The sequence below is a fragment of the Dendrobium catenatum genome, unplaced genomic scaffold (assembly GCF_001605985.2).
Source record: "Dendrobium catenatum unplaced genomic scaffold, ASM160598v2 fragScaff_scaffold_772, whole genome shotgun sequence".
NCBI lineage: Eukaryota > Viridiplantae > Streptophyta > Magnoliopsida > Asparagales > Orchidaceae > Dendrobium > Dendrobium catenatum.
The window spans coordinates 925606-988073 of record NW_021319234.1 but is presented as its reverse complement, the minus strand read 5'-3'; the positions used below and the strand labels follow the sequence as shown (position 1 = coordinate 988073).

At 35.8% G+C, this 62468-nt stretch overlaps 2 protein-coding genes across 4 annotated transcripts in view; one reads left to right on the top strand and one right to left on the bottom strand.

The window, feature by feature from the left end:
• Window positions 1-1856: 1856 nt before the first annotated feature.
• Window positions 1857-49396, bottom strand: LOC110101725 (phosphoglucomutase). Of its 3 annotated transcripts, XR_002303743.2 has the most exons (19): window positions 49258-49396; window positions 43078-43296; window positions 42736-42802; window positions 40848-41031; window positions 34769-34821; window positions 32355-32443; window positions 28214-28450; window positions 27801-27865; window positions 25873-25933; window positions 25679-25796; window positions 24090-24171; window positions 23923-23995; window positions 23794-23855; window positions 20450-20545; window positions 20000-20154; window positions 6892-6988; window positions 6127-6236; window positions 2360-2437; window positions 2133-2168 (listed from the first exon to the last, which is right to left on the bottom strand). XR_002303743.2 is itself a non-coding variant. In XM_020829750.2 (18 exons), exons 1-18 carry the CDS (start codon window positions 49262-49264, stop codon window positions 2058-2060), a joined length of 1854 nt encoding a protein of 617 aa, XP_020685409.1. In that variant the 5' UTR covers window positions 49265-49396; the 3' UTR covers window positions 1857-2057. The 3 variants fall into 3 exon arrangements, 2 of the variants coding, with proteins under 2 accessions (XP_020685409.1, XP_020685410.1); XM_020829750.2 differs by lacking the exon at window positions 6127-6236 and having other exon boundaries at window positions 1857-2168; XM_020829751.2 differs by lacking the exons at window positions 6127-6236; window positions 43078-43296 and having other exon boundaries at window positions 1857-2168.
• An 11896-nt stretch (window positions 49397-61292) lies between these two features.
• The window catches only part of LOC110101676, a 9402-nt gene continuing 8226 nt past the window's right edge, over window positions 61293-62468 (top strand). The window contains exon 1 of the mRNA XM_020829673.2: window positions 61293-61555. Coding sequence (XP_020685332.1) covers window positions 61360-61555 — 196 coding nt within the window. The 5' untranslated portion in view covers window positions 61293-61359. The remainder of the gene's footprint in view (window positions 61556-62468) is intronic.

The window sequence follows — 62468 nt, the reverse complement described above, 5'->3', positions numbered from 1 at the left end:
ATTATATATATATATATATATATTACAAAATTTTTATTGATAATCCACATTTTAATTATCCACATCTAATAATTTTACCATCTTATAAAGCAGGATTGATTAATATTAATTAACACCAATTTTTATATTAACTTAGTTAATTATTTTATGCTTATATTTAAAATAAAAAATCAAACTCCAAAATAACTTATTCTCGAACTTTTATTATTATTATTATTATTTTTATATTTAGATCAATTAAGACAAACTAACACACATCACATAATCAAATTTCGAACCTGGGACCTCTTAATTCATAGCCAAAACTCCTGACCAACCTCATATCTCAAACTTTCTTATCGAGCTCGAGCTTCATAATTTCACTCAAGTTTAACTTAAGTCAAGCTCGAGCTCATTCTAAATTAAAGGAGCTTAGCTCAATTAGGCTGAAACTCGACTCAAGTTGCCTACATATAATGCGCCATTTAGACTTAGATGTGGACACATTTTGTGGTTACAGTAAAAAAAAACTGTACGTCTTTTGAAATGATAAGAGATCAAATAATCTATTGAGTTAGGCACACAAGCAATTACAAAGAGTACCAATATTATCATTCCCCATAAGAGATGGGTACTTGTCTTGGGAATGAAAGTAACATTAACCTAATTTAATTGAAATAAAGAAAATTAATATAAAGACTAACCTCATATAGCATAGTAATATTTAGGCAATAAAGCATAGTAAAATCCAATGTGTTTTAGTTCTATATGCTAAGAATTGAAGAAAATAGGCTAAGATTAAGGCTTCGTTTAGAATAACTTTATTACTACTTAAACCAGCTTTTTAGTACCAAAAACTTTTAACTTAAAAATTACTTTAGAAAGCAGTAAGTTATACCAAACGAGCACTAAATCAATCACTATATCTCTAATTTTTTTTTAAATTTCAAAACCATTACTACAATTGTTTTGAAAGAATTACACAATTACCACACATTTTATTTAATTATGTCTAATTCTTAAAATTTAATATTTATTTATATAATATTAACAAAACATATACATAAAAAGGAGTATTGAGACTTGCATGATCTTAGTCTTTAGTTGATTAAAGTTTAATCATTTATGCAAATACATTGTATTATTAGCAAAGGACCTTTTTCATAATATTTGTTATAAAAATTTGAAAATAACAAACCAAGAATTATATAAATCTTAGCTAAAATCTATAAACATAAATATATGCGCTAATAAGTTCACATATTTATATTAGAAACATTAAATATATAATTATTTAGACCTAACTATAAATTAATCACTACTCAAACTCATACTAAGGTAGCTCCTTGCTTGACCTAATAGTGGAGAAAATATGATCAATTGAAACATAAAATTGATAGATTTATCTTTACATAAATATAATATAAATATTTATTGATTAATCATAAATTTTACTAATCTAAAAACAAATTCAATAACTAAAAAATTATCGCTTAATCATGATATTCTAGCCTAATTTTTTCCCCTTAATAATAGTTACCTAGTAAGACTTCGTTTGAGAAGGTTTTTTTTTTTTTCTGCTCCATAAAGCAGCTTTCTAGTATAAAATTTTTAATTTTTATGCCAGAAAGCATTAAGAAGTAGAAAAAAAGCCGTCTAAAACTAAGCCTAAATCTTTCACTAAGCACGATAGTCGTCGGCCAGACCGCCGACTAAAATTAAAAGGTAAAAAACCAATTAGAGGGGACTAAGGTTTTGTTTGAGACAGCTTTTTTTATTGCTTCTTAAAACAACTTCTTAGTACAAAATTTTTAATTTTTATACTAGAAGCAGTAAGAAAATCATCGAAGCCTAAGGTATTCAATGAATACACATTATAGATACACTAGGGATTTATTAGGTCTTAGTCTGCACTGTGAATAGCTTGGAATAATCATCAAAGGATGAAAAATGTAAATTTTATGATAAAAACTTGGAAATTTTATTTGCTTAGGCAATGTAGAAGTTATATAAAGCAGACAAACCTGGAGGCAGGTAAACTGAAGGTTTTCTTTAAAACATTCTTGTAGTGTAGGAGCTCAATCTATCTGCACAAATTTAGTTAGAGCTGCAATGTCCAGAGCAGGAAACTCCTTAACAACAGCAAGAACAGATAGTCCCAGTTTCACTGCATCCTCATGGCTTGGTGCCTGTAGGGGTTTGATAAAGAAATCAAAAAATTCATGCAGGAGGAGATTAGTTGCAGGTAGGGTTGCTAATGATTTTATCTCGAACTAATCATGTTCCGGCTCAAGATCGGCTCGAAGAAACCCTAAATGATCTCGAGCGGAGCCAATTTGGTCGAATTTGAGACAAAAAGAAATCAAAGGAGAGTTGGTACCTCAATGTTGAGTGGAAGAACTGGGTCATGAAGTGAAAGTCTTAAAAGGAACCACCCACCATGACCTGAGACTCTAACCTGCAAATCAAAAGACAGGAACACACAGTAATCTCCCAGATGCAATTCAAAATCTAATTGGAGCTAAAACAAACTATTGATGTGCGGGCATAAATATTCTTTATCTGTTCTTAATTTTTTCAACAAAATAATGATCTTGTTATAAGAAGTGATGGTTAAAGTGAAATATTGGAACACTAGTAGGCAAAATTGAATCACACAACTACACTAAGATTATTAGGCTTCGTTTGGGACGGCTTTCTTTCTGCTTCTTAAAGCAGCTTTCTGGTATAAAATTTTTAATTTTTGTAATAGGAAATGATTTACGAAGCAATAAGAAAGTCGTCCCAAACAAAATCTTAAGCAGTGTAAAAGATAAACACAAAGATGCTTCAACATGTATGACGAGCCTAACAATATGCAAGAAATGATTGGGCAAGGTATAGATCTTAAAATCGTGGATTTACTTAGAAATAAGTACATAAGAAAATTGATGGATTAATCATTTATTGTACTCATCACAAAGAATTCATCGGTTATAAACCTATATTGATTAAATTTTGATCATAACATTAAACATGAAGAGGTGCTTCTTCATCGCACCATTGTAGTCATAAATAAAATACTGCCATAAATATAGTTGCAAGCCACTCAACACCTAAGACAGTATTTTATGTTGATATTTATGGAGAAAAAACCTTATGATACGAAGTTGAGCCATGAGGATCCACTTAACGAGCCTATTTGAGTGGGATCCAAATTGGAACCGCAAGCAACCAAAACATCTCGAGGATTTCGAAATGGATCTTGCTCTAAGATACTAAGTTCCATTTAGATCTCCTCGAGGTAAATCCCAACCACAACTCCAACTCCAACTTCACTCCATGCTGAACCTAAGCCAACTTCAATAACCGACAAAAATGGCCTCAAAAGATATCATGGGTGACAATCCATTCAAAGCTATGCGCATTTCCATACCATGCTTCAATGACATTGGGGCCTATTTGGGATAACTTTCTAATTGCTTTGCTTTCATTTGGCTACTGTTTTCTTACTACTTTTTAGAAATTTTTATAGTCAAAGCTGTTTTTTACAACCAAATCTACTAATGTGTGGGAGCTACAAGAAAATTGTTGTCAAACTTTTCAAAAAAGAATATATTTCTAATACCAACAATAGCTTTTAAAAATTTTACTTTTCCCACGACACCATCATAACCATCTTTATAAGAAGTTGTAACTGCCCCAAACAGACCCTTAATTTTGAAACTTGGATCCAAATAATCGAACAGTGTCATTTCTTTCATCAATTATCTACAAAGATAAACTTAATCTCACATCATTCCACATGAACAGCTTGCCGGAAGACTGGTAACTTTGGCTCACCAAAACCAATTGTTTTATCTCTTGGGAATAGGGTTGCAAATGAACCGAGCCGTGCCGAGCTTTGGCATGTTCGAGCTCATGCTCGTTTGCCAAGACTGTGTTTAAGCTTGGCTCGATAAGATTCGAGCTTCTTTGGTGCTTGTTCGAGCTTGTTTAAAAATCCCCTGTTAGAGTTCAGTTCGTGTTCATGTTCGAGCTTGATTCATTTTAGGCTTGTCAAGCCTATTAACGAGCAGAGCCTATTAATGGGCCGCTCGTTTAACAAAATATATTTTTTTTTAAAATGAGCAGCTTGCAGAATGTCCGCCCTAATTGCCAATCCAGTCTGCTAGATGTCCAAGATTTCATAGTAGACCTGACCCATCCCGTAAGCCATCTTTCAAATGAAAGCCCACTATGTATCATTATATAGAGCAAGATCATGTAGCATTTCACAGTGTGGGACTAAACCAACAGTTTTTTTTTCCTTGATGCATGAGCGGGAGCTGAGGCGGGAGCCGACAACGGGAGAGGAAAATGGAACGAGGATTTAAACATAAATTATGACAATTTTAAATTAGTAAAATTAATTTAATAATATTTATTTTCAAAACTCTAATCGAGCTTATTCGCGATCTTTAAATGATATTGTTGTAAACATAAACGAACCGAACGTCAAGTTGTTCAAGCTCGTTTGTTTAGCTATCGAGTATTTATCAAAAGTGTTTAAGCTTGTTTGTTTATCTTATCAAACGAATATGAACAAACTCTTATCGAGCTAAACCACGAGCAGCTCGTCGAATGCTCGGTTCATTTACATCCCTACTTGGGAAGCTTTCATATTTGCCCATCACACATCATTCAAACCTTCTAAATACTATGACCTTCACAAAAAACTTGCTAAACCCACTTAGAAAAAAATAATCGTTGAGTGCCAACTCTTGTTTGAAAACCTCTTAACCGATGTTGATGTTGACCTCTGAACAATACCCAAAGGAAAAAAAAAATGAAATCATGTCGTAGCTCTGCAGGATCCCTGAAATCCTGCTAAACTCCCTCGCCGAAAAAGAAAAGCGAGTGGAGGCCGGGGCCGAATTTTCGGAGCCCACAGTTGAGTGCCCACTCTTGTTTGAAAACCTTCTTAACCGATATCCGACGTCGATGGGTTTTTTTTTCCAAAATTATTTTGAATCTGATCTAAAACAAGAATTTTGTAAGGACATATGCATTCATTAACCAACAACATTTGACCAAGCAAACGAATTAGCAAAGCCACTCAAGGACAAACATCTTGACAAAACACCCTCACCCACACAGCATAAACAACTACCTCATTAGTCCACTCTACCACCGCTATTACCCACCCCGCCTAAATCACTATCACAACCACCAAAGGCCTTACCCAACATTGTAGATGTACTCTTTTGATACAAGGAATTCTCTAACTTTTTTTTAAGTGGAAAAAACGGGGTAAGCAGGTCATTGATGTGACCTCATTAAATAACTAGGATTCCTAATTCCATAATGGGCAAGGTTACCAGACTCCTGGAGGTTCTTTTAGCATAGGCCCCAACTAGTGGAGAAGGTTGAAAGGAAGACATTAAGTTATTTGTCCAGGTCCTTGAGCTTACGCATAATTATTTTAACCCATAATTATCTACTCTTCCATTGGTAAACCCATTAGGCATTCCAAAGTCTCAAACCTATGCACAAGTGTCCTATATTTGTCTGCAAATTTATTTCTACTTTTTTTTGTTCCTTTCTGACCCATTTGAAATGTTTTCACGCTGTCTTGATATTGATAGAACTAGGTGTAATGCAATTTCACGAATGTTGCAAGATGAATGCAACTAGTTGTGTATAAAATTATTGTTGATGCTAAAAAACTATTGCATGCAATAGTCCCAATAAGCAAGCAAAAGCTAATTCCAGACAACTATAAAAAATTTCCAGAATCAGACAACCTAGATCATAAAATAGGAAATGGCAGATAAATGAAAGTTTCCTGATTTGAGAATTTCAGCATATACAATTTTAGCCAGGTTTTAGATGACCGGATGGTGTTATTGTTTGGCGTTTGGAGATGGCTGGATTTAGGAAAACATTTTAGTAAAAAACAAGACACATTTTGCTACAAGGAAGCATGCAAAATTTCAATAAGCTAAATTTCAGGTTATATGTTTTACATCATGCAGCACAAAACAGGTTTTTCAAAATTGGTGTGGATGTTTCAAGTGGGAAATTTCAGCTAAAAGAGTACGGCAAGAAGCAGATTCAGCTTCCCGACTTTGAAATCATAAGTATAAAAGGAAAAATTTTTGCTTGTTATGGTTACTGGTTACTCACCCTGGATGGAGGTTTTGGATTGGGTTGCATAGGTTCTGGTTGATTAGGGGAGCTGGGCTGACTTGGTTCAATCAGAGGTGGGGCTAATGGAGAAGAGGTTGTAGTGCTTTCTACAGGAGATAAAACAACAAATTGTTACAGCGAATAACAAGAGACGGCTTAAGAAAAAGAGGGGAAAAACAAGAACATGCAGCAAACAACAAAAGAGTGCTTACAAAGTAACTTAAAATAGATATTTCCAGCAAAAAAGAAAAGCAATCACTAAATCAGAAATTCAGAATCAGACACTGATACTATTATTCGTGGTAGTTGAACAAGGGAGGGAAGAAGTAGGGGAAAAGAAAGAGAAGTGGTAGAGGAGGAAGGAGAGGAACTGGTGAGGGAAGAAAAGCATGCAACCACAACTTAAAAGTTTTCATTTTGTTCATCAGAAGTTATTCATTCCATTCCCTGAGAGCTCTATTTATAACGAAAGACCATTAGGGTTTATACGTAAGAGTGAGATGTCTAAACAGCAGACAGTAGAGTTAACTCGATCAAGGGGGTGACAGCTGAGTCTATCAATAGGAAAATATTAGGCTGATGAGCAGTATACAATGTTAGTCAATCTGCAACAGAACATTGTTGATTTCAGTTGTGTGAGTGTGCTTGTGGCAGGTAAAGCAAATTTAAATGCATCGATAAAAACCATATTATTACTTTATGAATCAACATCAAAAGAAGAAGGCCATTAATAATTTAATAATCTAAGACTACTGAGCATACGCCTTCATAGTTGATTGGTGCTTTCAGCAATTTACGATCAGAACTGACTGCATTCTCCAAACTTCTCAAAACAGCCTCCCCGTACTCATGAAAAGATCTGGAAGTACCACATGGGACATAAAAGAAAATTGTCAGTAATGCATTGATAGTATTTGATGATGTCATCATTCCTCTTCAAGAGTCAACTAAGGTACAACAAAATGTATAAAATAAGACTGACACCTCAAAAAAATAAAGTAAAAATTATAATGAGAAATCAACTGCAAAACTTCCTGTGTAAATATTATCACCTACTTTAAAAAAAAAATCATCTACAATAAACCAACAAAAAAACATTTAAAGCTTTATCTTAATTAGTAGGTTTTCCATATCAAAGAATAGAACTGAATTCTATTGAGAATAAACAATCAAGAGCAGAAAACAAAATTAGCATAGCTGTTTGAATACAAGCCATTCCACACACAGAGTAACAACATACAAGAAATGGTGAAGAAATAAAATCAAATGAAAATATTGTCCTGGTTAGTAACCAAGCAACATGCTTGGAATAATGACCATCCAAGTATAAAAAATTCATTTTAGTGACCAATGCTCACACATGGATTTTAAAAGTCGAGTCTGATTGTTCATAAAAAAAGAGTAGGGATATAGAATGAACCTATGGAGATCTTTTTGCATTTGTGATTACACATGGTAGTCATAATTATTCGTAAATTTTACGCTGGCTGTTGACTACTTAACGCAATCCTTCACTTTTCTTATCTAGGACTTGGGACCTAGCAACAATAGTATGACTTAGAAAAATTAATACAAAGGATATCTTTTAAAGAAATAGTTTTTATTGGAGGGGTCAAAAGTATTCATGGTAGCGATGAGATTAGAGCTACTAATGAAGGTGGTATGACCATATTAACTTTTTCCCTACCTTATGATTTTGTAATTGCTAAATAGTAAATACCTAATTTAAGAAAAAAGATGTTCATCTTATCACTTACAAGAATGGATATAATAAAACTTAAGATTGATTTTTTTTTAAATAGATCGTTTAAATTGCAAATATTGTAAATTTATTCCGAGTGAAAGTTTATGTACCGCATCGCTTATTAGTTTTGGATTTTAAGATGAAGAGGCATAATATGAAAAATAAAGTATAATGTTATTCTAGGAATAAATGCGACATTTAAATAATATTTAAAAAAAAAATTTAGAATAAGATTCAAGATCTTAAAATTTTGACAGTGCAAGATGAAACTAATGTTATGCGGGAAAAACAGCTAGTAATATTAAGCATATGCAAAGGATGTGTGGAAAATTCAAAAGAAAAAACTCATAATAGTAACAATAGTTGATGGTGGAATCAAAATGTGTAAGAAAAGATTAAAACTAATATTTTTTATAAAAATTAAGTTTATGTGTAAAAGCACAAAAATTTTAAAAAGATATAAAGAGGTCTGTAAAAAATTTACCTATTGTAAAGAATTTAGCTTTTAATGATTAGTATAATAAATTAGATACTAAGATGTCACGACCCGACTCGGATGCTTGAAATAACGAGGCAGAAACGAAAATCGGACGGTAGTAAATTTTTTTATTCCTTTTGATAAGTAAAATAATATAAAGACTTCTCTATCCAACTAAAGAGCCACTAATACAAGAAATATTCCATTAAATCTATTTTTTCCACTAATCAAGGCTAATAATTCCATCAATCATAATTTAACTATTTTCATTGATGTGACGTCTTTTATAAACATACTATTTTCTTTTTTGTCGTTTCTATTTCTTTGGAGATCTACTTGAAACATTAATTTAGTGGGTTGAGTTTATCATGTAAACTCAGTGAGTAATCATTATCAATCATAAAACAGTAACACTGATATATATATATATATACTTCTTTCTTTCTTAATATAATATCCATATACATACATATTTCATGTATTATAAGTCGAATAATTCATATAAGTCATTTTATTTATATTCAATCATAATTGTTCATTTCCACGTAACATTTCTTTTAACAAATTTGACATTTAATTTATTTATATATATATATAAATGCTTTCTAGCTTTACTTTCCATTTCTCTTATATGTATTCCCTTTACATACCTTTTCTTTTACATATTCGTATTTGTATATACATTTGTTTATTTCATATGTAACAGTTTCCAAAAATAAATCAAAATCTTAAAACGCTTATATAACATATTTCTTTCAAAATGAAATAGAAAAATTCAATAAAGAAAAATTCTATAAATACTTACTTTGATTCTTCCAAGTCCTTGCTCATTGGCACAACCTAAAGGATACATAATCAATTAAATTTATCATTTCTTCAATTAAGTTTTCATAAATATTCATTTCATTAATGCTTACCTCAAATCTTAATTTTTTATTTCTTGAAGAATCAAAATCCTATAATTTGATCTTTTTCTTTCTAAAATCTCTAAAATCATACAACATAAATTTTTATAAAAATATGATTTAAATAATAAAATTTAATAACAGTTACACGATAAAAAATTCACTTACAATGAGAATTTTCCCAAAAATCCTTCATCGTTCTCTCCCAAAATTTCTTCTTTCCCTTCCAATCTCTTTCTTTTCCCTTATTAAAACATCACTTGCTTTAGATGAAGCAAAACAAAGAAATTTATATGGAAATAGAAAGAAAAAACTCAACAAACCTTCTTCCCTTTTCCTCTGGTCGTTCTTCTCGTTCACTGAGATTTCTTTCAATTTACCAATTCTTCAACGATAAGAATGAAAAGGTGTTGGTGATTCTTATCCCTAAACACGATCAATTGCTAAAAATGACGAAATAAACTCTGCAATCTCTTTTGCGCACTCGTTCGTCCGCTCCCAGTTGCATCCATCTCATCTTTGCTCGTTTCTGTTCACGGAATTAATACGTGGCCAGCTGGTTCAATTGAACAGGCCGGCTAAGCCAGTTATAATGATCTCTCTTCTAAAAATTTCATCCTAAAAATTTAAATCAAGTATTAAAAAACATACCTTAATTGAATAGATATGGATATTGAGCTTTCATTTCTGCTTCTCTCTCCCAAGTAGCATCTTTATCTGATCCATTTTTCCATAAAATTTTCATAAAAGGTATTGTCCTCTTCCTCAAGTTTTTCACATTATATTCCAGTATTTTTAGGTTCTTCAACATATTTCAAATCAGGCTGCAAGTCAATTGATTTGGATTGGATTCTCATTGACTCATCTAACACAAACTTTCAAAGTACTGATATGTGAAACACAATATGAATTCCTTGCATATGCACTGACATATCCAATCTATAAGCCTTATTTCCAATCCTCTCTATGATTTCAAAAGGACCCATGAATCTTGGGCTCAATTTTCCTATTTTTTCAAATCGTTCTACACCTTTCAAAATAAAAAATTAAATCTCAATGACGGAGGAAAGAATAGTGATTTAAATTATTATTTAGAATTTTTCTAATTGACAAAATAATAGGTGATTGTCAAATAGAAAGAAGAAATCTTATGGGAGAGACTCGATTCAAAGAGAAAGAGAAAAAGGCTTATTGAGGTAATTAATTTTTATAAATTTAGATAGTTGCAATAGATTATGAAATTTAATTTAGATATATTAAATTAGGAGTCAATATTTTATAGATAATATCGGACGCATTTGAAGTTTTCCTTAAAGATCAAATTAATTCAGAATATTTTGAAGATGTTTTACTTTAATAAAGTTGTTAATGCAAATGGGTGTTATTTGAATAGAAAGAGATTTTCATAATTGAGTTGGGAAGACTATTGAAGTCTATATTAAGCTCGAGAATTGGAAAAGAATTAAAGCACAAAAATAATCAAGTGAGTAATTTCAATTGTGTTATAGAAATTCCAAATTTCTTTATGTTATTTCAATTTCTTTTTATTTATTATAATTATTGCATGATTATATTATTCTGTTGTTGAATGATTAGCATATAAATGAATTGACTAAGAAGAATAGAAGAAATATAAATGTGAAATATTCGCTATATGACTATTAAAGAATACTGTTACATGTTTAAGTATTTGATATATTAAATATTAAATATACAATCAACTTGAGACTGAGTTAATTACTGAGGTTTATAGTGTTATATATATAAATATATAATGTCTATACATATTAAAATAAAAGGTGAAGAAAAATAAAATATTGAACAATGATTTAAATGGAAATGGAAGAATTAAAAAAAGAAAAGGTGCATGCATGCAAATTAGAAGAGTTCACCCCTATATGGAACTGGGTGAGGAAGCAACGTAACCAAGCATAATGGGGACATTAGATCATGGAAGGTTTATCAGAGACGTGGTCGTCGATCTACGGCCACGATTGAATCATTGTATTTTTGATTTGTTTTATGTATTTTCTTATTTATGATGGCATATTGTATTTGCTTTATTAGTTTTCCCGTTATACCCTTTTATTAAGGGAGATCGTATGTAAGCCCTAGGGGCATTGTGATCCTTTATATTTGAATCATTATAAAAGATTATTTATAGCCCCCTTGTTCTTCTTTGCAAGTTAATGAATGAATGATAAGTTTTCTTCCCTTTGATTTCCCTAGGAGAGGGAGATCGGATCACCCACCAAACTTGGAGACGGACGGGTTTGTGGTTCCTTATTTTGTCTTCTCATTAACCCCTTCTTCAATTACCTAGCCGCCGACCAAGGTCCTCCCAAAACCTTGCCGTCGGTCACTTAACGTCCCTCCACCACCACCACATAAGTTCCTTTCCATTGGCTAAACCCAAACCCCACCCCACCCCCCCTTGCTCACCCGACCCCTTCCCCCACATCCCCACCCACGGTTTCCACCCAAACCGCCAACCCTAGCCCCCTTAGCCACTGCCCCCATCACCTCTCACCTCTTCCTTGGGTTTCCTAACTTGGTTGGAGTTAATTTAAGATCAATTTGAAATCCAAATCAATTAAATTTGAAATTCAAATTCTTTCCTAACTAATCTATTTTAGGAAAGTTCTTAATTTAAATCTATTTGTGATGTCAAATTGGATTTGATTAAATACTTTTCCTAATTCCTAAACCCAAATTAAGAAGCCTTAATCTCTCTCATTAATTGTTCCCCTTAGCCATCAATGCCGCCGACCCCCCCTTTGAGGTTGGAATTGGAATTCTTTCATAATTTCCAATCACTCCCTTTGGAAACGTTTCCAAATCCCATGATCCCTCTTTGACCGAAATTTTCAAAGATCCTATTCTTTTATTTACTTTCCAAATCTTGACAACAAGATTGGGAAATAATTCCTTCATACACCCCTCCCTCCTACCCGCCCCCTCTCTCTCTCTCCAATCCCCTCCCCCCACATTAACACTATGGGCTCCGAAAATTCGACCCCGGTATTCGCCCGCTTTGATGCTTTTCTTCGGCGATGGAGTTTTAACAGATTTAAGTGCCGGGGTAAATTTTGGAAGGCAGATGGATTGTAGATAAGACACTACCCAGAAATTTAGCCCTCATTTTGCAAGGACTTTATGATCTGAGTTCTGGTTTCTAATAGGCGCAAACCCCTATAGTTAATTACCCCTCCCGATAAAAGAGAGAACTTTCGATTAAGGCTAGTCATCAATCAGATACGTAGGGATACATACATCTGGCATATAGTAGTAGCATGAAGTTGAATTTGGGAATGGTTGGAGAATTTGGTAATTTTGATATTTAAAATGGAAATTTCACCATCTAACACTTAAAGCGGATGGTGGGAGGAATGGATGATGGACCCGATCAAGATCCCATGGTTCCGTCGTCCCGGGCTATCATGGTCCCTGGTCTACTTAGTAAGAGGTAGTCGACCCAACCTAACAGAAGGATCTTTGTCGGCAACCATGGGTTGCTCGTCCAAGGGGACCTTGTAGACCTGGGGTGAATATTTGTCTAAGGGGACAATTTTGAATCCACCTTAGCTAACAGAGGGCTTTGTGCCCTATCGATTATATCCTATTAATTCATATCTCAAAGATTTGATGCCAATAAGGAACGTAGTGGCTCTGGCCATAACCGATATTTCATTGTGCCATTTGGCGGCAAAACCACTTAGTTTAGAGGGCCCCGAGTTATAACCGTTTATCTTGCGATGCCATTTGGCGGCAAAACCGTCGATTAGAGGACACGTACCACGTCCTTACTAACAGGAGATTGTTTGATAATGGATCATAATGATATTTTTCACCAGGCATTAGTTCAATGTGAGCTTAAGTAAATTTTAATTTGTCCACCTTGGCAAACTGTTGCGGATGGTGGATGGATTTTGCTTTAAATATTTGATGGTTGAATTTCATTTTAAATATCTTAGACTTTTGGGAATTCTGGAATTTGGATTTTTGGGAGCTTTAAATTTCGGATATATGGGTTACATTTGAAATATTTATGATTAACCCCTCCGGATGAGATCTTCGCTCAACATGACCATCATCGTGGTGACCTTGAGGTCACTTGAAAAATATTTGAATTTGGTGAAAGTTTGAGGATATTTTGAAACATTTAGAATTAACCCCTCCGATTGAGATATACACTCAACGCATCCATCAACGGGGTGTGGGGTCATTCATTGACTAAACCTTGTCGACCCTATGAACTTGCCGATAGGGGATCGGGTTTCGTAGACTTCACACTTTTGTTTGTGAATTTCCTTTGTTAAAGGCCTTGAAGGCCTAATATGAATGTACAAAATAAATATTTCGGTCAATTTTGTGAACACATATTTATCCGATGATTTGAACCCAGTCTACTCCTATTTACCTGCTTAGGAGGATCGGGTTTCATAGGCTTTATGCTTTTATTTAGTGAATTCTCTTTATTATAGGCCTTGAAGGCCTAATATGAATGTATTAAAATAAATACACCGGTCCCCACAATCATGTATTTGTTTGAAGGTTCGAACCCTATCAACTCCTATTGATATGCATATAATGATTGGGTTCAAACTTGAATTCACTTATTGACCTGCGCAGCATCCCTATGTGTCACGTGTGTACCAATAACATGCTTGTCGGGGCCCATGCGGGTGTTTGGGGGCATTTTATAATTATTTATTGAACCTTGTCGACTCTTATTTACCCGCTTAGGAGGATCGGGTTCAAATTTAATAACCCGCGTAGCATCGCTAGACGTCACATGTGTACCAATAACACGCTCGCCGGGGCCCATACGGGTTTTTGATTTTATCGATGAATCTTTCTTATAAAGGGCCTTGAAGGTCTAATATGAATGTATAAAATAAATACCTCGGCCGACCTCGTGACCGCATATTTATTTAATGATTTGAACCGTGACGAGAAGGATCGGGTTCGAACTTAGATTCATCATTTGACCCGCGTAGCATCCTGGGGCGTCACGTGTATACCAATAACACGCTCGCCGGGGCCCATGAAGGTGTTTGATTTTCCTTGCCCCTTTCGTGTACGTATGTGTATACAACTATGGTGCACGTGCGGGGGTATTTTGAAATTTTTGAAACTGTACAAGTAACTGCCATTTGAATGCACACGACATTCCATTTGAGAATTTGAACATGCCTTATGTCCACTTGTATGAGTGTTGTGGATTCGGTGGCGGGGCGTAGCAGCTTCTGGATTGAGTTGCTCGCCGCTTTGCACAGGTAGACTATCGTGCACTACTTGCTTTTGCGGGTGGATCGTAGTGCACTAACTAATCTCCCGCTTATACATGTAGATAATTGTATCCACCACAAACAGGACGCCCTTATTTGTGGTCGAGTTGCTTTACATACAAATCTTCTAGTGCCGGCCACATGCATTTGTATTTGTTGTAGTCATTTGACATTTTGCTTGTGATCAATACATTGGGTGTATGACGGGTCTTCCTCACCAGATCGTAAGTGCTCACATTCATTGTATTCGTATAAAATTTTGTGCGTAGATGATATTTTGCATATATGACGGGTCTCCTACAACTTCGCAAACATTTGCACTTATTGCTTGTTATATATATTTTGCATATATGTCTCATATGTCACCTATTAGATTTTTCTGCTCGTAGGCGACACACTTTCCAGTGGTTTTGCGTGATGTGTCTACTTTAATTAGGGGTCGTACAACCCGTGACATATAAGAGTGCACTATTTTGTCTCTTTTTGAAGACATGTTCACGGGATGTACGAGCTACCTAGCTTTACAGCTGGCGTGCATGCTATTTAGAACACCCATGACTTGCAATGTGACATACATTTTTTTATCTTATCAGAAAGGGTTCAACCACACAAAAAAAATACCGGGGATGTGCGGGGATTCCTATATGTTTATAATGAACACAAAAGCATTTTGTAGGAAATGTTTATTTTTTTACTCTTACTTTTACTTTTATCCCCTTTTTTTAAGATAACTACCAACCATATTCATGTTTATTTACGCTCGTATTTTCTCTGCTGGTGAATACTCTAAAAGGAATTCAAGGCTAAAGCCTCGAAATAGCATCTTATGATTCTAAGCTGGTGGGGCTCGCATGTGTACCTTCCCTGTCTTGTAGCAAAGGGATCCTAGGCTGGTGGAGCCCACAAGTGTACATTTTCTATCTTGTAGCAAGGGGATCCTAGGCTGGTGGGGCCCGCAAATAATTCAAGTTCAATGTTATAAATAGAATGGGGTTTCAATTCATCCCATTTCTGTAAAGAGCTTTTGGTGAGGGACTTAGGTGTGTACAAGTCAGGCGCTAGGAGGAAGAGGTTTGATTCCTACTCGTTAGTAAACGGTTGATTCCCTTAAAGGTTCACGATATGTTGCATTTTGTTATGACTTGGATTTCTCTTATATTTTTTTTTCAGTGTCGGGAGCCTAGGGTGTCGTGTGTTTTATTTTTTCTTGACTTAGAATTTTATATGGATTTTAAATCTTTTTGAAATTTTCTAAGTCATTGGTTATGTTGAAAATTCGACAGCACTCCGACGTCGTCCCCGCGTAGGAGGCTGGATCGAAGTGTGTAAGGCATTCCCGTCTGCCAAGAAAGGCAGTCACGATAGGTGTCAAATAACACCAGGGCCGCAGTCTCGTTCCCCACTTGTTAACAAAAGCGGTCACGGGGTCTTTAAGTACATGTTTAAAGCACAGTATTTTCCCCGCCTAAAAGCAATGACGGATACTTAATTAAACAATTCTTTTACAAATAACAATTTTTCCTGCTCACTAATAAAAGCGGTTACGGGTACTTATATTTCATGCATACGAATTTCCCTGTTCGCTGATAAGAGCGGTCACGGGTAGGGGTGTAAACGAGTCGAGTCGAGTTTAGGCCTTATCGAGCTCGGCTCGTTAGTCGAAAAGCGAGCTCGAACTCGAGCTCAGAGACTCGAGTCTGAGCTCGTACAGAAAACGAGCTCGAGCTCAAGTTCGCCTCCTAAAACAGCTCGAGCCCGCGTCTAGAATTCAATTTGACATTTTTACCGACCCATGGCCATTTTCTATTTCTCCGCATCCGATTTTTATTTTCCCGTCCGTCCACTTTTAAGACAGCTTGTCAGTAATTCCACAAAAAAAGCAACACTGTCAACGTAAGAACGCATTAACTTTGATAGCATCATGCAAATGTCATTAATGGGCCATTCATAATTATATATATTAAGAATATAATTATATATATATTTTAATAAAAATTAACTGTACTAGCCTTACCCTAATTAAATAAAATAATAATCATTACATATATTTTAATCATATATCTAATAATACGATATATTATAATTTATTTTACTTAAATCATATAATTAAAGAGCCGCTCGCAGAGCATCACGAGCCGAATCCAGGTCAAAGCTCGAACTCAGAGCTCAGTTAAACGCATTCAGAGCTCGATATATAGGTTGAGCCTCGAGCTTCTGTAGCTCTTTGAAGCTCGCATAGCTCGGGCATCGCATATTAGAGACTCGTTAACGAGTCAAGTTCGAGCCGGCTCACGAGCCGACTCGGCTCACTTACACCCCTAATCACGGGTACTTAAGTTTCCTCGCTCGCTAACAAAAGCGATCACGAGTACTTATTTCATGCAAAGAAATTTAAAATGTTAGTGTCGGGTTTTTTACCTTGTGTGTGCAGTAATCGAAGCGACGACGACGAATGACGGCGACGGTAAGAAACCTGTGATGTACAATTTAATTTTTTTTAAATTATTTGTTCAATAAAATTAATCATATATGTCTTTTTTATTTAAAGCAAAGGCTAGAGAGAGAAAAATAGAGAGAGCTCTCTTTCTAGAGAGAGAAAGAGAGGATTTGATGATAATTTGCATGGAGATGGATTTAGGAGGTGTAAGGAAATGGTAAGAGAGGTTTAGAGAGAGAAAATCCATCTTTTCAATTTTGGAGAGAGAAAGAGTGAAATTTTTCTCTCTAGGAAGGGAATTATGGGAAAACAATGGTGAAGGGAGATGTTTAGAATGGAGAGGGAGTCATGTATATAGTAATTTCTCTCTCCTAAAGAGAAAATTAAGGGAGATGTTTGGAATGGAGAGGGAGTCATGTATGAAGTAATTTCTCTCCTAGAGAGAAAATTTTCTCTCTCTAGGTTAGAGAGAGAAAATGGAGGATGATGTGGATTTTTTTGTGGTGAGTGTAGGAAGTGTAGGGAAATGTTTTTTTGTGAAGGGTGTTTTGGTGAGTGGAAGTGGAGAAATAAAAAAAAAGGATTAGAGTTTTTGTAGGTTTAGAGAGAAAATGTAAGATGAAGATGAAGATGAAGGAGAAGGAGAAGAAGAAAGAGAAAAATGGAGGGAAATGAAAGGAAATGATGGGAGAGGAAGAGAGAAAAAGAAAAATGGGGAAGAGGAAGAAGAGGGAAAGAAGAAGGAGAAAGAGAATGGAGGATGGAGGAAGAAGAAGAAGAAGAAGAGAAGTTACCTTGCTTGGAGGGAAGAGGGAGGCCAGTGGCTTGGAGTCGTGTGAGGGAGAGGGAGTTCGCGGCTCCTTGGCGTGAGAATGATCGAGAGATGAGAGTGGGGGGCGGTTGGGAGAGAATATGAGGGCTTAGGGGTTTAAGTGAGGGTATTTTAGGTATCTTGGGTTTTTTTATTTAGAAAATTATCTTTTTATTTAAAATATCTCTTTCTCTCTCTTTCTAAAAAAATTTATATTGCACAAAATAAAAATAAAAATTTAATCTTCCATCATGTTGGTCATCGCGTCGCCGCTCGCACACATTGTCGCCTCGATTCGCACGCCCAAAATTTAAATTTTTACCGATCGACGACCCCCATCAATATGGGTGCTGATCTTAGCTGTTTATGTTGCTCAGGACGCATCAGCGCTGTTCGTTTCGTGAACGGAGGTCATCTCGGCGATTTTGGGTTTTAGGTCGACACGCGTCGGGAGTTTTTTTTTTTTGCGCGATTTCGAGCTCTTTCGCTTTATTGGTACATCAAAGCACCCCCATCAATAAAACCATTTCAAAATATTGTAGTCCTATATCAAAGCACTTTAAATGGAAATGGAAATGGATGCACCTTTATTGATACATTTAGACGATGCTCCTGTACTAATTAAAATAGAAAATTAATAAATATTAAATGAAAATGAATAAATGAAACAGGATAAAAATAAGTTAAAAGAAAGATATGTTGTAAAAATCTACCACATATAAAAGATTATGCATATGTTAACTGTGTAAGAAAGGTAAAAGAATAAACATGTTTTAATTTATATATTTAACTGTTATATATGAAATTGTGTTTATCCACTAAGTTTATTATGTAAACTCAAACTGTAATACTAAAATTTTAAGGTAAATCTTCAAAAAAGTAGAAATGGTTGAAAGAGAAAAATACATCTACAGAAGACAGTGATCGAATGAAAGCAAGTAAAATATAAGTTAGTGACTCTTCAGTTTTATATAGGATGTAATTGATAATTTGTTTTTGAATTTCAAAGAAATGTTTCAACTGTCCAATTTTTTGTTTCCGCCTCGTTAATTTAAGTCTCCGGGCCAGTCTGTGACACCTAACGCTGGTTTTGAAATTTAAATAGGGTTAAAAGGCAATGGTAAGTCTTGTAACTTGTAAGTCATAGATTTTCCTCCTTCCAAGATAAGTCAATCATGTTTCAAATGGGCGGCGCCATGTTGATCTTAGGAGCACATCTATAAGAGGACCTATTGGTGGTCACGAGCACACAAGTCAGGTTTGAGGGGTTAGATTTCAGTACCTTTTATGGGAGAAAATTTGAGGAGCACGACAGTCCTAAATTCCCTGGGTACAACGCTCATAGATCACGATCTTAGAGATGATTGCATACCTTCCAGCATTAGATAAGTGGCTTCTAGCCGATAGCCCCTCCTCCCTATTAATCTTTGAACTGAAACCACACGGACAACTCCATGAGGCCAGCAGCGAGGGTACGGTTGTGGTTGTATAGGAAGAGACGTTATGAAGAGAAGCTAGTAAAGTTTATGTTGTTTCAGATTATCATTATGATGTGAAGCCCAACCCCATGCAACATTGTAAAAAGGATTAATTCTACCCAAGAAGTCTAGCATTCATTAAGAAAGTTGTGAGCAGGAACTAAACACCTAGAGCCAAAGATCTCGCAGCGTGACAATTCTGAAAGCAAGAAGAACAGACTTGATGGAAAAGCAAAGTCAAAATCTCAATGCCAACATTAAGTGGAGGATGACTTTTGCTCACTTCTCAGCTTACTTGTCAAGCTTATGAAGCATAACTTTCACCTACATGTAACCTCTTCAAACAAGAAAAAGAAATTATGCATTCCTTTACTTATCAATACAGCTCATGCATAACCCTCTCTTCAAGCCAAAACAGGAAACCTGATACCATGCAAAGCATGGTGCAGATAAGATAAAGGTGAAAATAGTGGTAGGAAAATAAAGATGATTTTTTTATAATTAATTCAGCAAGGATGTATTGGTAAACTTTCAATATTAATTGGTTTATTTTGACAGGCTGAAAAACCAACAAATTTTCTAGGGCACTAAACCAAGGTTGGATAACAAAAAACCATTTAGCCAACTTGGAACTAATCATAGATATATAAATAGATGAAGATTGCACAACCAACTGGCAGTAAGCATGACAATAAAAATGGAAAGATATACAGAAATGTGGCATACCCTCCTTTAAGATCTGCATGTTTTTGGTCTATCTTAAGTCTCACTTCTAGTGCTACTGCAGGTTCATCTAGGCCCTGAACTAAATCAGTCAAAACTTTGCTACCACTAGTAGAAACTGAAGCTCTGGCAGAAGCAAGTTTGTTTAAGATCTTAACCTGCAGGGAACATCAAAGCATTGAAATTGAAATTGCAGGATGAAAAAAGAAAAGGAAGCACAAAAACTGATGACAAAGGAAATTAGGCTAATATAGTCTTAAAAGAACCTTAGACCACTCATGAGAAGAAAAATGGCGATTTAAAATACATTAGGTAGAGTATTGAAGAGCAAATGTGATTGTATGCAAGGCTCTTCAGAAGGATGACAATATAGCTTGATTACATAACATTACAGGTTTCCAACCAGAATAAACTATTAAATATCACTTTATGTAACAAAGTGCATGGGCCTACCATAAGGTATGCTCCATCATCAAGCCAATGATTCTCCTTTAAAGCTCCATGACCGCTGGTCTCAATAGCCAAATGTGTTTCTTGACCAATCGAATTCTGCAATATTTTTATTTAGTTGAATTGTTAAAAAATAGGAAAAGCAGCATTGCAAGAAATTTATTCTAGACGATATATGAGACCAGAACAATGAAGATGAAAGCTGATTGATTAATACTACATAACATGGCATCATCGTCATTAGGCCTCATATATTAGATTCAACTTTATAAATAAAACTCCATTTATTCGAAAAATTGATGCATTTGATCAAATGTTGCTATAATCTTCTCAAACAACATCTACCTAAGTCATTTTTGGTCAATCAATTTTCATTTCAAACCCATTCACATTAATTTTATCCACCCACCATAATGATATTATTGATACATATTCAATGGTAGAAGCCCAAACCACCAAAGTCTTCCATTACCTTATCTTCAATAGGTGTAGCACTCATTATCTCTTAAATAGAATCATTATGCTGTATATTCATCTAAATTTTACCTTATCAATCTATACTCTCATTTTTTCACACTCCACTTAGCTATTAGCAAGCTTCGAGGCCCAGCACTTAGTAACTTTGACATAAGCCCAACACCTAATACAAGTAATATAGTTGATCAAATTGCAATTTTATAAGATGTAGCTTGCAATTCTATATGAAAGTTTCTGCTCACTTAGTGCTCATTTTATCCATCAAATTCAGTTCCAGAAACGCTTCTCTCATATCTATATAATCATTGTATGATAAATCAAACATACTAAGACCCATCACTTTAAAATATAAAATAAGCATCAACTGATTGTCATGAAACTGCGTAGGTTTAGCTTATTGGCCTACAAATCGTTATGAAATATCATTTGGAGTATGATAAGTGACTCAAATAGATCAACTGCCCAAATGAGAAATGTATGGTCATCATACACCTATAAATCTGATGCGTCTTGGAAGCAAAAACAACAATATAGCTAGAAAACAATTGCAGGAATACAGATATGCGGGCTGATTTTTTTATTACTACTTAAACAATAACGAAAGATACAATTGATCTACTATTCGAGAGGTAAATGGCTCTCCCACAAATCCTAGCCGCAGCTAGGAAACTTACACAAATCCTAGAAAATAAACTCAGCACATATATGATCATAACCTTAAACAAACCTCCTTAAATAGCCCTCACACACAATGAACACAATTAGAACGTTCCTAATCAACATAAACACAATTAGGAAACCTTCCTAAATAGCATAAACACAATTGGAAAACCTTCCTGAATAATTTTAAAAATCCTAAACATCATAAACACAATTAGTAAACGTTCCTAAACAACGCCCCCCACCCCCTTCCTTTTGATTCCTCCTCCTTACACAATGAATAATAGCTCCCCTGGGCCCCACTCCTCTGCTGCCCCTATTCCCACCAAGACCAAGGGTTGGACCAGCCAAGTGGCCCCCCCTTTGCATATCAATATCACACAAAAAGCAATCATGGTTGTTATTTAAATCTAATAATATTTTACGTTGCAAGGTAAGAAAAAGTTTTGCGTACACAATTTAGAGTGATTCATATACATAACTTGGATTAAGAGAATCCTTAACTGTCCTAAGTTCTAACAAATACTTTTTATTCATTAATAGTCAATCATGAATGCAAGCCATCAATCCAAATTTATAGAAATAGAGTTGCAACTTCGATTAAGAGAATGCTTAAATGTTCTCACAAGTACAATTTCTTCATCAATACTTACTCATGAATGCAAGCCATCAATCCCAATTTATAGAAATAGAGTTGCAAAGATAATGACAAATAATTTAAATTCAAATATAAGCTTATCTAAAATTTGATATAATCCTAACCAAACATTCAACTTCAAACCAAATCTTATCCAAATAATAATTCAACTTTATTAATTAAATTTAATAAAAATAAGAAAAATTTTGCCAAAAATAAAGATAGGACATAAAGGTCTAAATATTGGTTCGTTTCGGCCTTATTATATCCTAGTTTGATTTCTTGTAAATAACTTATGAGAAACAAAAAATTTTGTAGGTTGATTTGTATCAACCAATTTATACTACATCAAAATGATTTTCAAGAATTTTTTAAGATAAAAAATGAGTAAATCATCTATTATTGAACATAGAGCACTCGACAACTTCAAAAGGCTATTTTAGGAGGTATCCCACTTTTGAATCACAAGATGATAATTAAAAAGTGGGAAATATGGCAAAATATTACAACATATCAAAAAACATTTAATAGTTGGAATATCACAAAAATGGTTATTACATAAAGAAGAGATAAAACAATAAAAGTCAAATTACAAACTATTTGAGAAGCTTCTTTTTACTTACCCAATAATTAACTTCCCAATCAAAAATTTAATAGTTGGTTTTCTATTCTTTTGATTTTTCTTACTCCTACTTTACTTGCATTGCTTTATTGATTTATTATCGTGATTGTGTGATGAAAAATATAGTAACATGGATGTTAATTGCTTTACAAATTGCTTGAGAAAATTGATCTTGCAAGTTGTACAAGTCACTAGAAAAATTTAATAAATCAATCTTGTGATCAAGAAATGTGTGTTGTGGAGAATACTTTTTAAAGATCAAAAGAATCATGATAGAATAATCCTTTGTTTCAAGTAATTATTTTGAGAATTTTGGTATTGAAAAGATAAAAATAAAATTGCCTGTGTTCTTGTTGAGTTAGCATACCTTGTTTGAACAGCCATAACTTGTTTTTAAGCAAAAGAAAAAATAAAAATCATATACATTTACTGAATTTTTTTTTCACACCAGTTCAACCCCCTTGGGTGTGCCACACCTTTCAGGCTTTCAAAAAGGAACAATCATTTCTTGAGAACAAAATCCAAAGTAAAGTGCAAAAGCGATAGAAGAGATTTACTATCATCCATCTCTAAGAAGGAGAGCTTCAGAAATCAACATAAATGACCTTGTGTTCAATCATTCTTTATTTATCAATAAAATCATTCCCTTGCTTCTATTTAGTAAATCTCTTTGATCGAGTAGTCTAATTTGGTTTATGCTTGATCTTTAGTCATCTAAAGTAGTTCCCAAACTCTATTTAATCTGCAATGTTCCTTTAGGCAAATGGAGACCCAATTATGTTCCAAAGTAAAAGTCTGCTAAAGCAATGTTGGCTAACGGTAGTGCCCAGGGCACGATTATGTTTCCATTCAGAGAAATAGAGTTCAATGTAACAATTCAATTAAAAAGTTGTCAAATCCAATACTATCATAGACAACAAATTAGTAACTGATCAACAAATTAGATCTCACCAAACGAATAGCTTCATCAATGACATTTTTGTATCCTCTCTTGAATCGATGATGCTTTCCTCCTTCAAAATGCAAAAATTATTTAGTCTTTCAATTTAAGAAAAATGTGTAGACCAAATGATGACTTACCAAGTTTCTTTTCGATAAAAGTAGTCAAACCATCTGAAGTCACACTGTCCGTAACAATAGTTGTTCCAGGATGCTACGTGGAAGTAAATACCAACAAGGTGAGACATATGCAATTGGATAGTTAAAAGACCAATATCAACACACTTTAAAAATAACAAAGACCATACTTCCTCAAGCACAATAGCAGACATCAAAGCTATCAATCTATTGCGATTGAACTCAGAACCAGTAGAATCCACAGCAGCGGATCTGAAAGAATAATTACATTCAGAAGTAGCCATTTTTTACTTCAAAATAGAAAAGGATCAAAATGATCCCTCAACTCATTAGGTAGGACCAAAAGGATCCCCAAGGACCCCAACTATGTTAAGTGACCATTTTGATCCCTCGACTCTTAAAAAACAAAAATAGTCCCACCTTCCAAACTATTGCATGTTAAATTTAATGGGGTTAAAATTATAGGTATTTTAGGAAGTGACCTTTGGAATTAATTGGCCTTTTATGAGTGGGATGTGAAACAAGAGTGAAATAATATTTGAAAATTTATCAAACAAAATAGCAGTGCTTTGGAAGCCAATAAGAACTTATGAGACGATGAAATAAATTCGCTCAATTAATTATTGAATATTTTTATCACTAATATTTGTTACAATATATCTAAAAACTGTAAGACAATAGTGAATATTTCTATAATTTTATTTTTATTCTATTAGATGCTATCTTTCTTAATAAAAAGGGTTATATTAAGAATTATACAATAGTTTTTCATTAAAAAAAAAATCTATAACACTCATAAAATTATGGTCTAAATTATATTTTTGTTAATCTGTAGAGCCTTAACAAAAATATTATAACTATACAATAGTTTCTCAATTAAAAAATATATATAATACTCACAAAATTTTTTATTTTGTTTATAGTAAATTTATATATTTTTTTGCAAACAATGTCTATAAAAATACCTCCCACTAGTTGCTCGATTAAACTCAGCTGATCGTGATTGCATGGGTGCTTGACTGAAAGCGATGACTAGGCAGGTGGGAGTTTAGTGTGCAACGATATGTTTCGCCGAAAGACGTCAACTCCATGGACGGGTCTCCTTGCTGCTGATGGGTTCGACTTTGCTAGACATCGACTATTAGGGGCAGAATTTGGCAGAAGAAGCACGTGAAAGAAAGAAAGATAGTTGCTTTGACAGCGAGCGAGCACCCTATTAAAATGTCGCGACTTTCAATATGACAGGAAGATAACGTCGTTGAAGGAGCGAAGTCGAACAGCAAAAAAATAGCAAATGCAAAGAACAAGCGATTGTTGGGGTGCGATTTTGCTGGAGTTCAACGTTGCCAAAGGAGGCGAAGACCGGTCAGCTGCAAAGGTTCGACTTCATCGATAGTTCGACGCCGGGTTCTATGCTAGCCTCCTTTGAGTCGATCTAGGGTTTCGACGCTGAAGGAGTTTGGATGTTGCAAGGATTTTCGTACTGGTTAAAATTCTCGCAATTTTGATTTCAACTCTCGGAATTTATAGCGGCTTCGAAGACGAATTTAGAGTAATTAGTATATACCCTCTAGCGATGGATATCTTCGTTACTTTTTTGTTTTTTACCATTAGAGAAGTAACGGTGATACTATTTTGGTTTGCTTTTAAGAGTTGAGAAGCCAAAATGGTCTCTTAACATGTTGGGGACCATTTTAAAGGGACCATGTTAGTTCTTTTCTTAAATATATATAAACATAAGCAAAGACAATACTAGCACCTGTCGACATCAGTGTCAAAGATGATGCCCAAATCAGCTTGATTATCAAGGACCGCCTGAATAATTGCTTTCATAGCTGCTTTGTCTTCAGGGTTTGGAATGTGATTGGGAAAGAAACCTGATATCTAGAATAATATATAAATATGACCACTCTGCTGCTATGAAGCGTGCAAATTTATTTGTAAAGATATTACCATTTGGATCCAAGAACTGACTGCCAGATGTGACCGCACCAAGAGGTTCTAGCACCCTCGCCTGATAAAGAGCATTTTCAGAGCATAATAAATTCATAAGTGGACTATGTTAACATAATTGCCATGGAAACAAATTTTCTTCAAACAGATATAGGCAAAATAAATTGGTGCCAAGCAATCACTGGAATTATTATTCAAGACAAAAAAATTGAGAACCAGGAAACATATATGAGCGCATTCCTATGGATTGTTCTAGGACACACTATTTTAGCTAACACCAATATTGGGATGACATATATCAAATTTACACTATGCAATCTTAAATTCCTCTTGAAATAGAATATTAAGAGAACTTGAAAACTACTAAGATAATACAAACCTACTGGGGGAAAATGCCACCTACATGTAAGGAAATTGACACAAAATAGCAACTAGGCATAACAGATGTAACATTCACTCTAAGAGAGCAATAACGTGTGATTTATCCAGAAGTATCAGTGAGTTGGATGAGAAAAAGGAGCTGCGGAATGGACCAATAAGAAAGAATATTAGAAATACCATCAACTGTTCATTTTCTAATATTATGGTCTAAAGCATATTTGTTGTATCAAGCATTTCAAGTCAATAACAGTATAGGAGGGAGAATTTTTACTCTATGAATCCTGAAAGCAAATAAAGGGAGCATCCCTGTTTGAGCTATAACCTATGTTGCACTGATACACCTATTTATGAAGGCATGTTGTATCCGATACACCAACACACAGATACGCCTCCGATACTACACCGATATGTGTCGGATACGGCTTTGTCGTATCCAATTAAAATACAATTTAATTTCAAAAGGACATGTGTATCCGATACGCGTGTCCGTTGAAAAACAAAAAAATCCAAAAAAAAAAAAAAAACCGTCGTATTTACTTCTGCGGCTGCAAGTGAGGTTCTCTCATTTCCGAGATGAATTTGAGTCTCTTGATGATATGGGAATATTAGAAATTGCTAATCTTTCACTTGATGAGCCTGAATTAGAAGCTATGATATTTATTTAAGATGATATACAAGTTCAAAGACAAACCACTGAAGAAGCTAATCATATCATTCCTTCTATTTAATAGTTAAAACTTCATATGCTAGACAATTTAAATTTATGCTTTTGTTGTTGTACTAGACAATTAATGCTTACTTTTATTTTGATATTATAAGCTACAAGGCTACAAATGATGTTACTTTTTTTTTTGTAATTTCAAATATTATGTTTTGATCGCTTTCTTAATTTTTATGTATGATTTATAAATTATAATGACGCGTCCGCGTCGTACCCGTATCCTGTATTTTTAAGAATTGGCGCGTCCCGTATCCGTATCGTGTCGTATCCGTGTCGCCGTATCAGTATCGGTGCAACATAGACTATAACCCATGCTCAGCCATTACAATATGAAAATATAGTGAATGCATTTCTTATGTTCTTTAAAAATCTACAAGACATAAAAATCAAATCAAGAACTTTTCTGAAATAAATCCACATCATTTGATCATAATTATCCCTTTTCAATGATGTAAAACTCTTCCTCTACCAATCTTCACGGTTTTACTACACTACTTTCCTTGACATCATCACAAAGCAGCTCATGCTTGCTCAATGTTAAAGAATTTACACAAATATAATACCATTGATGGATAAGATTTTATGTCAGGATATTGAACTTGCAGTTAAACAAGTGCTGCTTTATATACATTTTTGCTATCAACACAAGGAACAATATCTTGTAGAACTAATAATAAGAAATAACGTGGGCAAAACAATAGAATCCAACTCACAAAATAATTAAAGGTAAATCAAAGGCCTTCACTATCTATAGATCCAAATAAGAAAAGATTAGTGATAATATGCATGCTGGTTTGGCAAAAGAACAAAAGAGGGGTAATGTTACCGCGAAGAATCCACCAGCACCATTACCCGCATCAACAACGATGTGGAATCCCTCTAATGGCTTCTCTGCAAGATATTTACTTCAGGAAAATAATATAAATTAAACTAACAGCAGGATTGTTTACGTATCAGAGATATCTGATAATCAGATATCAATAAAGACTCCCTCCTTTTAACTCTAGATCTTACAATCTTGAGTTGTTACTTGCAAAGCAGCTATTGAAAATCACCTTTAGTTTCAACAGTAAGAAAAAAAAAAAAAATGGCAATCCAAGTGTATAAGATCCATATATCAAAATAATACCTATATTACTTGCAAAGCAGCTATTGAAAATCACCTTTAGTTTCAACAGTAAGAAAATAAAAAAAAAATTGGCAATCCAAGTGTATAAGATCCATATATCAAAATAATACCTATATTACCAGCAGCTTGGCGGACGGCCTTTACAAGATCAGAAGTATAGACTGTCATATATTCAATCTTTTTAAAAGATAAAGATCTATCTTGTACGGATTCCTTCAAACTTTCAGGTAAGAACTTCTCATATATAATTCTTGCCCGCTCCAAAATGTCTTTAATGTCAGTTTTACCCAGTCCACCAGTATTAGTAAAAAATTTGAACCCATTGCGATTGTAAGGAAGATGGCTGGCTGTATACAAGAAAGTTTCAACAAAATATAAATAAATTTCTTAACAATTAATCAGAAAAAATACTTCTATAATGAACCCATTGCGATTGTTAGGAAGATGGCTGGCTGTATACAAGAAAGTTTCAACAACAACAACAACATCAAGCCTTTGTCCCACTACATGGGGTCGGCTACATGAATCTTTTTTTTCCATTGTGTCTTGAAGAAAGTTTCAACAAAATATTAAAAAAAAAAAATTAATAATTAATTAGAAAAAAAATACTTCAATTATTAAGCATAAAGACTTGAATGGAGGCAAGCATATGTTTAATGCATATTTTAACATATTCTTTAAAGTGATGAAGGAAACCTTGAAAACATGTATGATGCACGTCCTGAAAAATAAAGCAAACAAAATCTAAAGAAACCAAGTTTTTAATGTAACTTAAAATCGAGTAAATTAGTGAACTGGTCTACAATAAAGGGAGTGACAGCACAGGAATTGAAAAAAAAAAAAAAAAACTGGACAAGCGGTAGAAATTATTTCTATAGAAGAATGACAATTTGCATTTCCAAAAGGATCGAATAGGCCACAGATACTATTGGGAATTTCTTGGAGGAAGAGAGAGCTTCTTGAATTTAGAGGGAGAGAGAAGGGAAGAGGGAGGGAGAGAGCAAACAGAATTTGAATATTATTGCTTGGCTTGGAGAGGGTCCCTATTACAATCTTTTGCAATTATTTATTGACAAACAAAAGAAAACTCTAACCAAAGGTTATAAAAGGCTACACAAAGAAATGCCTAAATAAAAATACACATATAACTAACATGAATTTGGACCAAATACTAACAATCTCCACCTTGGTCTAATTTCACAAAAAAAAATGACAAAAAAGAAAAATAGAAGAAAGATCTTGAATGTTTCCCTGTCTTGACCGAGAGCCAATGCTCCACCTGCTTTCATCAAGAATAGTGTCCATCCAAGAAATAGGCCGTCTGCCTATCCCCGAGCAGCTTCCTACCCACAAACCTCTCATGCATCATGTCATGCTCACCTCCGGCACTCCTATGCATTTGCTTCTGCGCGGCACACGCTCATGCTTCAGCACCGAGTACACTCTGGCTCGCCTGCTTCCCTGGGCACCCGTGTGAGCTCCGACCCGCCACTACGCACGGGCCACCACCCATCTAATCCCCAGCCCGATGCCCACTTCTTTCGCACTCTTGCTTGCGGATGCCTCCGAGCAATCTATCCCACATGCTCCGCTCTGACTGAACACCAACACTGGTTCTCTTATGCGCGCTCCCTACCAGTCCCGACCCGACTCCTCCAAATCATGGAGGAAGCTGCTTGTCTCCATCGAATCCACTCCCACAGGAAAGATCCTACTTCCCAACTCCTTCGATTGCAACAGTAAATCCCCTCTTAGCTCCTTCTACAATCTCCCTTTGCATACCAAGACTCAATCAAACCCCTTCATATTCAACCCTATCTTCTCTCCCCCACATCTCCACCAAAAGCCCTGCGACCTATCCACAGCACCCAAACCCCGCACAACAACTTCCTCCCCCACTTTCGCCCACACTAGCCAAGCCAGCACAACGCACGATGCCTACCCCCGCGTCTGCACAGCACCTGCCTAAGTCATCCGCCCGCACGCATCCTGCGACCTACACCCCACATGTTCTGCCATGCAACACCTGTCGCAGACCCGCGGCCCCACCTCCGCTTCACGCTCAGGCCCCCGTTCTCACAATCCACACGCCCCTGCATGACCCAAGCCCGCTCGACCTCAGCTAGCCTATGTTCTGGCACCAACAAACAACTCCTATCTCCTAGGCACAATCACGCGCCCAGCATGAACTCCAACCCACTCAGATCATCTGAAACGCTTGCCTATGTGCACTCCCAAGCCCGCGATCCGCCCGACCACCTCCCCTTTTTTATCACAAGAACACCTTCCTCCTTCCCCGTGATCACCTCCATCAAGCTCTGATACCAATTGTTGGGAATTTCTTGGAGGAAGAGAGAGCTTCTTGAATGTAGAGGGAGAGAGGGGTAGAGGGAGGGAGGGAGCAAACAGAATTTGAATATTATTGCTAAGCTTGGAGAGGGTCCCTATTATAGCCTTTTGCAATTATTTATAGACAAACAAAAGAAAACTCTAACCAAAGGTTAAACAAGGCTACACAAAGAAATGCCTAAAGAAAAGTACACTTATAACTAACATGAATTTGGACCAAATACTAACAGATACATTTAACACATAATTTCTAGATTGTAGATGTAAATGTATATTATATAATTTTTGGATTGTAGATGTAAATGTACATCATACATGAACACACAGAAAAAGAGAAATCGGCTATGAACCTAACAGGAAAATGTGAGCTTTTCGTATACCTTATCTTTTTAATATATTTTAAGTTTTAACCTACAAAAACGGCATACCTAATGCATGAAGCTCCTCCAGTATAAGGTCAAGGGAGAGGTTGGTGTATGCAACTGTTGCTACTCTTAGCTTTGACAACCAAAAATATACATCACCAATGCTGTACTCATATCAACCATTATAATTAGGTTTGGACAAATCTATACTATTTTGTCTTTATTTCAGTCACCAATCATGTAATTCTACAATTTCCTCTTATAAGACCAGAAATTTTTCTACAAAATTTCATTGTTTTAAAACTGCATTGTTAACTTTGCATTTGAAAGTTCAATGGCTATGAAATTCAAAATTAACTCCATAAATAAAACATTTAAGCATCACTATTTTTGAGGTTTTGGTATCTTCTGATGCATGACATCCCACCAACCATCCTAAATCGGTTCCCAGCTATTCCTAAGTTGATTCATTCCTTTCCCCAATCCGAAGGAAGGCCATACTCTGACATTCATGCACCTCTATCTGTTTATGGAAGTATTTTCCCAACCACAGCCTTCTCCTGGTACCCACCTCTTGCCTAAGGCCCTTCCTCCAGATCTCAGTCTACTTCTCCCTCCTAACCTTAAACGTAATACACGAACCCACAGAGGCTCCACCATTTGAAAGTTTATCATGCTCAAAGTGTATCCTTAGCTCTTCTTCCAAGTAAAAAACAGATCCCAATAAAACCCATTAAACTTTGAATCACATTGAAAAGCAAACTTCCCTGATTTTGACCCTCCTACATTAGTTTATTTTCAAATTAAAAATTTTGTATGCATGCCCTCCCTTAAACACAAATCTAAAACACCCTTTACCTTCCACAATTTAAAAGAAAAAACAAAAATCAGAACCTTAAAATCTTAAACCTAATTCAACATTCTTCATTACTCAAATTTAATTGGAATATCAAGCATCTGAAACGAGGTTCAATGTCTTCTGTAGATGGAGCAACTACTTCCACAAATAATGTTATTCTCTAAGCCTTTATCAATCAATATTATACAAACTCGCAAGGAGGATTAGATCATTACTGATCAAATCACTGCTAGAGTATATAAGTACTTGGTTCATTAGAATAACCAACTTCCTCCAGAAAGCTCTTGAATATCAAAGGAAGAGTGCTTAAAGATGGCATCAGTCTACTTGAAGTGTGATATAATTTTGACTCCCCAGGGGTAAGTTCCTTTTGGCCTAAAAGAGTAAAAGCAGCATATGGACCCAAGTTCAAATTTAGAACTAAGTCCAGAATTTATCTAGATCAGACCAATGCATAAATTTGTATTCATTTTATCTTTGTCAGGCTCGTTCTTTTCTACTCTTAATCTTTCTATATCTAGACAGGAAGTTAGGCCTAGCCCCTACCCATCATTTCATTAAAACTAGTTAGTTGCAAGCGAGAGCCTTACATCACCTGAAATAGAAAACAAAAGAACAAAAACTAAATCAAGAAAAAAAATACAATGCTTCTTATTGTATGGGGCTTTCTCAGCATACCTGTTATCATTATGGAACCATCAACCGGGCAAAAAAAATCTTCATTTTCTGAAATAGTGCTGTTGAACATTGCTGGAGTAGAAGCCAATCTGTAAACAATTACTGATGGAATCAACATTTCAAGCCAATCATTTTGCAGCATGATTTTACAATGAAAATGATAGACCGGCCGATTTGATTGGGAGGGAATTAAGAAGTTTCCTAATTAAGAGGGAACTATTTAGGAAGGTTCTTAATCAAAGGGGAATTGTTTAGGAAAATTTTTAATTACATTTGGCAAGGAATTATTTAGGGCAAGAGATCTAATTTGAGTTCAAAATCTAAGAGGGAATTATTTAGGAAAAATGAGGAATTAAGGGGAATTGTTTAGGGAAGTTTTAATTACAATTGGGAGAGAATTAATTATGAAATTAAATCTAATTTGAATTCAAATCTGAGAGGAATTTATATAGGGAACGGGAGCTAATTTGGGAGGGAATTATGGGAGCCTATTTAAGGCGTGATTTCAGAGGATATTTGGAATTTGCTAAAATTATATTGTTCTTAGGGTGTTGGGCTCTAGCCAGCGGCTAGAGATTTGGGAGAGTCGGATCGTCCTCTCCAATCGAAGATCCAATTGTATCTTATATTTTTCTTCTTAGTTCCTTCAATAAAAAGAGTTATTGTATGTTCTTCCTAAATTTCTTATGTCGTTCTCTGGTTTTGTTGAAATCACATCCACTTCCTATCAAATTGGTATCAGAGCACGATCCGGGTACCTATGGAGGGAAGAAAGGTAGAAATGTTGGAATGGGAGATCAGACAATTGAAATCTGATTTTGTAAAGATTTCAGGTTTCAAAAAGCTATTTTCAGTCATCCATGAGAAGATCGAAGAGAAATTTGCCATCATGGAGAAGATGATAAAGAAGCTTCTTGAGGGCCAAACCAAACTGACAACATCGGAGGTGAGAGCATCGTTGACCGGACAAGAAAATTGGAGAAATCCTAATATAGGGATAATGAGGGAGAATCAAGAGGTGAAAATTTTTGTGGAAGAAGAGGAGATGCCATCTTTGAAATTACTTCCAAGGAGGGGAAATGGTGAAAGAGTAAGATTTTTTGTGGAACTGTAGAGTTTGGAAGAAAAAGAAGATAGGGAGAAGATAGAAGCACCAGACATGGTTCACCCACTCTTACAGGAATATCTAGAAGTATTCCAGCCAATTCATGGATTGCTTCCTCCGCAAGAACACAAGCATGCTATCTTTTGGAAGGACGGAGCCTCACATATCAGTGTTTGTTTGTACCATTATTCCCAACTCCAGGAGGATGAGATGGAGAGATTGATCAAGGAGATGTTGGAGGCAGAAATCACTCGATCTAGTGACAGTCCATTTTTCAGTCTAGTTTTATTAGTCCATTGCTTCGACAGCTGTTTCCTTCAGTCCACCTTGAGGACAATGTGACACTTTGGGAGGAGAGTATTGATAGACCAGCTGATTTAATTGGGAGAGAATTAGGAAGTTTCCTAATTAAGAGGGAACTATTTATGAAGGTTCTTAACCAAAGAGGAATTGTTTAGGAAAATTTTTAATTACATTTGGGAGGGAATTATTTAGGGCAAGAGATATAATTTGAATTCAAAATCTAAGAGGGAATTATTTAGGGAAAAGGAGGAATTAAGGGGGATTGTTTAGGAAAATTTTAATTACAATTGGGAGGGAATTAATTATGAAATTAAATCTAATTTGAATTCAAATTTGAGAGGAATTTATATAGGAAAAGGGAGCTTATTTGGGAGGGAATTATGGGAGCCTATTTAAGCTAACTATGGGGTGATTTCAGAAGATGTTTTGGAGTTTGTTGAAATTAGATTGTTCTTAGGGCGTTTGGGCTCTAGACAGCGGCTAGAGATTTGGGAGAGTCGGATCTTCCTCTCCAATCGAAGATCCAATTGAATCTTATATTTTTCTTCTTAGTTCTTTCAATAAAAAAAAAGGTTATTGTGTGTTCTTCTTCATAAATTTCTTGTGTCGTTCTCTAATTTTATTGAAATTACATCAACTTCCTATCAGAGAACAGTTAGGATGTTTGGATTCAATCCATGATTGTAAGCTCCTAAAAGTCATAAGAACATTTCAAATCAAATATAAGGTTTTAAAACAATTATAGTGCTAAGAAACATGCTATTGTACTGCAGAACTGGGATGCGCCAAATGCATGGGCTCCCAACAATGTGAGATTTGGGGAAGGGTTAAAATTCACATCGTTCCTTCGCATTGCAAAAGAGGTTGTTTTCATGGGCGGAGTGCAGATGAATTGGGGCATAAAATACACTCAGAATCATCATTCCATTACTGAAAATACAATTCACACTCGAATGGAATAAGCGACTCAAGAACTAACATAACAACGAAAAGATTTTTTGCTCACCCATAATGAACAACATCCAGTCCAGCACTTGCAAGTCCACGAGAAATGGCATCCTGAAGATGCAGCAATAAAACTTTCAAGCATACTGAAGGTGTAGTTAGCAAAGTTAATAAAGATTAATTACAACTTCCAAAATAGAGTTTCTATATATGGTCTAGTTTATCGAGATAAAACCTACCACTGAAAATTGAATGATTACGCAAAAGCTACCAATCAAAACCGTAATAGAATAATGGTATGAATATCCATATGATTTACAAGTGACGCAGATAATACTGAGTGTGTATTGTGGTTGTGTTTGAATAATTTAAGATATCGATATACTTGAGGTACAGCTAGGAGCCTCTGCAACATGCCAGGTAGTCCATTTCTTTTAGTTAAAACAACAGCGTAGCTAGGAAATGCCAGAGTCATAGACATAGTTACCGAAACACAGGATTGAGTGCTCATCTGAACTGGCCGGTGATAAGGGAAGAAGGAAAGGGGAGAAGGTAACTAAAAATAGTCATGGTGGGTCACTAAGTCAAGGAGGGCATTGTGAATGTTAGAGAAAGAAAAATTCAACTGCATATTATAGGCCTGCAATACTTGTGAATACTTGTGATTATTCAAGAAGATTTATATAACCTTGTCAATGTATTCACTTGTGAATATTCAAGAAGATTTATATAAACTTGTCAATGTTTGGAAGGTTGGTTATTCTCGGCGCCTCCTCCAAATACTTACATCATATACAGGCATAAAAAATTTAATAGTCTAAGGTTGGGAAGAGGAGAAGATCCAGAGAAAGTTTATAAACATAATAGAATGCCAAAGCCTCAACCCACTTGATCCATAACAAAATTCTAGGACTGCCCCTTAGGGGTGTCAATATTTGACACGACCCGAAACCGACCCAAAAATTATGGGTTAGGGTCAACTCGTTTGTCATATGGGTTGGGCTCGGGTTCAAAAAACAAACCCGTTTCAAAAATCGGGTTGGGTTCTAGCTGACCCAGAAACCCGAAAATGACCCACTCGCAACCCGGATCCGACCTACCGCAGTCCCGCTCCGCGCTCGCGACCCGGATTCGCCTCTTCCGGCGCACGATCTCGCCTTCCCGCTCCGCGCTCACGATATGGATGGCCGGATACACCTCGCCCGTGGACCACAACCTACTAGGCTCCTACCCTAGCAGCCTAGCTCACCCGCTCCATCGCTCCTGCAAGACCCGCGCAGATCGTGAAAGTTCAATGAAGGGTGTTAAACCTCGTTGAACTACCCACGACACACCAAGAGAGGGGTATATAAATTAGGATTTTAAAAATTTTCTTTAAAACAAAAAAATCTTTTTGATATTTTCAAAGAAATTAAATCACCCAATATAAAGACTAATAAATGCAATAACAATCACAACGATGGTGACAATTCAATCAAATCAATCCACTACCAACCACAACATTCTCAACATGAATTTTTCAAAAAAAAAATCGCATAAAATTAAAATGCGAAAATAAAGTGCATAAAAGAAAAGTAGAACTAGCACACCATAATTTTATAATAGTTTGGTCAATTTTAAATTACGTCAACTCCCAGGAGTCCTCTCCGAGTATTGCGCTAAAAACTATAGTGTCTCTCATTTAGCCCCCACATATAGGCGAAGAAACCCTTACAATCTTTTCATCAACCCGGTGCGACAGAGAACATTGACTCATTTTTCACTCTCCTGGTGAAGGCAAAGAACCTCGACTCGTTTTTAACCCTCATGGTGAAGGCAGAGAACCTTGACGATCTTTAACCATGAATTTCTTCCACCCACGAAATCAAACAAGACACTTGGAGGAAACAAGGTAGAAGCTTGCCCGGAGTAGCCATATGAAATCCCCTCACACTCCTCACGCTCAATCTCTCATTTCTTCTTCCCAAAGCTCTCCAAGGTCACTCTCAAAGCTCTCTCTCAAGAAAAAACAACAGCCAAAGACTCTCAAAGAGTCTCTTAAGAAAGTATTTAAACAAGGCTTCAAAAAACTCTAAATTTTTTTTAATTTGGACATCATTGTTTGTACAGTACGATCAAGGGTCGTATACACCATCAAGGATCGTACAGCACAATTAGTTCAAAAAATTGGGTTCGTTCAGTACAATGGAATAATCATGGGACGAATTGTTCAGTTTTTGTGTACTGATCATACAATATGATTAGTTCAATTTCCTTCAATTCTTATAGGATGATCACTGGGACGATTGAAAATCGTCTCTGTCAATCGTTTAGTATGATTTATACCATACTATACGATTAATTCAAAAAAATACAAAGTTCATCCACTACGATATCCGAGACAATCGGATTTTGACTATGCCGATCGTCCAATATGATTTATATCGTACAGTATGATTTATCATATTTATTAAACATTGATTTGATTGATTAATTATAGTGATTACTTAAAGTAAGTTTCAAATATCGTACAATACAAATTGATCGTACAGTTTGATCAGTTTAAAGAAACAAAATTTTTAAAACTTACATAAACTGTTTGGCTGCTAGGGTTTATGTATTAAATTAATCGTACAGTACGATTTGAATCGTATAGTATGATTAGCTTAAATTTATTAATTAAAAATAGCAAATTTAAATCATTTTAAAATCAATTGACCGTATAGTACGATTAGGATTGTACGGTATGATTAGTTCAAAATTTTTAAAAACTTTGTTTCTCACTCCAGTATTGAGTTGATCACTTTGCACGGAGTACGGCGGACCTGAAATGTTAGTGCACGAAAATAAATATCCAATAATAATAGAAGAAAACATTATATACACACCAATAATGTTTGTTATCATCAAAATCATAAGATCAGGGACCAGATTTGCAACAGACCACGATCTCGCCCTCCCGTTCCCGCAGGATCCGCTCCAGCTTTGCCGCTCCCGCATGGTCGCATCCTTCTCGGACTCTCATCATACGCATCTGCACCCTGATGGCAAGCACTATCGCCTGCTCATAACACGCGTTCTCACTCCATCACTCAACCTGTTAAAATTTGGGTTAGCGGGTCAGGTCAACCCGATGACCAGATGGGTCGAGTCGGTTCGGATCTAAACTTTCAACCCGTTTACAAAATAGAGTCGGGTTGGGGTCAACCTGTTTGAACCAGAGTCAATTCCGGGTTCGACCCGAACCCGACCCAAAACCTGATTTTGATACCCCTACTGCCCATACCATAGAAATCGATAATAGTAACACACTTGGTATCATAAACAAGGAAGAAATCGATAATGTCATAAAATGTAGACAAAGATCAGGAATAAATAGTATCAAACATCCAATTAAACCTTATTGTCAAGCTTAAATTCGTCAAATAAAAACACTTTCCAAAGGAGGAGACAATTTTCTAAAATAGCATGAATGCAAACCAAGGTTCTTTAAACTATAAGAATAGTATCCACTCAAGGTTTAGCAACGCAAGATTAACAATTAAAAAGGAACAATCAGAGTTTGGCAGCTCATATGTTAGGTCAAATGGAAGTGATAAGGTTACAACAACAACAAAAGAAAAAAAAAATTGGAGGCAAATGACAGATCATATTTTGGATTATAACATCAATGATCGAAAGGTTCCATCTTACAAGCGGTCACCAGAAGATATACTTGGAATACTGAAGCAATAAGAACCTACGCCATATTGATGTAGGACTGCAATGCTAAAAGTAATTTGGTAAGAGCTTGCACAACTTATTGATTAGAATAATAAAGATTAGGACTGTTAGCAAATAAAACGACAAAGTAAAATGTAAGGGCGGTCACTTCCGTTTATGCTAAGTTGCAAAATAAGAACTTTGAATCATCAAAATAACATAGGAAATCAACAACATGCAAATATAATAGCTTTCAACGAAAATTCCTAATCTAACAATAAGATTAGAAACAATGAAGTGCACTCAATCCCTATGTTTACTAAGCTCGGCAGAATTAAGCAAATATGATCTTCATGACTAAAATCAAATCACAAGAAAGAGAGTTAGACTAAAGAAATACAAGATGAGGAAGAGTGGAAGACCTTCGTCAAGGCTCGGATGTAATCCTCCACTATACGGTACCAAGTTGCTCTTCAATAGCCTCGACCAAAGTGTCCAAGATGCGTTCTACATACTCTTGTAAAGTGTGATCGATGCGCGGGTTGACGTCGAAGAAGGTCGAGTGCAAAAATGTAAACAAATCCCTGCTTGTCGTAGGCGATGGCGTAGTCAAGATCTGGATCGGTCATTCATGAATGCTAGATGACGGTCGCTTCCGAAGATCACTAACAAGGTACCTTGAACCCCATTAAAGAGAAAGAAGTTTCTTTTCAACTTGAAGTGGAGATGATGAAGTATGGCCGGCCAAGTAGGTTGAGAGGGTAAGAACAAATTAAAAATCTGAAATAAATTTCAATTTTTTAATGGGGAGGGAAATAGGAATCAAGTTTGAATTTAATTACTAGAGGGGAAAGAGGTGTTAATGTAGATAGAGGGGATTGGAGAGAGAGAGAGAGAGAGAGAGAGAGAGAGAGGGCGGGTAGAGAGATGGGTGGATGAAGGAATTATTTCTAAATCTTATTGTTAGGATTTGGCAAGTAAATAAAAGAAGAGATCTTTGAGAATTTCGGCCAAAGAGGAATCATGGGTTTTGGAAATATTTCCAAAGTTAGGGAATTGGAATTAGGAAAGAATTTCAATTCCAATCTCAAAGGGGGCCGGCGGCATTGATTGCCATGGGGGGCAATTAATGGGAGGGATTAAGGGTTTCTTAAATTGGGTTTAAGAAATAGGAAAAGTTTTAATTAAATCCAAATGAATTTGAAATTCAAATAGACTTCAATTTTGGAAACTTTCCTAAAATAGATTTTATAATTTTAGGAAAGATTTTAAATTTCAAATTAGGTGAATTTGAATTCAAAATCTGACCAAAATTATGGCAATATATAATAGGAAATAAATCCAAGAGAGGGCAAGGGGCTAGGGGCCGGCGGCTTGCTTGGGGTTCGGGTAAGGGAGCCGGCGACTAGATGGAGGTGGTTTGGAGAAATCGATGGGTGGAAAGAAGGGGGCTCGGGTGGTGGTGAAAGCTTGGACAACGGTGATGCAGGGAGGTAAGGCCGGTGGTGGTGGGGAGGGAGGGAAGAAAGAAATAGAAGATATAACCACGAACCCGACTCTTCTAGGTTGGTGGGCGATGCACAATTCTCCCTCTCCTAGAGATCTCACTCCAATCTCTCAAGCTCTCATGAGAGTTCAAACAAAGAGAAGCAGAGTTTTCAAATAATCATTCATTAATTCTCAAAAGAAGAACACTAGGGCTTTAAATAGTCTCGTACAAAGACTCACAACAATAAAAGGACGACAATGCCTCTAGGGCTTACATACGACCTCCCTTAATAAAAGGGTACAACGGGAAACTAATAAAGCAAATACAATATGACATCATAAATAATAAAAAAATACATAAAATAACTCAGAAATACAATGACTCAATCGTGACCGTAGATCGACGGCCACATCTTTAATAGACTCTCCACGATCTGATATCCCCATCACATATTTTAGAGAAGTTTGTAGATGGGATTCTGGTTAAAAATAAATAAATATGTATCAAATCTATTTATGCCATTACATATTATAATTTGCTAAGAAAAATTACCATAATTAAATATGGCTGCGAACATGGATATCACATGCTAAAACTGAATGCAGCAGATAAATTATGAAGCACTGAGCTATTGCCAATCGGCAACTTACAATTTTCAGCCTGCTTATTTTAAAAACACTATGCCACATAAATTTTAGCATAAATACTTGTAAAACTCAAGGTGTGTGTAACACGGTTGCTGAAACAACAATAGAAAAAAAAAATATTGCTGTGCAAGTCAAGGAAATATGCAGTAAAAAACAAGTTTGTCCCCATCACCTGTTTCGAAATAAATTTTATTATGTGTACAGCCCATATAGTTCACTAAATGAACATACATGCTGAAAGAGCTAGCAAACTAAATTTCAGTTAGATGGCATGAAATGCTGCATGATCTAGTCTCAATGATAATAAAAGATCAAACATAAACCTGCAATGTTTGTGCTGAAATTCGTGAATCAAGACCAATTGAAACCCTGAGGCGCTTTGATGCAGTTGGTTTCTTTTTGTCTAATAGCCATGCAGCAAAAGCAGCGCCAATTGCTTCTGAAACAGGCTCCGTTAGGCTGATAGGTTCCCCCTCGACACCCTCAACTGCCACACCTCGAATATCACTGCAGCAATAAAATCAACATTTAATCTTCTACACACATATGTTTTAATAGGAGAAGGACTTATATATTTGTAGTTCATCTTCTCCAAATAGATATTTTGTAAATATAAAACAAAGCCTGGTATTTTTTTCTCCAATGGATAGCTGATTTTAACAAACTGATAGAGGGTATTTTTTACATGTTTTAAGCCCAATAATTGCATATATATATAATCTCATTACATTAGCCATTCACAACACAGTTAAGCAAAAGTTTGCATCATTCTCTATTATTTTAAGTCAATTGTTATTCCCTCTCTTTCTTTAAGCCTTCTTGAATAACTACGTACACCATTATTATTATAAAGGCTGAGATCAAATACTTAGTGTTCTTTTAGTAATCGCTTGTTATTCTTGGTTTCTCCTCCCCAACAAATAAACGGAAGGATTGCAATTGGCTGCTTAGCAAGTGAATGCAAAAGAGGGGCATAGAGCAATTCTCAAAAAGAGCAAGTACTCGAAGAGATGATGTCGGCAAGGTTCAAGGATGAACCGTTGAACCATAATAGCTATGTATCACATTTATTTTTCTACATATACTTTTATTTTGTATTATGATATATTCTTAGGTGAATTGAAATTGATTTTGCAATCAATTAAGAGTTTAATTAATAAACCAATTCACCTTGACACTCCTCCAAGGTTGTGCCCAAAACCCCTTTAATTTCCAAAAGGTTGTCAACTTCCTGCATGATAGTTTTTCTTCCGAGCAATAGGCTTGAAACCTGGATCAGATTTGAGCAATTATATAAACAAGTTCAAATCATATAGATAAGTGATTCCCCGCTGAGATGAACAAGCCCTCAAACATGACGCTGCTCATCCCCAATACATTGTGATGGACGCCTTTCCAATGTAACTGGGTAGAAGCATTACTCCAATAGGAGAGAGCATATCGGCGAGTGGTTCCATATGAACCCATCTACCCATCCAGGACGGTGACTAACAAGGGTTAACAGCATGTAATCAGTTGATTGATCCTATTATTAGTTGTGGAGCTCTGTGATGTCCTTTAGGCTATATGAACATTTTTGTAGTTTTAATGAGCACGTACATGCATATTACATTGTTTTCTTGATGGCCATAACAGAGGATTCTCTACTGAGCTGTGGCTTTGCTCCTCATTGTTTACCATAATATATTTTGTTGTAAAAAAAAAGAATACCTATCAGAGCACTACGGAATCCGTGCATACACTAACACTTTCAAATAAGAATTTTTTGATTGTTTATTTTTTTTTCATTTTCAAGATGAAAGTAAACTTCAAATGACGGATATTGTAAGTAAATGCAAATCGGAACCACTTCAATCTCTGTCTGAAGTTTTGCTTCAAGTAATCTAAACTGTTTACACTCATGAACTTAATCAGTCAATGGTGCTTCATTATTGATTCTTTTGAGGTATAACATAGTTGCACTTAACACCCTTCCTATAATATAGAAAACTCACAATGAATATGCTGCAAGCCAACCTCCAGCTATCTTTAGAAAAAACAAAGAAACATTCATAACATTTTTAAGATACCTGGCATACTTACGCATCCCTAGACAATGAAGAAACAAAATAAATATTTTAAGAAGCTATATTGGTTTTTTTTTGCATTGTTCAACAACATCTATTTACTAAAGTAATAACGTAATGTATTGATGAATAAACAAAATTGTACCTCCCATTTTGCAGTTTTAGAAAGTTTACTTTCTCAGATAATGGAACATCGCTTGTACTAGTAACAGCTGAAACAAATAAGGAAAAGAATGTGAAATATAAATAGATAAAGCTGCAAACTTTGTAAGGTAAAATTGCAAAAACAAACAAAATACTTCCAATTAGTAATAAACAATAAAATTGACTTGGTTAACACTGAATTTTCACCACTATGATGCGGAGCAGTTATTCAAACTGAAATATGACAAACACATCTACGAGCCCGATAATATTGCTCATTATGAATATGATATGGCCTAAAGTTATCCTTGAGATCAACCTGAAAGGCGAGTCTAGAACTGACCATTGCAATGAAAATTTGCTCTGTCTGCAATCTTATATGCTGGTAAGGAATGCAACTGAACTAACCATGTGCCAGAGTATGCAAGCTTCAATCCCTGCATGGGACGTCTGCTAAGCATTTCAAGGACAAAATTGTCCCTACGATATCGAGTATGAAATAGATTATTAAGTTTGCAATGGTGCGAGGCATGCACAATTTCACCAGTCATCCCCAGTATTGCTGCACCCAAATTTACAAATCTATTACGAATATCAAAATATATTTATATATAGATATAGAAGAAATAATAAAATGCTACCAATTTGCTAAAAATTTACTAATTGCCATAGAATTACTAACAAACTTAATGAAAAAGACAAAAATAACCTCAACAAATTAACAAAATGACCATGAGGTCTAAAAAACCTAAAAGGATTATAATAATAAATTCAAAATTTATGTCCGCAACAAAGGATACCAAAACAACATCATCCTCACGTCCTCTTCATCACCATCAATAGACTCATATTTATGAATCATTATTCTCCATACATTTAAAGGTGTTGTTTAAGATGTTAAATTGATTTTGTGCAAATTAATTTGCACTTCTATCTATGTTACATTTGGTCTCTACCCATTTCTACTTCCTAATCTTTCCATATTACTTTATTTTCCCACCTTATTGATGCATCTACAACTCTCCACAATACATAACTATTGATGGGGACATCAAATCAAGGAAAGTATATCAGAGACGTGGCCGACAATCTACGGCCACAATCGCGCCAATCTATTTTTGAGTCTTTCATATGTATGTGTTTTATTTATTTGTTTTATGTATTTGTTTTAGTTGTATTCCCCTTTTTACCCTTACTTAAAGATTTGTAATGTGTAAGCCCTAAGGGCTATGTTGTCTTTTATTTTCTCTTTCATTGTATGAGGCTATATATAGCTCCCTTATGTTTCTTTTGAAAGTAATGAATGAATTACAATCAAATTTCTTCACATTGAGTTCTTGTGAGAGCTTGAGAGTCTTTGGAGAGAAATCCCTTGGAGAGGGAAGCGGATCACCCACCAACCTTGGAAGAGTCCGGGTTCGTGGCTAGTTTCTTCTTATTTCTTCCTCCTCTTTCTCCCTCCCTTCCTTTCCACCCACGGCCCATCCAAAACCCTACCGCCGGCTAAGACCACTTCCCCCACTCCACCTAGCCGTCAGCCATCCAAGGTGATTCCCCTTTGGTTGGTTGATCCACTTAATTCCCTCACCTCCACCTAACCCTAATCCAAACCCTAGCCTAGCCGTCAGCCTCTCCCTTCCCCTTGCCTCCAAATTTTCAATTCCCTCATCATTACTTCCCTATCCTATAATTTCTCTTTTGGAAAGGTTTTCAATTTTAATTATTCAAATCAAATTTGAATTTTGAAATGTTTCCTAAAATAGAATCCTATTTTAAGAAAGTTTCTAAAATCAAATCCAAATTAAATTTGAATTAGATTGGAATTAAATCCTATTTCTTAATTTGAGAATCCCATTTAAGAAAGTAATGACCCTTGCTTATTTCCCCCAAATCTTCTCCCTATGCCGCCGGCCCCATGCTTGCCCCCACTTGAATACTTTCCAAACTTCAAGCCTCACTCTTTGGGAAGAATTCAAAACCCCTCCCTCTCTCTTAACCACCCCTCCCTCTTCCCAAATCATCATAAAATCCTTTCCTAATTCAAGGATTAATTAGGAAAATAATTTCTTAACTCCCTCGTCCTCCCTCCTCCAAAAAAATATGAACCAAATTCTTCCCCAAACCCCTTCATTAGCCGGCCACCCTTTCACCTCTTCCCCGACTTGGATTATTGAGAGAAACTTCTTTCTCTCAAGGAAAATATACAAGGACAGTAAAGGGACATCATCTACAACCCTTCAACACAAATAAATTGAAGCATGGTCGATCATGATCTTGACTCTGGCTTCGTCTACAACGAACAAGGCTTCGTCGACATCCTCCGATCGCCTTTCTTCGACGTCAGCCCGGAAGCAGGCAGTTTCGCCGAGTACTTGGGGCATATCATCTTCACATTGTTCGAAGCCATCGAAGAACAGTTTTCCACCGTTCAGTCGCAAATCACCACCATGCAATGACGAGGGTGAACTTTTCCTCCTCTTCAATTTTCTCCCTAATCTTCTTCTCTTGTAGGTTGTGAATCAAGCACAAGGAATCGTGCAAAGCCCTCTGCCAATGCTTAGTAAATGAGGGCATGAGTTTTGATCTTCTAAGCATCTAATCTCATTGTTAACCTAGGGATGCTATTGAACATCCTCTAAATTTGCATATGTTAAAATTCTAATTGCTTTGGTGATCTTAACTAGTAGCGTGTGATTTGGCATAAGCGAAGCCGCCCGTCTCTTGTTTTCTCTTTTTGTTTAGTGGCTAATGTTTTGATCCTTATTAATCTTTCTAAAAAGCGTGCAAATTCTTTTACATTCATTATAATCATACCTAGTTCTGCATCAACTATCCACCAAATCTATTTCCGCTTTGTCTTTTATTGGTGCTACTGCCATAATCCCACTTGCACAACATTTCATAATCTATCCATTCTAATTTGCCACACATATCTTAATAATTTAGTCACATTCAACTTGGCTATAAGTAACCTATTTATCATCTAAGACTAAGATCTATAATAAGATCAGGACTAAATGACTAATAAAAATTTTACAAATTTACACTGAAATCTATTATATCCTCTTATCTCACATTTCCAAATAAGACATTTTTTTTTTATTTTTAACCACCCAATCTTTAAAAAATGCATAATCCTTTTTCTATATAATAGATCCAAAATACTTAACATATCACAACAAAATGAAAAGTGATCCTCTAGCAATATTGACTCATACTAATCCATTTCAGCCCATTAAGATTCAATATTGTATATTAAGTAGTTATTCTACTTAGCGCATCTTCCAAATTGCCTTCATAGTTTTATATACTACTTATTTCAGTAAAGGCCATACTGAATATAATTGTATCATCTATAAATAGCACAAACCAAAACTGTAACACCCAATTTTTCCTAAGGTATAATGCTAAATTGCCTCAATTCAATTATACCCTAAAATACCAACTTAAATAAGTCATTGTGTTCTACTCGTCAAATGAATCAATTTGATATATAGAAGTTTTGAATTTTTTTTTTTTAAGTTTACTTTATTGTTCCTTTATTAAAGTTATTGTGGTAGTAACTTGATTCTAACAAATCCACTAGCCTTCGCATGCAATGATGGAGATGTAACCAAATAGAAATGATAAAAGGAGGTGAAGGGTGTTGTACGATTAATGTATTTATTAATCTAATAAATATAATCAATTTTGACTAATAAGTAATTAAATAACTTCATTTAACAAAATTTCCTTCAGCTGGAGGCTTTTAAGTGTAAACTTGGAGTAGAAAATCAAGAGCAAGCCGAAAGGAGGAGAAGAAAAGCTAGGGTTGAGGGGGAAAATTCCGGTTTTCACACTTTCTTCGTTAAATTGACTATGGATTAGAGTTGAGGACGTTCAGATTTATATGGAGAGAGATTTAATTTGGGGATAGTCTACTGGCAAAAAATTCCTTAGATAGATTGGTGATTAATGATGGAAATTGCTTCCATTTAAAAAATAGTATAATGTGCTAAATGGAATAATCATCATCATCATAAATTTTATTAAGTATTAGTGATGTTACTTAATGAGTTAGTAAAGTGTTTCTTTGTTCGCATCGTGTCAATCTAGAGGAGTTTTCATGGATATGACCTAAATGCCGAGCTTTGGATATATTTTGTTCAGTATCTCCACAAACAATACTAAACATACAATTTAAAGTTGACTCTTCCTGTAATCCTACCTAGTTATGACCTCTTCCATCACTCCACAAATACTTCTAATACCAGTCAAAACTCCAAATTGACCTAAAGTAGTTTGCAAGTCTTATGGAGCTAAACTAAGCTCACACTCATATGGGCTGGTTTCAACTAAAAAACATAGCTCGGCTCAACTGACCTATGTGTGCATTATGTTTACTCTTAGGTTGAGCAACATTAGAATCTCGTGCGATAGTCTAAAACTAATAGGCCCATAAAACTTCAAAATGTCTTGTCATAACTCAAAGGCTTTTAACAAATTATTCTTATATTGCAAGCATCGTTAAATATAGGTTAAGTTAGTGGTATGTTTGGATAAGCCTATTTAACTAAGTGACCACCTCACGAGCAATTCCCCTGTTGACTTGCCGGTTAACTGAACAAAGTCAAATGGTTATAGGATGACATGGCATTACCAAAGAAGGAAATTACATTGGCAAAGACCAGGTGAAGATTTCACCAAATCAAGCCAATATGTGCAGCCCATAATTTATAGGAATAACCATCAAACAAGGTCCTTTATGAGTTATAGGGCAGAGAGGTTATCCCAAAACTATCATAATCCACCCCCAATTCCAATTAAGTTGAACATGACCAAATTTAAAGAGATTTGGTCATATTGGTTTATGTCTAATCAAAATTGACATAATTTAATAATGATCACTGTCCATCTCAAATTACGTGCAATTCTACAAACCTTTGTAGTTGAACTTCACTTGCACCAAAGAGCCTCAAATTAGGAATTAAATCAATTAATACAACTTAAATAGATGAATTCGGCACTAATTACTCACGCAAACCAAAAATTCCATTAGCTATAATAAAATAAGGCTAATCAACGTAACTAAGCAAGAAGAATTTGGCTCAATCCTAAAAAAGGCATGCACAAATCAACTTAAAGGGAGCTACAGCTACTCAATCTCCATATTCATAGTTTGAACCAGACTTAACCAAATCTTAAGCTAAATTAAACATGAGTCAATATCCATCTCTGAGATGTAAATCAAAACAATCTCAATCTAATATGATTTCAATTATAATCATTTAAGATCAATTACAAAACCATTGGAACTAACTCGACTTAAATCACATCTAACTAATGCAAATCTAAGCAGCTTGGCGCAAATTTGACTAGAACAACTTGAGGATGCTCAATCTTGACCCAACTAATTCAGGCTCAGCTTAATTGTGCTTGAGATTGACCTAAAGTGATGAAGTCTAATCCATTAAAACAAGCCTCAATATAGCAAGTTCATGCTTGAAACGGGCTCAGGCACAACCTTATATGGATCTTATCCTCCTATAAAACTTTAAAATGAACTTGAAAGAAAAGGATTAAAGATGATATTGGAAAGTGATGCAACTTGTTCCAAATACTCCTTATTCCATTCTATTTTTCTTCTAGTAAGCTTTATCTTTAGTCATGTCCTTCACTTGCATTCTTTTCATGAATGGTAAACTATCATCGGAAAAAAACTAGTAGCTCAATTCACTCAAACATGATATCAAATAACCACTTAATAAAATGACATAACTCTTGCATCATGCTCAGGTCACTATTGCGCCTTGTTTTTAGTTTTTTTCTTTTTTTTTCATTTCGGCCGCACCTATGAACTAATTTAGTGCATTACACTCTCACACAACAATAATGCCGCCACGTTAAATAGAAAACTTTAGTGCATTCTAGAGACCATAAAAGTAATTGTAAACATCAACCCAACGCATCATTCAACAAGTGCATTGTTTCTAATGCTAAAGCGGTATTTCTCACCATTAGGTGCAAATGATATCAACCTTCTTGATTAACTGTCTTTATATACTAAGAACCAGACAAGGCGGGAATGTTTTTGTGGTCTTAGTTTTGGCAAAATATGCGACCTCTAACACCTCATCGAGAATTCTTGGTAAGCCTGGCAATATAGTTTCAACACAGCAACAGGAAAAGCAAACGCAGGTGAAAATAGATCAGAACCAATGCTGAATCGTTTGAATTTACTCATTTAATCCGATTGGTGAAATATCAAGGAAATCTCCTTTGCGCACCTGCTCTGATCATCTCTCCGCATCGTTTCCAAGTAGTTAACTATGCAGTCGGAACTCCGGATCGACAAAAAACAAAAAACGCTACAGTAGGGGACAAAAAAAAAAACCGCTACGGTAGGGGAGAAATTTGACCGAAAAGCAAACTAATTATAAGGTTTTCTATCACCAATTCCACTGCGGGTAAAACTCCATAGAATGGGAGGAAAAAAAATCAACCGTGAAGAAGAAGAGGAAGATGTAAGAGGCGAGAGTAAAACCTGCCATCCCGACTGAACGAATTACAGAATAGGATTCCTTTAGTGGAGATGACCTAGGATGAGTATCTGGCTATCTGCGGTCCAAGGACCTCTCCGTCGGATAATTTATAAGAAGGAGCAGGTTCAGCGAATTCTGCATTTTTCCCGCATTTTGTAGAAAGCGGAATTTTTTTTTTTTTTTCTATTTATTATAATCCTTTGTTTAATGATATATCTAAATGGTGAAAATTAATACAACTTTACTCACCGTAACTATAAAAAATATATTAATTTAATTAAAAATTATATATTTTATTTTTTTTGGGTAAAATTAGGGCAAAAGCCCTTCTATTTATCAAGAAAATTACATGTAAGGTAAGCAGTTATAGGTATACTATACCCACCCAGCCCAATTCAGAATTAAATGAAAAAAAGAAGAGTGACAGATTGCATCAAATCAAGGACTCAGAATACAAGACTGCAACAAGATTATCACATAAGCAAAAAGATAATCAAACGGAAATGAAGCAGGTTGCCACTGCGAAGATGCAGGACCATCTCAGCTCCACAGTATACTCTTGAAAAATGCCCAGGGATCCTTGGTTGCCAATAAGACCGTCCAAAGGGGGCTGTTGCAGTCCAAATCTCATCATCGTCCACTAAAATTGTGAGACCAGCTCGAATGATCGCAGTCATAGTAAGTTTCTGAGGGTGGTAGCATGCTTCCAGTTGACAGTTTTCTCCAAAACTGCCTTTTTGATCATATAGGAATTGGCAAAGCTGCTGGATTGAGAGTTCCCAAACCTCTTAGAATTCCTTTCTTTCCATATGAAATAAACACAGCTGCAGATAGTGAGAGAATAAAGCTTTTTTTCCAGGTGAGAAAGACGAACATCCCCATTAACCCATTCAAAAAAGTTGCAGAATGTTGGGTCTAAGAAAGAGTTCCTTCGCAGTAAGTATGACCTCCAAAATTATGTCATAGGAATAAGAGCATTCAAAAAAATAAATGCGTAGTAGATTCAGGAAAGACATGACAAAGACTGCAAGTAGGAGGTACAATAATATTCCTTTTAAGCAATTCATCCGCAGTTTTCAAACCTCCAACCAAATCCAGCCAAGTAAAGCTGGAAAATCTAATAGCATGCTTCGGGTGCCAAACCAGATTAGACCAAGTGCATCTAGTAAGATTAGCATAGAACTCATAGAGGTAATCAGAAAATTTGCTCTTAATTCTATTCTCCCAGAGTAAGCAAATGTTGGAATCATAAAAAATAGGAATATCCTGAATAGCATCCCGAACAGGGCTCGGGATAGATGATGGAAGAGCCCAATTGCTGTTTAAAATGCAATTCCTGATAAGGGAATAATGTGGCATAGCTTGAAGCACAAAGAACCCATCAGAAAAGTCCTCTAACCTCCCATTATAACACCAGTGATCCCAAAATACCGAAATAGGAGAGTTGCAGTAATACGAAAAGAAAACTTTGGCTTAGCCAGAGCAGCAGCTGCACAAACAGATTTCCAGAATTTAGTGGCAGCAGATAGAGGAATGCACCAGGGAGATAAATACCTAGTACTAAGCCAGGTAGATAAAGGATAATTGAAATTATACATTCTCAAAATAACAGAACAGTTAAATGCATATTGAATACCACTAAGGGACGGAATCCCCAATCCCCCGAAATGCTTGGGCTTGCATACATTGTCCCAAGAGACCATATGTATCTTTCTTGTAATTTCGGGATCTCCAAAAAACAGAAACTTAGAACAGACTTTTTTAAAAAATTTGAAGACAGCCTTAGGTAAAATTGCTCCTCTAATCCAATATGCAATAGAATTTAAAATGGTGTATTTTAAAAACTGTGAACGGCCAGCAAAGGAGAGAAGATTCGCTTTCCACCCAGAAAGTTTTTTTGTAATACTATCCATGAGAGGCATGTAGTCAGTCAATTTTAGCCTAGTAAATGACAATGGAATACCCAGGTAGATAATCTTAAGACTTGTGTTATGTATAGATAAAGCTTGACAGAGCTCTCTATGGTTAAGCACATGCCTAGGAAACATAGCATAGCTTTTATCTAAATTGACATGAAGCCCGGAGGAGTTGGCAAATTTGGAGAGAATATTAGAAAGATTATTACAGTTATCTAAAGTAGCTTCTCCAAAAACGAGCACATCATCGACATATAACAGATGGGATAAAGAAAAACCATCCAGGCATATCCCTTTAACGCCACCATCATCAAGCATAGAGGAGAAAGCATCCATCACCAGACAAAATAAGAAAGGACTTAAGTGGCAGCCTTGCCTAAGACCGGCAGAGGAGGAGAAGTAACCCTCAAGTGCACCGTTTATAACGACAGAAAAATTGGCATAAAAAATGCAAGATTTGATCCATCTAACAAAAAGGGGAGGGAAACCCTTCTGCAACATTCTGGCCACCAAAAACTCTCTAGAGACAGTGTCAAATGCTTTACGGATGTCAAGCTTGGCACAAAAATACTTTGTGCAACCCCTTTTCTTAGCAAGAGTAAGAACTTCATTAGCTAGAAGAATATTATCAGTGGAGATCCTTGATTTGACAAATCCAGATTGATTATGTTTGACAATCAGAGGTAAGAGGGGCTTGAGCCTATTAGAAATGACATTGGCAATAATTTTGTAAAGATTATTGCATAAGGAAATAGGCTTAAAATCTGAGATGCTTTTAGCATGGTTGTGCTTCGGAATTAAAGCAAGGGCAGTCACCTTAATACCATAAGGAAGATAGCCTTTAGTGAAAAAAGACTTAACATCCCTACAAACCATAGGGCCTACAATGTGCCAACCAGTTTTATAGAAACGTGAATTAAAACCGTCAGGGCCATGTGTTGAATTGGATTTCCCATGGAAAACTGCCTTTTTAATCTCAATGTCTGAAACAGATTTTATAAGATCTTTGTGGTATGAAAGAGGAACCAAGGAGCCAACAGGAAATGAATCAATATCTAAAGAGATAGGGGGTGTCGGATTGAACAAAGCTTGGAAGTGTTGAATGATGCCTTTAATAATATCTCCTCTTTTTGTGTTAGGATTTGATGCTAGGAGATTAACTGCAGTTCTGGAAGTACATTGTCTACCCTTGATTTTTGCATAAAGAAATTTGAGGTCATCCTCACCATTTCTAAGCCAATTAACTTTTTCCTGCTGAATAACCCAAGAAGCCATGATTTTAGATAGCCTAGAAACCTGAAGATTGACATCTTTGAGTTGAGAATTTAAATGAGTATCAGTTGGGTACCCATGAATAGATTCCAAAATACGCATTTGTTGTTTGAGAAGCTCATAAAGAAAAGAGTTGGTTTTGGAGGCCTTTGCCCAAGGTTCCTGCTTAATGAAGAGTTTAATTTGCTTAAGAGTATGACACTGAAAGGACATAGGGTTACCAGTGATAGGCTTAGAAAAAGCCTCCAGAAGAATGGACCAGTAATTCTTAAAATGTGTCCAGTAATTTTTGAAGAGAAACCTATGTTGACAATTGAGCACAATATCATCCTGTAAAATAAGAGGGCAATGATCAGAGCTTGAAGGGCTATGAATGGAGTAGAAGGACCGCGGGCAGACATTATTAACCAGAGTCCTGTCAAGCTTGATATGAATGGGGAGATCGGCGTGCTGATTGAACCAAGTGAAAAAGGTGCCCACAGAGTTGAGGTCTTGAAGGCAATTATCAAAAATCATGTTATTGAATTCCAAGAGAGACCCATGATTAAGAGGAGAGCCTCCCACCTTTTCAGATTTGAATCTACAGCAGTTAAAGTCCCCCATAAGAAGCCAGGGAACGTCAGGGGAAGGATCAGAGCTGGAAATGATATTCCATAAATCCTTTCTTTCAATGCTACAGTTCGAAGCATATATAACATAAAGTTGCAAAAGATTAATAGAACTAACTGTAACATAACCCGTTATGATTTGAGGAGAAATATGCTGTGGAGTGAACTGAACCTTGTTAGCATTCCATTTAATCCAAATGCGTCCCGAAGAAGTAAAATTGAAATTATGGCAGCTATGTTCATTTGAGAAGACCTCATGAACCTTATCAAAGAAAGGATTTTGCAAAGACGGTTGATGAATCCTAGTTTCCAGAACACAAAGCAAGTCAAGCTTGAAGGAGGAAACAAGGCTTTTACAACTTAAGACTTTGTCAGGCCGGTTGAACCCCCTAACATTCCAGGACGCAATCCTAGGCAAAGACATCAAGAAATTTAAGGAGAGGGGGTCTTTTTGTTCTGCTTACCCCGAGCAGATTTTTTTGTCCCAACTGATACAGGAGGTAGATCCTTAGACTTGCTCGATTTGTTGTTATTTGCCAATTTGGCTTTTGGGTCCGGAGGGTTGTCAACCTCATCATGGGATTGTAAAATGTCGAATATATTAGGAGAGATAATTCCCTCTGGCGTGCCAGCAGCAGAGGCAGAGAGGTTGTCAGAGGAACCTGAGACAGAAGCAAAGGCCTCCTTCATAGGAGAATTAAGATTTGGTATGTTGATTTATGCTGTGTCCTGATCAGTCGGAGGGTCCGAAGCAGCCACAGGGGAGGAAGCAGAGCCCGAAATTTGGTTATGTATGGGGGGATGAGTCGGAGGTGTGGGAGAGTGGGGCTGATAGTGAAGGGGCTTACCAAAGCTATTAGTAATAAGGGCTTTCTGAACATTAGAAGGAGATGATGAGGTGGGAATAATTGTGGAGGGTTGGGAATCTCGAAGTGACTCAGTGGGAAGAGAGCTGGAAGGAGGGGGGTTATGAATACCAGGATTGGAAGAAGGCTTACGTGCCTTAAATCGACTCTGGCTACGGCCCCTCGGATGAGAAGGAGCAGTATTTGAGGGCTCGGACGACTGAGGCTTTGAGGGACAGTAATCTGGAGTGTGAACAAGAGACTTGCAATGATCGCATGGAGAAGACCTCCATTCATATTGAACCATCAGCTTGACAATATCTCCGTCCAAAGACACAAGAATTTCCTCTGGATAAAGAGCATTGCTATCCACCAAAACACAAATTCTGGCAAAGGTGAGACGGGTTTTCTTGGTAGTGAGGGAGTCAGCAGCAATGGGAATCCCTACCTTGCTAGCTATCCTAGAAATACCTTCGGAATTCCAACAAGCTAAAGGTAGATCGTGTATTTTTATCCAAATAGGGACAGAAGAAAAATTTTCTCTTCAGCTTGAATTTAGGGTGCCACTTTTGAAGGATGAATGGTTTGCCAAGAATAAACCACACCCCTCTGTTCCAGACAGCCTCCAGATCTTCGACACAGGAAAAGCGAAACAGGAAAAAACCTTCGCTAAGAGAAAGCATTTGTAGCGCACCTTTGAGATTCCACGTTTTGTTGACAGCTGCAAGCAAAGCTTCATAAAAAGGCTTCCGGCCAAGAGAGTAGCCAACCAAGCAAAGATCCCAGTCCCCTGCTCCAAGAGAAAGTTTTTCTCCAGTATAATATGCATTATGGAGATAATAGTGTATTACAATTGTAATAAAATAATATATTAATTGTGCAGTTATTAATAGATGATGCAGTATATATAAGTATTTAATTTGCAATAGTCAATGGTCTATTCTAGATATGATAGAATTGGAAAAACAATTACCATATTGTTGGAGACTTGGTGTGGACATCAGATTTCTCTATATAAAAATGAGCATAGGATCCTTATATTGTTGCACATTATTCATTAATATAATATTGTAACTTGCATCAATCTATCATATTAGATGACATGTAAATTTGTAAGACTCAATTAAATCATATTATAATTTTAAGTTGCATGTGAAGTAGAGATATGCTCAATCTCTATTATTTAAAGAGCTCATGGACATATGAAGTATATTTGTGAATATTTTATTTGAATTATTCAAAATGTATTGATTGTGCATAGAAAGGCTTCAAGGCATCAACAACAAAAATGTTCGACAATGCAAGCCGAAGAATGCATGCTTGTATAAAATGAGTATGTGACAGTTGGATCAAAAGGCGAATATGAACGAGATATTTACGTGTTGTGTCTATGAATGGTTAGAAGATAAGGATGATGCACTCTAGAGTGTACGTGCTGAAGTAATGAGGGTAAAATTGTATAAGACGATATATTTTAAAAATGTTGATGGTTGGAAATATCTTCTTATGTGGTTCTTGGAAGATAATGGTCACCTTGTGAATCCTCATTTATTGTATATGCGATAACATGAGATAAAACGTGAAAGAGATGGCGGTCATTTGCTAGAGGTTGATTGTAACAACCTTAACATTGAGCATGTCATTTTATATCATCATTGATATTTGATGTTTGAAGAATTTAGTTTGAATTTCAATAAGAATCGGATGACAGAGCAATTACCTGATGGTAAACCTATAAAGTTATTGAGTGTTGAGTACTCGCAAGACCTTCAATATGAGTTTGAATTTCATCTCAAATGCTGCCCAACTCAAATGCAACTCCAAGAACGTCTACATATGTTGCTTAGGAAATAGTAAAGTTATGTATTTGTATAAATGTTAGCTTCATTCATGTTTTCTTCACCATACTTATTATATTTAATATCAAGCATGTATATGTATTTAACTATGGTATATAGTTAGCTGTATGTGTTTCTTCATATAAAAAATATCTGTTTGAGATTAATACTCATAAAAGTTAACTTTAGTTTAGTTGAATAATTTTCAAAATACATTATACAATTAAGAAAAAAAAACTTCATATTAGTGAAATAAGAAATGTGGTTTGATTACATCGACACAACGTACATAATGCCAACCATGATCACTACTACTTCTTCTTCTTCTTTTTCTTCTTCTTCTTACGTTTAGGGATGGCTGCACTCCTCGGTGCATACTTATCAAGCGGTCTGCTTATCCTTGGATATAAATGGGTCTCAGCAGCATCTTTGTCTTCGCCCTTTAAGTCTGCAGTGCTTTATGGTGGTTGAGTTTGCTAGAGGAGCTCATCCTGCTGTGTATGAGAGTGTGGCAATCCAAACAGATTCATCCCTGAATGGATCTACATACGCAACGTGTGTAGCAGAGCTTCTTGTGATAATTGAGTATCTAGCTGGTATGCAGAAGCACTACTTCATGTTGCAAGCCATATTGATTCTAATATTGTGTTAATGGTTGTGCCTCTGATGACCCTTGCCTCACCCATCATGATAAGAAATCATGCATCAAACTATGATGGCACGGTGAACTCTCCAGAGTCCATACATTGACTATCTCAGTGGTTCATATGTCGCTCTTGTCTGACTGTTGTCTCCTATCATCCTTGATGGAGCATCTGATGTATACCACCTTGACATATGAGCCTCATCACATCCTCTACTAGGTCATTGTCTCCCATGCTCCTCAGTGGAATCAACTAAGTTGCAATCAATAAAAAACAAGCCTCTAGCCTGGAATACAGCTCATCAATATTATTAAGTGCATGTTGCATCAAACTTGCACTTTTCCTATGGTCGTAACTGGCGAATAGTTTTGTAATATGCATGCTACGTCTGATATAATCAGCCTATTTATACACGTTGCAATGTTACTTTAAATTATGTGTAATCAAATAACTTAAAATGCAAAAACATGTGTATAAGCAACCTTACTAACCATCACCCGTTCACTTGGAGACTTGGAACATTCAATATGTATAGTGAAGTCCACGATCGATACTATCTCATGTATATGATTGTCTATGGAATAATTAGAATGATGTCTTCGTGTCTATTATTCCATAGAGTTATGTGATTCAAGTTATATCGTGTCTAGTCAATATTAGCTCTACCACGCCTATAAACTCACTTAAAGATTATTTTGATGGGCTGTATATCCATGGACTATACACCACCAAACTGACGCATCACCCGATATACCATATGCCACTCAACCTTCTTCTAACTAATTAATGGGAGTTGTGCTCTGTATATCTCTAGTGACTCCTGGCATATAAGAGGCATCTTCACAATAAGTTCTTCGGTATATGGTGTCATAGTATCCTGTTGAAAAAGGTTTAGGTTGAATGAGAATTAATGTCAAAAAATAACACATGCTTGTAATTTATGAATTATCAACTACATGACTCTAATGAAGTACATCTAGTCGTCTCGATAAGTCAATAGGTTTCCAAATGAAACCTTGCGCAAACCATCCTCAGCCCACCTATATATAAAATGATGTTTAATTATTGAAAATGAATGGTGAATAAAATACAATTTATGTAAAATTTATAACAAACTATATCAATAACCAATAGGTTTTCTCGCAATATCTGAGAAAGTGGGCACTCTAAGTGTCAATCTACCAACATGTAGTCGCTCCCTTGACCAAACCTACATTAGAAGAAATCATTAAATAATATACAATTTAGCGGGCTTTACGGCAAGATAGAGCTCTATTTATAGGTTTTTTAGGACCGAACTACCCAATGAGATCTGAATAAACACCATCAAATCTTTCATAAGTGGGAGGTGTTGTAATGATGCATGCGAGCCTGAGCAATCTGGTATGAGGATGCACCCAATCATCTACAAAACATATGCTATAATGTGCTGCATGAGTACATGAGGGTCTAAATCATCGTATGACTCTCTGTAAAAAATGTTTTACATCGTGATAAACTTGAGACCCAATGAGATCCCAAGAGCTATATAAGAAGCTAAAAGTGAATCCATTAAGTTTTTTAGTTGAGTTTTTGGAGGAGAAGAACACCATTTTTTGTATTTCTTCATTAGATACATGTTCTGGAAGTAAAGACATAAGATGAAGGGAAATTTATTACCAACAAGAGTAGGCAGGGACAACATTAAAAGAAGGTTTAGGAGCTTTGAATATATCCTTAAATTGGTTGACGGCCACATCTACAATATTATGATAATTATAGAAGATACCAATAGAGGTGATACTTTTCCTAATATATTTGTGCTTTTTCCTACCCTTGATATTCCCATATAAGAGTTTGAGGTTTTCCTCCCCTTGGGAGAACCATTTGAACAATCCAAGAAGACTAGGTGGTATTAGAGATTGAAGGAGAATCCCCAATGACTTTGGTAAAGGCATTAAATGGTAGGGTTGGCGGGTCTTCATTGGGCATTGAGATAATAGAAGCATGTTTACTCTTAAGCTTTTTATTGTTGGATAGAATGTGTAGGAAGAAGCCCATTTTTCTTTTTTAATTAAGGATTTGAGTTGGAAAAGATAGGAGTATAAAGTTGTAATGGAGTCTCTTTTGTTACTTTGATAGAAAACAATATTCATAATATCCAATTATTATGGAACTTAGGACCATTAGTTTTTATAGAAAAATCTATGGTTATTTATATATTGATGGATGACTTGAACAATTAAGGGAGTGTAATCAAAGCATTTAGGAGCTTCAATTCTATAGTAGGATAATGGGAAGGCTTACAACAAGACATCATTCAGAATAACTCAATCCAATTTAGTATTCATGAGATTATTTAGTTTATTGTTAAACTAAGTATAAGAGAGATCCATAGAAGCCAAATATTTGACAACAATGTTAAATATCATGTTATTGAAGTCATTGAGGAATAAGGTTGCAACCAATTTTTTCTGCAACAGTTAAAATCTCCCAAAATGGCCAAATCTTTGGTTGTAAACTTGTAGAGTTTTTTATAGTTTGAGAGAGATGTCCTTTGATGAGAGTAATTGGAAGCATAAACCATAGAAATCATAAAAGGGGAAGTAGAAGAGCGAAGAACATGACCATGAATAATCTTATTATCAAAGTAGATGGGCATATACAACCTCATTCTATTTCAACCAAATATGGCTAGGTTGAGAAGTGTCAAAGTTTTGAAAGATATATTCATTATCAAAAGTTTTGTGTGTATTACAAAATCATATATTAGACATTTGGGTTTTATTCATCATTATTTCTAAGATGCAAAGAAAGTCAAGTTTGAGGGATTGAATAATGCCTTGCAAATGAGGACTTTATCAAGTCAATTGAAGTTTCTTACATTCCAAGAGTCAAATAAAAGAGATTTCATTGGGCTTTATTAGATTTGGTGGCAAATTTCTTGGCTTTCGTAGGGTAAGATGTTTTTTTAACTACTTGGAGGTTTACTTAAGAGTTAGGATAATGACCAATGAGGTTTGATTAGCTGATTATGTCAATAGAGTTGAGGACGGAGAATTTATTGGGATTTTTATTAGTAGCAAGGGTTAAGGTTGTATTAGTCAATGGTTCCTTAACAGGCTAATTTAGTTTTATTGAAGATGTGTTGCAAGTAGTGGATCAAGAAGAATTTTGGAAGGGTTTGGCTTTTCAATATGAGAGGGTGAATTATTATTGGGGTTGGTAAAGGGAGTGTTAGAGGAAGAAGCTTGCTATAAGGATGTTGGGCTATCCAGTTTCTTTTTGGGCTTTCTACCATGAATACGACCATGTGGGGGTACGGGGGAAAGAGAAGACTAAGTTGGGTCGGTAGGACAAAGATTAGAGGATGGATGAAGGAACCACAATCGAGATATGACAATTGTAATAATCCAAACACTTTAACTATTGATATATTGTTCGTTTTCACCTAAGGACCTCAATAGTTTGTTTTGTTGGTGTAACTTTTTAGGAGTTCACCCATCGTAGGATTTTTTCGGGATGAGCATGCTTAACTATGGAGTTTCTTAATGAAATTTTGATCATCACACTAAAAGACGTCTTGATGCTTAAGAGTTTAGCTTCTTTTACTTAAGGTATTTCATAATCTCCCCCACTTAATTAACTAATGTCTTCGTCAACATCTTTATCCCAGAATCATCCACCATACATTTATGATTCTAGAGGTGGCCCCTACAAGTTCAAGTGGTGGCTCATGCTAGGTAGAACTTTAACCCATACATGATTTAAGAGGTGGCTCTCATGACGTAACACATTGTTTTGTATGACATTTAATTCCAATCTTCCGACTGGTGTATTGCTCTGATACAATTTGTAACAGCCAAAACTCTTAACTATTGAGATATTATCTATTTTGGTATAAGGGCCTCACATATGTCATCCATCTCAAGATTTCTTCAGGATGAAAACCCTTAACTGCTGAGTTTTTTAATGAAATTCTAACCATTACACCAAAATATGCCTCAATTTTTAAGAATTTAACTTCTTTTACTTAAGGAGTTTCACATCAAAAAATTTGAATCATTGAGATCATCGAGTTTTTATTTTTTCCCGACAACATAGATGGGAATTACATCGAAAAGTGTTAATTTGTAGTCAATTTGAACATAAATACTAGCAAAAGGTAATCTAGTTTTGTCTGCAATTACGGCATCTATGGCAAGAAACTAGCAGATATAACTGGCTAGTTGTGAAATGCCGGCATAATTCTAAAGCTTAAGAGGGAGATTCCACAGATTTTGATTCATAGTAAAATTTAAGTAAACTAATAATCAAATTTTGTTCTAAAATTCATGGACCATTTTTGCAAAATAAATAATTTTTTTTCAAAAAAGAAGAAATCTGGCCATTTCAAAATATTCCAAGGAGGTAAATTTTAGAAAAAAATTATTCTGTGCGGACATTGGATGTCATCTGGAGACGAATAAGAGCACGTCACTTCATCTCTTTGTTGTGTACCGCGGTTATATACCCGTTGTATACCAGTGACGTGACACACTCTGATTCACCTCCAAATAATCCAATACTTGCAAAGAATAATTTTTCAAATTTCAAAAGACATCATCCAGAGATAAAGAATTTAGAGACTCGTTCAACCTCTAGTTTTTTTTTTGTTTAATGATAGTGAAAAAATGGCAAAAGTAGTTCTTAGTTTCGGCAAATTATTGCATCCGGTCACCTGACAGAGAGATGCGTTCGGAGCTCTCTCTGTCTACAGTGAAAGCACAGGTAATGTAGCATACATGCGCTTCACCTGCGCTTTACTGTAGACAGAGAAAGACCGGATGCAATAATTTGCCCCTTAGTTTCACACTCCCTACCCCAAAATTTATGGGTAATCATTTGTCTTTTCTCGGCCCGACCCGTCTACTGGTCTGGTAAGCTGTTATATGGTTCAGAAATGAAGTCCCGTGAACTGTGAGCTGCAGGCGAAATAGAGCAGCGAGAGGAAGCTCCCAGTATGCGGACTGTTGTTCCATTGGGTCTTTCACCCTCGCCTTCTCCCCGCCCTTCTCCATCTTCTTCTTCTTCGATAGCTGCCAATACGCCCATCAGATCAGCACCTAAATCTCTGGCTAGGGTTAAGTTATTTCAAAAGTGCGGCCGAGGAGTACTGCCTCCGCAGTCATCTGACACTGGGATCAACTCACGAGCTGGTAAGAGCAATTTATACGATCCTTCTTCTCTTCTCTCCTTATCTCTTTGTCCACCTCTGGTATTGTAAGCCTTTTGAGTTGTATTGTTTTCTTGCCGCCCGTTCCTTCGAATTTGAATCTTAATTGCTATAGTCCCTCAAGTTACCGAAACTAGACTTGCTTTTGAGTATACACATGTGACTGACTTTGATTATGGTCTATCACATGCGGATACTGGCTTTGATTATGGTAAATCATATGTGGATACAGTTGCATTTGCTATGTTTCTCTAGAAAAGATTATTGTCAGTTGGATTCTAGATTTGTGGCATCTCAGGCAGAATAGTTGTGCTAAGGTCTGATATTTTCTCTTTGATTCTTCTGCTCAATATTTCTGCCATGTCTTTGCATTCTTATATATATATATATATATAGCAGTGCCATTATGCACTAAGCGCTCTACTAGGTGACCAATTGAGGCCGGGTGAGGCCATCTTGTCTCACATGCCTCCTAGGAGGGCATCATGCACCATAATTAAAGCACCGCCCATGCAATTGCATTGCGTTAAGGCGTCAAGCAACGAGATAAACATATAGCATTATTCATCAATTTTAGAAGATAAGTTTGCTATTGGTAATGATAATTTTGTACATGAATATATTGAAATGATATTAAGAGTTGGAGAAACAATAATGGAGACCTTGAAAACAAGACATATCAAATGTAGGTGCAAGTGCTTCATGTTTTAGAATAATAAGCTTCAAGGAAGAATATGATTTGTTCGAGGAGGCAAGAGATGGAGGGTAAAAATCTAGTGTTGGAGAAGAAGACATGGATGGTGTTGAAAATGGAAAAGATAATAGTGATAATTAGAACAAATCTAGGCTATGCATGCTACAAAACTTAAGTTGCTTCAATATTTAAGTTTCTTAAA

What these genes read in the sequence shown, in the direction of transcription:
- LOC110101725 (XM_020829750.2), bottom strand. An exon ending in TTTCAGCACAAACATTGCAG is followed by an intron (nt 34,822 to 40,847) that starts GTTTATGTTTGA and finishes CTGCATCTTCAG; the next exon opens with GATGCCATTTCTCGTGGACT. An exon ending in CTGCTATTGTGCTTGAGGAA is followed by an intron (nt 23,996 to 24,089) that starts GTATGGTCTTTG and finishes ACTTCCACGTAG; the next exon opens with CATCCTGGAACAACTATTGT.